At 53.6% G+C, this 51,725-nt stretch overlaps 4 protein-coding genes and 3 long non-coding RNA genes across 7 annotated transcripts; 3 read left to right on the top strand and 4 right to left on the bottom strand.

Annotated features, from left to right (window-relative positions):
- Window positions 1-1,020: 1,020 nt before the first annotated feature.
- Window positions 1,021-30,609, top strand: CLPTM1 (CLPTM1 regulator of GABA type A receptor forward trafficking; the record flags this gene model as incomplete). Its single annotated transcript, XM_032097894.1, has 10 exons — window positions 1,021-1,407; window positions 3,743-3,828; window positions 5,409-5,529; window positions 7,577-7,821; window positions 11,148-11,241; window positions 12,880-13,070; window positions 13,196-13,291; window positions 14,678-14,813; window positions 24,619-24,786; window positions 30,320-30,609. Coding segments are annotated over 10 exons (1,721 nt in total), but the record flags the coding sequence as incomplete, so codon positions are not given.
- Window positions 18,161-21,575, bottom strand: LOC116438883. The gene is made up of 2 exons (XR_004237965.1): window positions 21,536-21,575; window positions 18,161-18,278 (listed from the first exon to the last, which is right to left on the bottom strand). It is a non-coding gene; the product is annotated as an uncharacterized LOC116438883 (long non-coding RNA).
- Window positions 18,362-18,759, bottom strand: LOC116438882. Its single transcript, XR_004237964.1, has 2 exons — window positions 18,684-18,759; window positions 18,362-18,459 (listed from the first exon to the last, which is right to left on the bottom strand). It is a non-coding gene; the product is annotated as an uncharacterized LOC116438882 (long non-coding RNA).
- Window positions 22,654-23,326, bottom strand: LOC116438881. The gene is made up of 3 exons (XR_004237963.1): window positions 23,241-23,326; window positions 22,774-22,851; window positions 22,654-22,731 (listed from the first exon to the last, which is right to left on the bottom strand). It is a non-coding gene; the product is annotated as an uncharacterized LOC116438881 (long non-coding RNA).
- Window positions 30,610-33,402: 2,793 nt separating the features above from the next.
- LOC116438879 (basic proline-rich protein-like) lies at window positions 33,403-40,021 on the top strand. The gene is made up of 4 exons (XM_032097896.1): window positions 33,403-33,713; window positions 36,664-36,818; window positions 36,899-37,014; window positions 39,614-40,021. The coding sequence occupies exons 2-4, from the start codon at window positions 36,698-36,700 to the stop codon at window positions 40,004-40,006; spliced, it is 630 nt and encodes a 209-aa protein (XP_031953787.1). The 5' UTR covers window positions 33,403-33,713; window positions 36,664-36,697; the 3' UTR covers window positions 40,007-40,021.
- A 1,527-nt stretch (window positions 40,022-41,548) lies between these two features.
- Window positions 41,549-46,950, top strand: ERCC1 (ERCC excision repair 1, endonuclease non-catalytic subunit). The gene is made up of 9 exons (XM_032097895.1): window positions 41,549-42,073; window positions 42,516-42,911; window positions 43,166-43,269; window positions 44,643-44,742; window positions 46,129-46,205; window positions 46,317-46,416; window positions 46,499-46,570; window positions 46,677-46,745; window positions 46,827-46,950. Exons 1-9 carry the CDS (start codon window positions 41,951-41,953, stop codon window positions 46,878-46,880), a joined length of 1,095 nt encoding a protein of 364 aa, XP_031953786.1. The 5' UTR covers window positions 41,549-41,950; the 3' UTR covers window positions 46,881-46,950.
- CD3EAP (CD3e molecule associated protein) lies at window positions 46,898-51,312 on the bottom strand. The gene is made up of 3 exons (XM_032097897.1): window positions 51,063-51,312; window positions 50,387-50,504; window positions 46,898-47,419 (listed from the first exon to the last, which is right to left on the bottom strand). Exons 1-3 carry the CDS (start codon window positions 51,067-51,069, stop codon window positions 46,978-46,980), a joined length of 567 nt encoding a protein of 188 aa, XP_031953788.1. The 5' UTR covers window positions 51,070-51,312; the 3' UTR covers window positions 46,898-46,977.
- Between the last annotated feature and the right edge of the window lie 413 nt (window positions 51,313-51,725).

Genomic DNA, 51,725 nt, shown 5'->3' with positions numbered 1-51,725 from the left:
GGGGTCAGAAATGGGGATTTGGGGTCGGGAAATGGGGGTTTGGGGTCAGAAATGGGGATTTGGGGTCAGAAATGGGGATTTGGGGTGGGGAAAAGGGGGTTTGGGGTCAGAAATGGGGATTTGGGACTGGGAAAAGGGGATTTGGGGTGGGGAAAAGGGGGTTTGGGGTCAGAAATGGGGATTTGGGGTGGGGAAAAGGGGGTTTGGGGTCAGAAATGGGGATTTGGGGTGGGGAAAAGGGGGTTTGGGGTCAGAAATGGGGATTTGGGGTGGGGAAAAGGGGGTTTGGGGTCAGAAATGGGGATTTGGGGTGGGGAAAAGGGGGTTTGGGGTCAGAAATGGGGATTTGGGGTTGGGGAAAAGGGGGTTTGGGGTCAGAAATGGGGGATTTGGGGTTGGGAATGGGATTTGGGGTCAGAAATGGGGATTTGGGGTCAGGAAATGGGGATTTGGGGTTGGGAATGGGGCTGGTCCCGAGGGATTTGGGGGATCTGGAGGGATTTGGGGTCAGAAATGGGGATTTGGGGTTGGGAAAAGGGGATTCGGGGTCCAATCCCGAGGGATTTGGGGCCGGGGGAGGGGAGCGGCGATTCCAGGTGGGAACGGGGATCCCTAAATCCCGGCCCTCCCTCAGCCCCGATCCGGCCCCTGGAATTCCCGCCTGGAATTTCCCAAATTTGGGGTCGCTCTTTTCCCAACCTTTCCTGGAGTTTTCCTGGCCATTTTCCCAAACTTTCCCAGGGTTTTTCCCAACCTTTCCTGGGGTTTTCCAGCCCTTTTCCCAGCCTTTTCCCAACTTCTCCCGGGGTTTTTCCCAACCTTTTCCCAACCTTTCCTGGCCCTTTTCCCAACTTTTCCTGGGGTTTTTCCCAACCTTTCCCGGGGTTTTTCCTGGCCCTTTTCCCAACCTTTCCTGGGTCCTTTTCCCAACCTTTTCCCGGGGTTTTTCCCAACCTTTTCCTGAGGCTTTTCCCAACCTTTCCCGTGGTTTTTCCTGGCCCTTTTCCCAACCTTTCCCAGGGTTTTTCCTGGCCCTTTTCCCAACCTTTCCTGGGTCCTTTTCCCAACCTTTTCCCGGGGTTTTTCCCAGCCTTTCCTGGGGTTTTCCTGGCCCTTTTCCCAACCTTTCCCAACCTTTCCCGGGGTTTTTGCTGGCCCTTTTCCCAACTTTTCCCGGGGTTTTTCCCAACTTTTCCCGGGGTTTTTCCCAACCTTTTCCCGGGGTTTTTCCCAACCTTTCCCGGGGTTTTCCTGGCCCTTTTCCCAACCTTTTCCGGGCCCTTTCCCAGAGCGTGCAGCGGAACGGCTCCATCTACGTCCACGTTTACTTCACCAAGAGCGGCTTCCACCCGGACCCGCGGCAGAAGAGCCTCTACCGGCGCCTGGCCACCGTGCACACCTCCCGCAGTACGGAATTCCCGGGAATTCCCGATTTTCCAGCCCCAAATCCCTCGGGAACGGCCCCGTTCCCGCCTGGCCACCGTGCACACCTCCCGCAGGACGGAATTCCCGGGAATTCCCGATTTTCCAGCCCCAAATCCCTCGGGAATGGCCCCATTCCTGCCTGGAATTCCCGATTTTCCAGCCCCAAATCCCTCAGGAATGGCCCCATTTCCACCAGGAATTCCCGATTTTCCAGCCCCAAATCCCTCGGGAACGGCCCCGTTCCCGCCTGGCCACCGTGCACACCTCCTGCAGTACGGAATTCCCGGGAATTCCCGATTTTCCAGCCCCAAATCCCTCGGGAACGGCCCCGTTCCCGCCTGGCCACCGTGCACACCTCCCGCAGTACGGAATTCCCGGGAATTCCCGATTTTCCAGCCCCAAATCCCTCGGGAACGGCCCCGTTCCCGCCTGGCCACCGTGCACACCTCCCGCAGTACGGAATTCCCGGGAATTCCCGATTTTCCAGCCCCAAATCCCTCGGGAACGGCCCCGTTCCCGCCTGGCCACCGTGCACACCTCCCGCAGGACGGAATTCCCGGGAATTCCCGATTTTCCAGCCCCAAATCCCTCGGGAACGGCCCCGTTCCCACCTGGCCACCGTGCACACCTCCCGCAGGACGGAATTCCCGGGAATTCCCGATTTTCCAGCCCCAAATCCCTCGGGAATGGCCCCATTCCCGCCTGGAATTCCCGATTTTCCAACCCCAAATCCCTCAGGAATGGCCCCATTTCCACCAGGAATTCCCGATTTTCCAGCCCCAAATCCCTTGGGAACGGCCCCGTTCCCGCCTGGCCACCGTGCACACCTCCTGCAGTACGGAATTCCCGGGAATTCCCGATTTTCCAGCCCCAAATCCCTCGGGAACGGCCCCGTTCCCGCCTGACCACCGTGCACACCTCCCGCAGGACGGAATTCCCCCGGGAATTCCCGATTTTCCAGCCCCAAATCCCTCGGGAACGGCCCCGTTCCCGCCTGGCCACCGTGCACACCTCCCGCAGGACGGAATTCCCCCGGGAATTCCCGGGAATTCCCGATTTTCCAGCCCCAAATCCCTCGGGAGCGGCCCCGTTCCCGCCTGACCACCGTGCACACCTCCCGCAGTACGGAATTCCCGGGAATTCCCGATTTTCCAGCCCCAAATCCCTCCGGAAGGGCCCCATTCCCGCCTGGAATTCCCGATTTTCCAGCCCCAAATCCCTCGGGAACGGCCCCGTTCCCGCCTGGCCACCGTGCACACCTCCCGCAGGACGGAATTCCCCCGGGAATTCCCGGGAATTCCCAATTTTCCAGCCCCAAATCCAGTGGGATCAGCCCCAAAATCCCCATTCCTGCCGGGAATTCCCAATTTTCCCATTTTTTCCCAATTTTTCCCACTTTTTTCCCACTTTTTCCTCACTTTTTCCCTTTTTCCCCATTTTTCCCCATTTTTCCCGTTTTTTTTGCCTTTTTTCCCACTTTTTTGCACTTTTCACGTTTTTTCCCAATTTTTTTCCCAATTTTTTTCCCAATTTTTTTCCCAATGTTTTTCCCTTTTTTCCCCACTTTTTCCCATTTTTTCCTTTTTCTCCCCTTTTTTTCCCCTTTTCCCACTTTTTCCCCCCTTTTCCTGTTTTTTCCCATTTTTTTCCCCATTTTTTTCCCTTTTCTTCCCGGTTTTTCTCTTTTTTTCCCCTTTTTTTTCCCAATTTTTCCCCATTTTTTCCCCCTTTTTTTCCCTTTTTTTTTCCTATTTGTTCCCATTTTTTCCGTTTTTTTCCCATTTTATTCAATTTTTTCTCACTTTTTTCCACTTCTTCCCCTTTTTTCCCCTTTTTTTCCCCTTTTTTTCCCCTTTTTTTCCCCTTTTTTTCCCCTTTTTTCCCCTTTTTTCCCCTTTTTTCCCCCTTTTTCCCCTTTTTTTCCCATTTCTATTTTTCCCAGGTTTTTTTCCATTTTTTCCCCTTTTCTTCCCATTTTCTTCCCATATTTCTTCTGGTTTTTCCCATTTTTTCTCCCTTTTCCCCATTTTTTTCCCATTTTTCCCCATTTTTTCCCTTTTTATCCCCATTTATCCCCATTTCCCCCCATTTTTCCCCATTTTTCCCTTTTTTCCCCTTTTTCCCCTTTTTTCCGCATTTTTTCCCATTTATCCCCATTTTTTCCCTTTTTATCCCCATTTTTTTCCATTTTCCCCCATATTTTCTCTTTTTATTCCCATTTTTCCCCATTTTATCCCTATTTTTCCCCGTTTTTCCCCATTTTTCCCCATTTTCCCCCGTTTTTTCTCACTTCTCCCGTTCTTTCCCGTTTTCCCAGTGATTAACAAATACAAGCGGCGGCGCTTCCAGAAAACCAAGAACCTCCTGACGGGAGAGACGGAGGCGGATCCCGAGATGATCAAGGTGGGAATTCCTGCGCTCGGGGCTTCTGCGGGATTTGGGGAATTTTTGGGAATTTTGGGGAATTTTTTTGGAATTTTTTGGGAATTTTTGGGGGTTTTTTGTGGAATTTTTGGGATTTATTGGGGAATTTTTGGGGGGGTTTTATGGGAATTTTTGGGAATTTTTGGGATTTATTGGGGAATTTTTGGGGTGTTTTTTTCGGGTTTTTTTGGGAATTTTTTTGGATTTTTTGGGAATTTTTGGGGGTTTTTTGTGGAATTTTTGGGAATTTTTGGGATTTATTGGGGAATTTTTGGGGGGGTTTTTTGGGAATTTTTTGGGAATTTTTGGGGATTTATTGGGGGATTTTTGGGGGTTTTTTGTGGAATTTTTGGGATTTATTGGGGAATTTTTGGGGGGGGTTTTGGGAATTTTTTGGGAATTTTTGGGGATTTATTGGGGAATTTTTGGGGGTTTTTTTTTGGGAATTTTTGGAGGATTTTTGGGGATTTTTCTGGGAATTTTTAAAAATTTTTGGGGGGATTTTTTTGGAATTTTGGGGGAATTTCTTGTGATTTTTTGGGGGAATTTTTATGGGATTTTTTTGGAATTTTTTGTGACTTTTTGGGGATTTTTTTGGGAATTTTGCGGGCGAATTTTTTGGGATTTTTCTGGGAATTTTGGGGGGATTTTTTGGGGGATTTTTATGGGATATTTTGGGGATTTTTTGGGATTTTTGGGGGAATTTTTGGGAATTTCGTGTGATTTTTTGGGGAATTTTTTGGGATTTTTTTGGCATTTTTTGGGAAATTTTTGGGAATTTTTGGGGATTTTTTTGGGAACTTTTTGGGATTTCTTTGGGGAATTTTTCGGGATTTTTTGGGAATTTTTTTGGAATTTTTGGGTTTTGTTTAGGATTTTTTGTGATTTATTTGGGATTTTTTTGAGGAATTTTTTGGGATTTTTGGGAATTTTGGGGGGAATTTTTTGAGATTTGTTTGTGAATTTTTTGGGAGTTTTTTGGCATTTTGTTGGGAATTTTTAGGGGAATTTTTTGGGATTTTTGGGGAATTTTTTGGGACTTTTGGGGAATTTTTTGGGACTATTTTAGGATTTTTGGGGAACTTTTTGGGAATTTTTTGGGAATTATTGGGATTTTTTGGGGCATTTTTGGGGATTTTTTTGGGATTTTTTGGGGGGTTTATTGGAGAATTTTCTTTTTTGGCAATTTTTTTTTTTTGGGGGGGGAACGTTTTGGGATTTTTTTGGGGAATTGTTTGGGGAATTTTGAGGGGATTTTTTGGGATTTCTTTGGAGATTCATTGGGAAAATTTTTTTTTCTTTTTTGGCAATTTTTTTTGGGGGAACTTTTTGGGATTTTTTTGGGGGGAATTTTTGGTGGGTGTGAGGGGGTGGGAATTTCATTCCCAAATTCCTCCCCGCTCCCAACCCTTTCCCCCCCTCCCCTTTTTTGTCCCCTTCCCAAAGGCCGGGATCGCATCCCTGGCACTGGGGGGGGGGAACTCCCCCTCCTCCCGGCCCGGCTTTTCCCGGGATTTTTTCCCGGGATTCGCTGACGATTCCCGGGATTTCCCTTCCAGAGGGCCGAGGATTTCGGGCCGGTCGAGGTCATCTCCCACTGGCACCCGAACCTGACCATCAACATGGTGGACGACCACACGCCCTGGGTCAGGGGCAGCGTCCCCCCGCCCCTGGACCAATGTGAGCGCTCAGATATCCCGGAATTCCGCCTTTTCCCGGCAAAATTCCCAGAAAAAACGGGATTGGTTGGGGCTTTGTGGGGCTCCGAGGGTTTTGGGACTTCCCAGTTCATCCCAGTTCATCCCAGTTCATCCCAGTGCCACCCCCGGGTCAGGGGCAGCGTCCCCCCACCCCTGGACCAATGTGAGCGCTCAGATATCCCGGAATTCCGCCTTTTCCCGGCAAAATTCCCAGAAAAAATGGGATTGTTTCGATCTCATGGGGTTGGGAAGGTTCTGGTAGCTCCCAGTCCATCCCAGTCCATCCCAGTTCATCCCAGTCCATCCCAGTGCCACCCCTGGGTGCGGGGCAGCGTCCCCCCGCCCCTGGACCAATGTGAGCGCTCAGATATCCCGGAATTCCGCCTTTTCCCGGCAAAATTCCCAGAAAAAACGGGATTGGTTGGGCTTTGTGGGGCTCCGAGGGTTTTGGGACTTCCCAGTTCATCCCAGTCCATCCCAGTGCCAACCCCACGTCCGGGGCAGCGTCCCTCCGCCCCTGGACCAATGTGAGTGCTCAGATATCCCGGAATTCCGCCTTTTCCCGGGAAAATTCCCAGAAAAAACGGGATTGGTTGGGCTTTGTGGGGCTGGGAGGGTTCTGGTAGCTCCCAGTCCATCCCAGTTCATCCCAGTTCATCCCAGTGCCAACCCCAGGTCAGGGGCAGCGTCCCCCCGCCCCTGGACCAATGTGAGCGCTCAGATATCCCGGAATTCCGCCTTTTCCCGGGAAAATTCCCAGAAAAAACGGGATTGTTTCGATCTCATGGGGTTCGGAAGGTTCTGGTAGCTCCCAGTCCATCCCAGTTCATCCCAGTCCATCCCAGTGCCACCCCTGGGTGCGGGGCAGCGTCCCCCCGCCCCTGGACCAATGTGAGCCCCCGGAATTCCAACTTTTCCCAGGAAAATTCTCAGAAAAAATGGGATTGTTTCGATCTCACGGGGTTTGCAGGGTTTTGGGACTTCCCAGTTCATCCCAGTCCATCCCAGTCCATCCCAGTTCATCCCAGTCCATCCCAGTCCATCCCAGTCCATCCCACTCCATCCCAGTCCTTCCCAGTCCTTCCCAGTCCATCCCATTTCCCCACTCCCAACCCCCTTTCATCATTCCCAGTGAATCTATCCCGCTTCCAACCCCCTTTATCCCATTCCCACGGGGTTTTCCCCACTCCCAGTTAATTTATCCCACTCCCAGTTAATTTATCCCACTCCCAACCCCTTTTCCCCATTCCCAACCCCCTTTTCCCCACTCCCAATGAATTTATCCCATTCCCATGGGGTTTATCCCATTCCCCTGGGGTTTATCCCACTCCAACCCCTTTTCCCCACTCCCAATTAATTTATCCCACTCCCAATCCTGTTTATCCCATTCCCATGGCGTTTATTCCATTCCCACGGGGTTTTCCCCACTCCCAATGAATTTATCCCACTCCCAGTTAATTTATCCCACTCCCAACCCCTTTTCCCCACTCCCAACCCCTTTTCCCCACTCCCAATGAATTTATCCCACTCCCAATTAATTTATCCCACTCCCAACCCCTTTTCCCCACTCCCAACCCCTTTTCCCCACTCCCAATGAATTTATCCCCACTCCCAATTAATTTATCCCACTCCCAATGAATTTACCCCACTCCCAATGAATTTCCCCCCACTCCCAATGAATTTATCCCACTCCCAATGAATTTATCCCACTCCCAATGAATTTATCCCACTCCCAATGAATTTACCCCACTCCCAATGAATTTATCCCACTCCCAATTAATTTCCCCCCACTCCCAATTAATTTACCCCACTCCCAATGAATTTATCCCACTCCCAATGAATTTCCCCCCACTCCCAATGAATTTCCCCCCACTCCCAATGAATTTACCCCACTCCCAACCCCCTTTCCCCCACTCCCAACCCCCTTTTCCCCCCCATCCCCACGGCCGGTTTGTTTTCCCCCCCCCAACTCCCACCGAATTTCACCCTCTCCCACCCCTCTTTCCCCGGTTTCCACCCCACCCCAGACGTGAAGTTCGACGCTCTGAGCGGCGACTACTTCCCCATCGTCTACTTCAACGACTACTGGAACCTGCAGCGGGACTACTTCCCCATCAACGAGTCGGTGCGGCGGCTGCCGTTCCGCGTCTCCTTCTGCCCGCTGTCGCTGTGGCGCTGGCAGCTCTACGCCGCGCAGAGCTCGCGCTCGCCCTGGAGCTTCCTGGGCGAGGAGCTCTACGAGCAGTCCGACGAGGAGCAGGACTCCGTCAAGGTGAGCCTTGCTGGGCCGGTTTTTGGCTGGGGGGCTTTTCGGGGGGGGTTGGGATTTTTTCGGGCTTTTTTTCCAATTTTTCGTGGGGTTTTTCGTGGTTTTTCCCAATTTTTTCCCGATTTTTCCCATTTTTTTTTCCCTGATTTTTTTTTTCTGATTTTTACCCAATTTTCCCCTGGTTTTTTCATGATTTTTACCCAATTTTCCCCTGGTTTTTTCATGATTTTTACCCGATTTTTCCCTGATTTTTCCTGATTTTTCCCGATTTTTCCCAATTTTTCCCCAATTTTTCCTGATTTTTTCCTCAATTTTTTCCAATTTTCCCCTGATTTTTTCCTGAGTTTTCCTGATTTGTTCCCAATTTTTTCCCAATTTTTCCCATTTTCTTCCCTGATTTTTTTCCTGATTTTTACCCAATTTTCCCGATTTTTTTCCCAATTTTTCCTGATTTTTTCCTCAATTTTTTTCCAATTTTCCCCTGATTTTTTCCTGATTTTTCCTGATTTTTCCCCTGATTTCCCCCGATTTTTTCCTGATTTTTTCCTGATTTTTCCCATTTTTTTCCCTGAATTTTTTCCTGATTTTTACCCAATTTTTCCCTGATTTTTTTATGATTTTTTCCCAAATTTTCCTGATTTTCCCCTGATTTTCCCCTGATTGTCCTTGATTTTTTCGTGATTTTTTCTCAATTTTTCCTGATTTTTCCCCCGATTTTTTCCTGATTTTTTCCTGATTTTTTCCTGATTTTTTCCTGATTTTTTCCTGATTTTTTCCTGATTTTTTCCCAATTTTTTTCCCCGATTTTTCCCTGATTTTTCCAAGGTTTTTTTCGGATTTTTTCCCAATTTTTTTCCCGATTTTTTCCTGATTTTTTCCTGATTTTCCCCTGATTTTCCCTGAGTTTTTCCCGATTTTTTCCAATTTTTCCCATTTTTTTCCCTGATTTTTTTTTCTGATTTTTACCCAATTTTCCCCTGGTTTTTTCATGATTTTTACCCAATTTTTCCTGATTTTTCCTGATTTTTCCCGATTTTTTCCCCAATTTTTCCTGATTTTTTCCTCAATTTTTTCCAATTTTCCCCTGATTTTTTCCTGAGTTTTCCTGATTTGTTCCCAATTTTTTCCCAATTTTTCCCATTTTCTTCCCTGATTTTTTTCCTGATTTTTACCCAATTTTCCCGATTTTTTTCCCAATTTTTCCTGATTTTTTCCTCAATTTTTTTCCAATTTTCCCCTGATTTTTTCCTGATTTTTCCTGATTTTTCCCCTGATTTCCCCCAATTTTTTCCTGATTTTTTCCTGATTTTTCCCATTTTTTTCCCTGAATTTTTTCCTGATTTTTACCCAATTTTTCCCTGATTTTTTTATGATTTTTTCCCAATTTTTCCTGATTTTCCCCTGATTTTCCCCTGATTTTCCTTGATTTTTTCATGATTTTTTCTCAATTTTTCCTGATTTTTCCCCTGATTTTCCCCGATTTTTTCCTGATTTTTTCCTGATTTTTTCCTGATTTTTTCCTGATTTCTCCTGGCTTTTCCCAATTTTTCCTGATTTTTCCCTTTTTTTTCCCCAATTTTTTTCCCCGATTTTTCCCTGATTTTTCCAAGGTTTTTTTCGGATTTTTTCCCAATTTTTTTCCCGATTTTTTCCTGATTTTTTCCTGATTTTCCCCTGATTTTCCCTGAGTTTTTCCCGATTTTTTCCAATTTTTCCCATTTTTTTCCCTGATTTTTTTTTCTGATTTTTACCCAATTTTCCCCTGGTTTTTTCATGATTTTTACCCAATTTTCCCCTGGTTTTTTCATGATTTTTACCCAATTTTTCCTGATTTTTCCCGATTTTTCCCGATTTTTTCCCCAATTTTTCCTGATTTTTTCCTCAATTTTTTCCAATTTTCCCCTGATTTTTTCCTGAGTTTTCCTGATTTGTTCCCAATTTTTTCCCAATTTTTCCCATTTTCTTCCCTGATTTTTTTCCTGATTTTTACCCAATTTTCCCGATTTTTTTCCCAATTTTTCCTGATTTTTTCCTCAATTTTTTTCCAATTTTCCCCTGATTTTTTCCTGGTTTTTACCCAATTTTTTCCGATTTTTCCTGATTTTTTCCCAATTTTTTCCGATTTTTCCCATTTTTTTCCTGATTTTTTTCCTGATTTTTTCCCGATTTTCCCCGATTTTTTCCTGATTTTCCCAATTTTTCCTGATTTTTCCCCCTGATTTTTTCCCGATTTTTTTCCCAATTTTCCCCTGATTTTTTCATGATGTTTTCCTGATTTTTTCCCAATTTTTCCTGATTTTCCCCTGATTTTCCCTGATTTTTTTGTGATTTTTTTCTCAATTTTTCCTGATTTTTCCCTGATTTTTTTCCCCGATTTTTTCCCCAATTTTTTCCTGATTTTTCCAAGGGTTTTTTTTGGACTTTTTCCCGATTTTTTTTCCTGATTTTTTCCTGATTTTCCCCTGATTTTTTCCCCGATTTTTCCCATTTTTTTCCCTGATTTTTTTCCTGATTTTTACCCAATTTTTCCTAATTTTCCCCTGATTTTTTCATGATTTTTTTCCTGAATTTTTTCCCAATTTTTCTGATTTTTTCATGATTTTTTCCTGATTTTTCCTGATTTTTTTCCTCAATTTTCCCTGATTTTTTCCTGATTTTTGGCTAGTTTTTTCTTGATTTTTTTTCCCCAATTTTTCCTGATTTTTTCCCCAATTTTTCCTGATTTTTTTTCCCCAATTTTCCCTGATTTTTTCCTGATTTTTCCTGATGTTTTCCCAATTTTTCGTGATTTTTCCCTTATTTTTCCCTGATTTTTTCCCCGATTTTTTCCTGATTTTTCCTGATTTTTTCCTGATTTTTCTGAGGTTTTTTTTCTGATTTTTCCCGACTTTTCCCCTGCTTTTTTCATGATTTTTTCATGATTTTTTCTCAGTTTTTTCCCAATTTTTCCTGATTTTTTCCTGATTTATTTTCCTGACTTTCTTGATTTTTCCCGATTTTTCCTGATTTTTTTTTCCCATAATTTTCGCCTGATTTTCCCCAATTTTTCTTGATTTTTTACCGATTTTCCCCAGTTTTCCCCTGATATTTTCCTGGTTTTTTCCTGATTTTTTTCCCATTTTTTCCCACTTTTTCCCATTTTTTCCCGTTCCAGGTGGCTCTCCTGGAGACCAACCCCATTCCCAGTGCTCCCAAATCCCATTCCCAGTGCTCCCAGTCCCTCCCAGTCCCTCCCAGGGCTGGTTTCACTCTCGAATTCCCAGGATTTTCCCATTTTTTCCCGTTTTTTCCCGTTTTTTCCCACTTTTTCCCGTTTTTTCCCGTTCCAGGTGGCTCTCCTGGAGACCAATCCGTACCTCCTGGCTCTCACCATCGTCGTCTCCATCGTCCACAGCGTCTTCGAGTTCCTGGCCTTCAAAAACGGTGACGATTCCCAACTTTTCCCGGGAATTTTCCCCCGGAATTCCCTTTGCCCGCACATCCAGCTCCGTTCCCGGCCCTTTTCCTTGGTTTTACTGGGAATTCTTGGCTCCAAGGGCCTGGAATTCCATTTTCCCACACATCCAGCTCCGTTCCCGCCCCTTTCCCTTCATTCCCAGTGGGAATTTTTGTCGTTCCCGACGGGAATTTTTCCCTTTAAGGACCTCAAATCCCCATTTCCCACCCTTCCCTCAATTCCCAATGGGAATTTTTCTCTGGAATCCCCATTTCCCACCCATTCCCACCCTTCCCATTGGGAATTCTCCCCTTTAAACCCCCCAAACCCCCATTTCCCACCTTTTCCCTCCATTCCCAATGGGAATTCTTGGCTGGAATCCCTTTCCCAACTCAGCCAGCTCCATTCCCACTGGGAATTCTTCCCTTTAGAGACCCCAAATCCCCATCTCCCACCTTTTTCCTCCATTCCCACTGGGAATTTTTCACTGGAATCCCCATTTCCCACCCTTCCCATTGGGAATTCTCCCCTTCAAACCCCCAAGCCCCCATTTCCCACCTTTTCCCTCCATTCCCAATGGGAATTCTTGGCTGGAATCCCTTTCCCAACACAGCCAGCTCCATTCCCACTGGGAATTCTTCCCTGGAATCCCCATTTTCCCATCTCCTCCCTCCATTCCCACCAGGAATTCTTGGCTGGAATCCCCATTTCCCACCCCTTCCCTTCATTCCCAATGGGAATTCTTGGCTGGAATCCCCATTTCCCACCTTTTCCATTGGGAATTCTCCCCTTTAAACCCCCCAAACCCCATTTCCCACTCCTTTCCTTCATTCCCACTGGGAATTTTTCACTGGAATCCCCATTTCCCACCTTTTCCTTCATTCCCAATGGGAAATCTTGGCTGGAATCCCTTTCCCAACATACCCAGCTCCATTCCCACTGGGAATTTTTCACTGGAATCCCCATTTCCCTCCCTTCCCATTGGGAATTCTCCCCTTTAAACCCCCCCAAACCCCCATTCCCTCCATTCCCAATGGGAATTCTTGGCTGGAATCCCCATTTCCCACCCCTTTCCTTCATTCCCACTGGGAATTTTTCACTGGAATCCCCATTTCCCACCTTTTCCTTCATTCCCAATGGGAAATCTTGGCTGGAATCCCTTTCCCAACATACCCAGCTCCATTCCCACTGGGAATTTTTCACTGGAATCCCCATTTCCCTCCCTTCCCATTGGGAATTCTCCCCTTCAAACCCCCCCAAACCCCCATTCCCTCCATTCCCACCGGGAATTCTTGGCTGGAATCCCCATTTCCCACCCATTTCTTCATTCCCGATGGGAATTTTTCACTGGAATCCCCATTTCCCACCCCTTTCCTTCATTCCCAATGGGAATTCTTGGCTGGAATCCCCTTTTCCCACCTTTTCCATTGGGAATTCTCCCCTTCAAACCCCCCAAACCCCCATTCCCACCCTTCCCACCGGGAATTCTCCCCTTCAAACCCCCCCAAACCCCCATTCCCACCCTTCCCACCGGGAATTCTCCCCTTCAAACCCCCCCAAACCCCAATTCCCCACCCTCTCCTGACCAGAATTCCCAATTCCCCCCCCCTCCCCAATCCCGGCAGACATCCAGTTCTGGAACAGCCGGCAATCCCTGGAAGGGCTCTCGGTGCGCTCCGTGTTTTTCGGCGTTTTCCAGTCGCTCGTGGTGCTGCTCTACATCCTGGACAACGAGACCAACTTCGTGGTGCAGCTCAGCGTCTTCATCGGGCTCCTCATCGACCTCTGGAAAATCACCAAGGTCATGGATGTGCGGGTGAGTCGGGAGAAGCTCCAGGATGGGGGTTTTTCCGGGATTTTTCGGGATTTTTTCGGGATTTTTCCGGGATTTTCTGGGAGTTTGTTGAGGATTTTTTGGGGTTTTTTTTTTGGGGGGTGCAGCTGGACCGGGAGAACAAAGTGGCCGGGATGTTGCCCCGCGTGAGCTTCACGGATAAATCCACCTACGTGGAGTCGTCCACCAAGGTCTACGACGATGTGAGTCGGGAGTTTGGGATGGGGTTGGTTGGGATCGGAATTCCGGCGGGGGGGGGGTTGGGGGGTGGGAATGGGTGGGAAATGAAGCTGGAGTTGGTGGGAATGGTCCGAAATGGAGCTGGAGTTGCTGGGAATGGTCCAAAATGGAGAGGGAATGGATGGGAATGACCCCAAAATGGAGCTGGGATTGCTGGGAATGACCCCGAGTGGGTGGGGAATGGAGCTGGGATTGCTGGGAATGGTCCAAAATGGAGCTGGGATTGCTGGGAATGGCCCCAAAATGGAGCTGGGATTGCTGGGAATGGCCCCAAAATGGAGCTGGGATTGCTGGGAATGGTCCAAAATGGAGCTGGGATTGCTGGGAATGGCCCCAAAATGGAGCTGGAATTGCTGGGAATGGCCCCAAAATGGAGCTGGGATTGCTGGGAATGGTCCAAAATGGAGCTGGGATTGTTGGGAATGACCCAAAATGGAGAGGGAATGGATGGGAATGGTCCAAAATGGAGCTGGGATTGCTGGGAATGGTCCAAAATGGAGCTGGGATTGTTGGGAATGACCCAAAATGGAGCTGGGATTGCTGGGAATGACCTGAAAATTGAGCTGGAATTCCCAGAAATGACCCCAAACAGATGAGGAATTTCCGGGAATGACCCCAGAGGGATGGGAAATGGACCCGGAATTCCCGGGAATGACCCCAAACGAATGAGGAATTCCCAGGAATGACCCCAAACGGACCCAGAATTTTCGGGAATGACCCCAAACAGATGAGGAATTCCCGGGAATAACCCCAAATTAACCCAAAATTCCCGGGAATGACCCCAAATTGAGCTGGAATTCCCGGGAATGACCCCAAACAGATGAAGAATTCCCAGGAATGACCCCAAATCGAGCTGGAATTCCCAGGAATGACCCCAAATGGACCCAGAATTTTCGGGAATGACCCCAAATGGACCCGGAATTCCCGGGAATGACCCCAAACAGACCCAGAATTTTCGGGAATGACCCTGAATGGATGAGGAATTCCCGGGAATAACCCCAAACAGACCCAGAATTTTTGGGAATGACCCCAAACAGATGAGGAATTCCCATAAATGACCCCAAACAGATGAGGAATTCCCGGGAATGACCCCAAATTGACTCAGAATTCCCAGGAATGACCCCAAATTGAGCTCAGAATTCCCAGAAATGACCCCAAAGGGATGAAGAATTCCCAGGAACGCCCCCGGCCTGACGAGCAAAGGAGCCCCAAACCCCCAATCAGCACCAAACCAGAGCCCGAACGAAGGAGGAGTGGCCCCAAAAGCGCAGGAAACGGCCCCAAACGGGGAGGGCGGGGCCAGGCCGGGTGTCCGGGCCCGGTGGCAGCGGCTTTTCCCGGTTTTCCAGATGGCATTCCGGTACCTGTCGTGGATCCTGTTCCCGCTGCTGGGCTGCTACGCCGTGTACAGCCTGCTGTACCTGGAGCACAAGGGCTGGTACTCGTGGGTGCTCAGCATGCTCTACGGCTTCCTGCTGACCTTCGGTGAGCGCCGCCGGCCGGGAACCGGCCCCCAGGGCCACGGGAAGGGTCCTGAAAGGCCACGGGAAGGGTCCTGAAAATTCCATAGAAAGGGTCCTGAAAGGCCATGGAAAGGGTCCTGAAAATTCCATAGAAAGGGTCCTGAAAGGCCACGGAAAGGGTCCTGAAATTCCGTAGAAAGGGTCCTGAAATCCCATAGAAAGGGTCCTGAAAATTCCATAGAAAGGTTCCTAAAGTTCCATAGAAAGGGTCCTGAAAATCCCATAGAAAGGTTCCTAAAGTTCCATAGAAAGGGTCCTGAAAATTCCATGGAAAGGTTCCTAAAGTTCCATAGAAAGGGTCCTGAAAATTCCATGGAAAGGTTCCTAAAGTTCCATAGAAAGGGTCCTGAAAATCCCATAGAAAGGTTCCTAAAGTTCCATAGAAAGGGTCCTGAAAATTCCATAGAAAGGTTCCTAAAGTTCCATAGGAAGGGTCCTGAAAATCCCATAGAAAGGTTCCTAAAGTTCCATAGAAAGGGTCCTGAAAATTCCATAGAAAGGTTCCTAAAGTTCCATAGAAAGGGTCCTAAAAATTCCATAGAAAGGTTTCTAAAATCCCACAGAAAGGGTCCTGAAATCCCATAGAAGGATTCCTAAAAATCCCATAGAAGGATTCCTAAAAATCCCATAGAAAAGTTCTGAAAGCCCACAGAAAGGGTCCTGAAAGCCCATAGAAAGGATTCCTGAAAATTCCATAGAAAGGTTCCTGAAAATTCCATAGAAAGGTTCCTGAAATCCCATAGAAAGGGTCCTGAAAGCCCATAGAAAGGTTCTGAAAGCCCATAGAAGGATTCCTAAAAATTCCATAGAAAGGTTCCTAAAATCCCACAAAAAGGGTCCTGAAAGCCCACGGAAAGGGTCCTGAAAATTCCATAGAAGGATTCCTAAAAATCCCATAGAAAGGTTCCTAAAAATCCCATAGAAAGGGTCCTGAAATCCCATAGAAAGGTTCCCGAAATCCCATAGAAGGATTCCTAAAAATTCTGTAGAAAGGTTCCTAAAATCCCATAGAAAGGGTCCTGAAAGGCCATGGAAAGATTCCTAAAGTTCCATAAAAAGGTTCCTAAAATCCCATAGGAGGATTCCTAAAAATCCCATAGAAAGGGTCATGAAATCCCACAGAAAGGGTCCTGAAATCCCACAGAAAGGGTCATGAAATCCCATAGAAAAGGTCCCTATATCCCATAGAAAGGGTCCCGAAATCCCATAGAAAGGGTCCCGAAATCCCATAGAAAGGGTCCTGAAATCCCACAGAAAGGGTCCTGAAAGCCCACGGAAAGGGTCCTGAAATTCCATAGAAAGGGTCCTGAAAGCTCACGGAAAGGGTCCTAAAATCCCATAGAAGGATTCCTAAAAATCCCATAGAAAGGTTCCTAAAATCCCATAGAAAGGGTCCTGAAAGGCCACGGAAAGATTCCTAAAGTTCCATAAAAAGGTTCCTAAAATCCCATAGGAGGATTCCTAAAAATCCCATAGAAAGGGTCCTGAAATCCCACAGAAAGGGTCCTGAAATCCCACAGAAAGGGTCATGAAATCCCACAGAAAGGGTCCTGAAATCCCACAGAAAGGGTCATGAAATCCCATAGAAAAGGTCCCTATATCCCATAGAAAGGGTCCCGAAATCCCATAGAAAGGGTCCTGAAATCCCACAGAAAGGGTCCTGAAAGCTCACGGAAAGGGTCCTAAAATCCCATAGAAGGATTCCTAAAAATCCCATAGAAAGGTTCCTAAAATCCCATAGAAAGGGTCCTGAAAGGCCACGGAAAGATTCCTAAAGTTCCATAGAAAGGGTCCTGAAATCCCATAGAAAGGTTCCTAAAGTTCCATAGAAAGGGTCCTGAAAATTCCATGGAAAGGCTCCTAAAATCCCATAGAAAGGGTCCTGAAAGCCCACGGAAAGGGTCCTGAAAATCCCATAGAAGGATTCCTAAAAATCCCATAGAAAGGTTCCTAAAATACCGTAGAAAGGGTCCTGAAATCCCATAGAAAGGGTCCTGAAAATTCCATAGAAAGGGTCCTGAAAGCCCACAGAAAGGGTCCTAAAATTCCATAGAAGGATTCCTAAAAATTCCATAGAAAGGGTCCTGAAAATTCCATAGAAAGGTTCCTAAAATCCCACGGAAAGGGTCCTGAAATCCCATAGAAAGGATTCCTAAAAATCCCATAGAAAGGTTCTGAAATCCCACGGAAAGGGTCCTGAAATTCCATAGAAAGGGTCCTGAAATCCCATAGAAAGGGTCCTGAAAGCCCACGGAAAGGGTCCTGAAAGCCCACAGAAGGATTCCTAAAATCCCATAGAAAGGTTCCTGAAAATTCCACAGAAACGGTCCTGAAATCCCATAGAAGGATTCCTAAAAATTCCGTAGAAAGGTACCCGAAATCCCATAGAAAGGGTCCTGAAATCTCATAGAAAGGTTCCTGAAAATTCCATAGAAAAGGTCCTGAAAGCCCATGGAAAGGGTCCTAAAATTCCATAGAAGGATTCCTAAAAATTCCATAGAAAGAGTCCTGAAATTCCATAGAAAGATTCCTGAAAATTCCATAGAAAGGTTCCCGAAATCCCATAGAAAGAGTCCTGAAAGCCCACAGAAAGGGTCCTAAAATTCCATAGAAGGATTCCTAAAAATTCCATAAAAAGGGTCCTGAAATCCCATAGAAAGGGTCCTGAAAGTTCCATAGAAAGGGTCCTGAAAATTCCATAGAAAGGTTCCTAAAATCCACAGAAAGATTCCTAAAATCCCACAGAAAGATTCCTAAAATTCCATAGAAGGATTCCTAAAATCCCATAAAAAGGTTCCTAAAATCCCACAGGAGGATTCCTAATAATTCCATAAAAAGGTTCCCAAAATCCCACAGAAGGGTTCCTAAAGTTCCATAGAAAGATTCTGGAAATCCCATAAAAAAATTCCTAAAATCCCATAGAAAAGTGCCCAAAATCCCATAGAAAGGTTCCAAAATCCCACAAAAAGATTCCCAATATCCCACAGAAAGGTTCCTAAAATCCCATAAAAAGATTCCTAAAGATCCATAAAAAGATTCCTAAAATCCCATAAAAAGGTTCCCAAAATCCCATAAAAAGGTTCCCCAATCCCCCAAAACATTCCCCAATCCCACAAAAACCTCCCCAAATCCCACAAAACCATTCCTGAATCCTCAAAAACCTTCCCAAATCCCCAAAAACCTTCCTAAATCCCTCAAAAACCATTCCCAAACCCCCCAAAACCATTCCCAAACCCCCCAAAAACCTTTCCAAATCCCCCAAAAACCTTCCCAAACCCCCCAAAACCATTCCCAAATCCCATTTTCTCCCCCCAGGATTCATCACCATGACCCCGCAGCTCTTCATCAACTCCAAACTCCCGTCCTACAAAGCCCTCAACACCTTCACCTCCAAACCCCACAAAAACCTTCCCAAACCCCCCAAAACCTTCCCAAATCCCACAAAACCATTCCCAAACCCCCCAAAACCTTCCCAAACCCCCCAAAACCTTCCCAAATCCCGTTTTTTCCCCCCAGGATTCATCACCATGACCCCGCAGCTCTTCATCAACTCCAAACTCCAGTCCTACAAAGCCCTCAACACCTTCACCTCTAAATCCCACAAAAACCTTCTGAAATTCCACAAAACCTTCCCAAATCCCACAAAAACCATTCCCAAATCCCGTTTTTTCCCCCCAGGATTCATCACCATGACCCCGCAGCTCTTCATCAACTCCAAACTCCCGTCCTACAAAGCCCTCAACACCTTCACCTCCAAACCCCCCCAAAACCCTCCCAAACCCCCCAAAACCTTCCCAAATCCCACAAAACCATTCTGAAATTCCACAAAAACCTTCCCAAACCCCCCGAAACCATTCCCAAATCCCGTTTTTTCTCCAGGATTCATCACCATGACCCCGCAGCTCTTCATCAACTCCAAACTCCCGTCCTACAAAGCCCTCAATGCCTTCACCCCCAAACCCCCCAAACCATTCCCAAACCCCCCAAACCATTCCCAAACCCCCCAAAACCTTCCCAAATCCCCCAAAACCTTCCCAAATCCCCCAAAAACCTTCCCAAACTCCCCAAATCCATTCCCAAATCCCGTTTTTTTCCCCAGGATTCATCACCATGACCCCGCAGCTCTTCATCAACTCCAAACTCCAGTCCTACAAAGCCCTCAACACCTTCACCTCTAAATCCCACAAAAACCTTCTGAAATTCCACAAAACCTTCCCAAATCCCCCAAAATCCATTCCCAAATCCCGTTTTTTCTCCAGGATTCATCACCATGACCCCGCAGCTCTTCATCAACTACAAGCTGCAGTCCGTGGCCCACCTGCCCTGGCGGATGCTCACCTACAAAGCCCTCAACACCTTCACCTCCAAACCCCCCCAAAACCCTCCCAAACCCCCCAAAACCTTCCCAAATCCCACAAAACCATTCTGAAATTCCACAAAAACCTTCCCAAACCCCCCGAAACCATTCCCAAATCCCGTTTTTTTCCCCCAGGATTCATCACCATGACCCCGCAGCTCTTCATCAACTCCAAACTCCCGTCCTACAAAGCCCTCAATGCCTTCACCCCCAAACCCCCCAAACCATTCCCAAACCCCCCAAACCATTCCCAAACCCCCCAAAACCTTCCCAAATCCCCCAAAACCTTCCCAAATCCCCCAAAAACCTTCCCAAACTCCCCAAATCCATTCCCAAATCCCGTTTTTTCCCCAGGATTCATCACCATGACCCCGCAGCTCTTCATCAACTCCAAACTCCAGTCCTACAAAGCCCTCAACACCTTCACCTCTAAATCCCACAAAAACCTTCTGAAATTCCACAAAACCTTCCCAAATCCCACAAAAACCATTCCCAAATCCCGTTTTTTTCCCCCAGGATTCATCACCATGACCCCGCAGCTCTTCATCAACTACAGGCTGCAGTCCGTGGCCCACCTGCCCTGGCGGATGCTCACCTACAAAGCCCTCAACACCTTCACCTCCAAACCCCCCCAAAACCCTCCCAAACCCCCCAAAACCTTCCCAAATCCCACAAAAACCTTCTGAAATTCCACAAAACCTTCCCAAACCCCTCAAAAACCATTCCCAAATCCCGTTTTTTTCCCCCAGGATTCATCACCATGACCCCGCAGCTCTTCATCAACTACAAGCTGCAGTCCGTGGCCCACCTGCCCTGGCGGATGCTCACCTACAAAGCCCTCAACACCTTCACCTCCAAACCCCCCCAAAACCCTCCCAAACCCCCCAAAACCTTCCCAAATCCCACAAAACCATTCTGAAATTCCACAAAAACCTTCCCAAACCCCCCGAAACCATTCCCAAATCCCGTTTTTTCTCCAGGATTCATCACCATGACCCCGCAGCTCTTCATCAACTCCAAACTCCCGTCCTACAAAGCCCTCAACGCCTTCACCCCCAAACCCCCCAAACCATTCCCAAACCCTCCAAAACCTTCCCAAATCCCCCAAAACCTTCCCAAATCCCCCAAAAACCTTCCCAAATCCCACAAAAACCATCCCCAAATCCCGTTTTTTCCCCCCAGGATTCATCACCATGACCCCGCAGCTCTTCATCACCTCCAAACTCCCGTCCTACAAAGCCCTCAACACCTTCACCTCCAAACCCCCCAAACCATTCCCAAACCCCCCAAAACCTTCCCAAATCCCACAAAAACCATTCCCAAATCCCGTTTTTTTCCCCCAGGATTCATCACCATGACCCCGCAGCTCTTCATCAACTACAAGCTGCAGTCTGTGGCCCACCTGCCCTGGCGGATGCTCACCTACAAAGCCCTCAACACCTTCACCTCCAAACCCCTCCAAAACCCTCCCAAACCCCCCAAAACCTTCCCAAATCCCACAAAACCATTCTGAAATTCCACAAAACCTTCCCAAACCCCCCGAAACCATTCCCAAATCCCGTTTTTTCTCCAGGATTCATCACCATGACCCCGCAGCTCTTCATCAACTCCAAACCCCAGTCCTGCAAAGCCCTCAACGCCTTCACCCCTAAATCCCACAAAAACCTTCCTAAATCCCTCAAAAACTTTCCGAAATCCCCCAAAAACCTTCCCAAATCCCACAAAAACCTTCCCAAAACCCCCCAAAATCCATCCCCAAATCCCGTTTTTTCCCCCCAGGATTCATCACCATGACCCCGCAGCTCTTCATCAACTCCAAACTCCAGGCCTACAAAGCCTTCAACCCCTTCACCTCCAAACCCCCCAAAAACCCTCCCAAATCCCCCAAAAACCCCCAAAAACCTTTCCAAATCCCACAAAAACCTTCCCAAATCTCACAAAACCATTCTGAAATTCCACAAAAAACCTTCCCAAACCCCCCAAAATCCATTCCCAAATCCCGTTTTTTCCCCAGGATTCATCACCATGACCCCGCAGCTCTTCATCAACTCCAAACCCCAGTCCTACAAAGCCGTCAACACCTTCACCTCCAAACCCCACAAAAATCTTCCCAAACCTCAAAACCTTCCCAAATCCCACAAAAACCTTCCCAAATCCCACAAAAACCATCCCCAAATCCCGTTTTTTCCCCCCAGGATTCATCACCATGACCCCGCAGCTCTTCATCACCTCCAAACTCCCGTCCTACAAAGCCCTCAACACCTTCACCTCCAAACCCCCCAAACCATTCCCAAACCCCCCAAAACCTTCCCAAATCCCACAAAAACCATTCCCAAATCCCGTTTTTTCCCCCCAGGATTCATCACCATGACCCCGCAGCTCTTCATCAACTACAGGCTGCAGTCCGTGGCCCACCTGCCCTGGCGGATGCTCACCTACAAAGCCCTCAACACCTTCACCTCCAAACCCCCCCAAAACCCTCCCAAACCCCAAAACCTTCCCAAATCCCACAAAACCATTCTGAAATTCCACAAAAACCTTCCCAAACCCCCCAAAATCCATTCCCAAATCCCGTTTTTTCTCCAGGATTCATCACCATGACCCCGCAGCTCTTCATCAACTCCAAACTCCCGTCCTACAAAGCCCTCAACGCCTTCACCCCCAAACCCCCCAAACCATTCCCAAACCCTCCAAAACCTTCCCAAATCCCCCAAAACCTTCCCAAATCCCCCAAAAACCTTCCCAAACTCCCCAAATCCATTCCCAAATCCCGTTTTTTCCCCAGGATTCATCACCATGACCCCGCAGCTCTTCATCAACTCCAAACTCCAGTCCTACAAAGCCCTCAACACCTTCACCTCTAAATCCCACAAAAACCTTCTGAAATTCCACAAAACCTTCCCAAATCCCACAAAAACCATTCCCAAATCCCGTTTTTTTCCCCCAGGATTCATCACCATGACCCTGCAGCTCTTCATCAACTACAAGCTGCAGTCCGTGGCCCACCTGCCCTGGCGGATGCTCACCTACAAAGCCCTCAACACCTTCACCTCCAAACCCCCCCAAAACCCTCCCAAACCCCCCAAAACCTTCCCAAACCCCCCAAAACCTTCCCAAATCCCACAAAAACCTTCCCAAACCCCCCAAAATCCATTCCCAAATCCCGTTTTTTCCCCAGGATTCATCACCATGACCCCGCAGCTCTTCATCAACTCCAAACTCCAGGCCTACAAAGCCTTCAACCCCTTCACCTCCAAACCCCCCAAAAACCCTCCCAAATCCCCCCAAAACCCCCAAAAACCTTTCCAAATCCCACAAAAACCTTCCCAAATCTCACAAAACCATTCTGAAATTCCACAAAAACCTTCCCAAACCCCCCAAAACCATTCCCAAATCCCGTTTTTTCCCCAGGATTCATCACCATGACCCCGCAGCTCTTCATCAACTCCAAACCCCAGTCCTACAAAGCCCTCAACACCTTCACCTCCAAACCCCACAAAAACCTTCCCAAACCCCCCAAAACCTTCCCAAATCCCACAAAAACCTTCCCAAATCCCACAAAAACCATCCCCAAATCCCGTTTTTTCCCCCCAGGATTCATCACCATGACCCCGCAGCTCTTCATCACCTCCAAACTCCCGTCCTACAAAGCCCTCAACACCTTCACCTCCAAACCCCCCAAACCATTCCCAAACCCTCCAAAACCTTCCCAAATCCCCCAAAACCTTCCCAAATCCCCCAAAAACCTTCCCAAACTCCCCAAATCCATTCCCAAATCCCGTTTTTTCCCCAGGATTCATCACCATGACCCCGCAGCTCTTCATCAACTCCAAACTCCAGGCCTACAAAGCCCTCAACACCTTCACCTCTAAATCCCACAAAAACCTTCTGAAATTCCACAAAACCTTCCCAAACCCCCCAAAATCCATTCCCAAATCCCGTTTTTTCTCCAGGATTCATCACCATGACCCCGCAGCTCTTCATCAACTACAAGCTGCAGTCCGTGGCCCACCTGCCCTGGCGGATGCTCACCTACAAAGCCCTCAACACCTTCACCTCCAAACCCCCCCAAAACCCTCCCAAACCCCCCAAAACCTTCCCAAATCCCACAAAACCATTCTGAAATTCCACAAAACCTTCCCAAATCCCACAAAAACCATTCCCAAATCCCGTTTTTTCCCCCAGGATTCATCACCATGACCCCGCAGCTCTTCATCAACTACAAGCTGCAGTCCGTGGCCCACCTGCCCTGGCGGATGCTCACCTACAAAGCCCTCAACACCTTCACCTCCAAACCCCCCCAAAACCCTCCCAAACCCCCCAAAACCTTCCCAAATCCCACAAAACCATTCTGAAATTCCACAAAAACCTTCCCAAACCCCCCGAAACCATTCCCAAATCCCGTTTTTTCTCCAGGATTCATCACCATGACCCCGCAGCTCTTCATCAACTCCAAACTCCCGTCCTACAAAGCCCTCAACGCCTTCACCCCCAAACCCCCCAAACCATTCCCAAACCCCCCAAACCATTCCCAAACCCTCCAAAACCTTCCCAAATCCCCCAAAACCTTCCCAAATCCCCCAAAAACCTTCCCAAACTCCCCAAATCCATTCCCAAATCCCGTTTTTTCCCCAGGATTCATCACCATGACCCCGCAGCTCTTCATCAACTCCAAACTCCAGTCCTACAAAGCCCTCAACACCTTCACCTCTAAATCCCACAAAAACCCTCCCAAACCCCCCAAAACCTTCCCAAATCCCACAAAAACCATTCCCAAATCCCGTTTTTTCCCCCCAGGATTCATCACCATGACCCCGCAGCTCTTCATCAACTACAAGCTGCAGTCCGTGGCCCACCTGCCCTGGCGGATGCTCACCTACAAAGCCCTCAACACCTTCACCTCCAAACCCCCCCAAAACCCTCCCAAACCCCCCAAAACCTTCCCAAATCCCACAAAACCATTCTGAAATTCCACAAAAACCTTCCCAAACCGCCCAAAATCCATTCCCAAATCCCGTTTTTTCTCCAGGATTCATCACCATGACCCCGCAGCTCTTCATCAACTCCGAACTCCAGTCCTACAAAGCCCTCAATGCCTTCACCCCCAAACCCCCCAAACCATTCCCAAACCCCCCAAACCATTCCCAAACCCCCCAAAACCTTCCCAAATCCCCCAAAACCTTCCCAAATCCCCCAAAAACCTTCCCAAACTCCCCAAATCCATTCCCAAATCCCGTTTTTTCTCCAGGATTCATCACCATGACCCCGCAGCTCTTCATCAACTCCAAACTCCAGTCCTACAAAGCCCTCAACACCTTCACCTCTAAATCCCACAAAAACCTTCTGAAATTCCACAAAACCTTCCCAAATCCCACAAAAACCATTCCCAAATCCCGTTTTTTTCCCCCAGGATTCATCACCATGACCCCGCAGCTCTTCATCAACTACAAGCTGCAGTCCGTGGCCCACCTGCCCTGGCGGATGCTCACCTACAAAGCCCTCAACACCTTCATCGACGACCTCTTCGCCTTCGTCATCAAGATGCCCATGATGTACAGGATAGGCTGCCTGCGCGACGGTACGCTCGCCATTCCCGCCGGGAATGCCGGGGAATTCCGGGAATTCCGGGGGTGGCCAAGGTGGGGGGGGTGGGATTCTCCTGGATTTTTTCCCCCCCTCTGTCCCGGTTTCCAAGGTGTCTCCTAAGGAAAGGTAGGAACCCACCTTGGGATGGTTGGTAGGACCGGAGTTGTCTCTGAGTTGTTGTAATTTTGGGGGTTTTGGGGGTTTTGGGAGTGGCAGGTTTTTATTATTATTTATTTGTAATTGTTGTAAATGTGGTGTGGTGTTGGTTTTTAATGTTAAATAATGGTTATGTGTTGTGGTGTTGGTTTGTTTTATGTTAAATAATTGTTATAAATTTTGTGATGGTTTTTAATGTTGAATAATTGTTAAAAGTGTATTATAATGTTGGTTTCTAATGTTAAATAATTGTTATAAATGTGCTGTGGTGTTGGTTTTTCATGTTAAATAATTGTTAAAAGTGTATTATAATGTTGGTTTTTCATGTTGAAAAATTGTTATAAATGTATTGTGATGTTGGTTTTTCACGTTAAATAATTGTTATAAATGCGTTGTGAATATAACAATTATTTAACGTGAAAAAAACACATCACAAAATTTATAACAATTATTTAACGTGAAAAAACCAACATTACGACACATTTTAACAATTATTTAACATAAAATAAACCAGCATCACAATACATTTATAACAATTATTTTAAATAAAATAAACCAACATTGCATTTTTAACAATTAATTAACATAAAATAAACCAGCATCACAATACATTTATAACAATTATTTTAAATAAAATAAACCAACATTGCATTTTTAACAATTAATTAACATAAAATAAACCAGCATCACAGTACATTCGTAACAATTATTTAACATGAAAAAAAATCACAATACATTTATAACGATTATTTAACATTAAAAACCAACACCACAATACATTTATAACAATTATTTAAAATAAAATAAACCAACATCACAATATTTATAACAATTATTTAACATGAAAAAAATCACAAAATTTATAACAATTATTTAACATTAAAAACCAACATCACAATACATTTATAACAATTATTTAACTTGAAAAAAACACATCACAAAATTTATAACAATTATTTAACATGAAAAAACCAACATTCCAACACATTTTTAACAATTATTTAACATTAAAAACCAACATCACAATGCATTTATAACAATTATTTAACATGAAAAAAAATCACAATATATTTATAACGATTATTTAACCTGTGAAAAACCAACATCACAACACATTTATAACAATTATTTAACATGAAAAACCAACATCACAATACATTTATAACAATTATTTAATGTAAAATAAACCAACATCACAAGACATTTATTACAATTATTTAACGTGAAAAAAACATATCACAAAATTTATAACAATTATTTAACGTGAAAAAACCAACATTACAACACATTTTTAACAATTATTTTAAGTAAAATAAACCAACATTACAATACATTTATAACAATTATTTAACATAAAATAAACCAGCATCACGATACATTTATAACAATTATTTAACATAAAAAAACCAACATCACATTTATAACAATTATTTAACATGAAAAAAAATCATAAAATTTATAACAATTATTTAACATTAAAAACCAACATCACAAGACATTTTAACAATTATTTAAAATAAAATAAACCAACATCACAATACATTTATAACGATTATTTAACGTTAAAAAACCAACATTACAACACATTTATTACAATTATTTAACATAAAAAACCCAACATCATATTTATAACAATTATTTAACATAAAATAAACCATCAGAACACATTTAGAACAATTATTTAACATAAAATAAACCATCAGAACACATTTATAACAATTATTTAACATAAAAAAACCAACATCACAAGACATTTATTACAATTATTTAACATGAAAAAAACACATCACAAAATTTATAACAATTATTTAACGTGAAAAAACCAACATTACGACACATTTTAACAATGATTTAACATAAAATAAACCAGCATCACAATGCATTTCTAACAATTATTTTAAATAAAATAAACCAACATTGCATTTTTAACAATTAATTAACATAAAATAAACCAGCATCACAGTACATTCGTAACAATTATTTAACATGAAAAAAATCACAATACATTTATAACGATTATTTAACATTAAAAACCAACACCACAATACATTTATAACAATTATTTAAAATAAAATAAACCAACATCACAATATTTATAACAATTATTTAACATGAAAAAAAATCACAAAATTTATAACAATTATTTAACATTAAAAACCAACATCACAATACATTTATAACAATTATTTAACTTGAAAAAAACACATCACAAAATTTATAACAATTATTTAACATGAAAAAACCAACATTCCAACACATTTTTAACAATTATTTAACATTAAAAACCAACATCACAATGCATTTATAACAATTATTTAACATGAAAAAAAATCACAATATATTTATAACGATTATTTAACCTGTGAAAAACCAACATCACAACACATTTATAACAATTATTTAACATTAAAAACCAACACCACAATACATTTATAACAATTAACATTAAAAAACCAATATCACAAGACATTTATTACAATTATTTAATGTGAAAAAAACACATCACAAAATTTATAACAATTATTTAACATGAAAAAACCAACATTACAACACATTTTTAACAATGATTTAACATAAAATAAACCAGCATCACAATGCATTTCTAACAATTATTTTAAATAAAATAAACCAACATCACAACACATTTATAACAATTATTTAACATTAAAAACCAACATCACAATACATTTATAACAATTATTTTAAATAAAATAAACCAACATCACAATACATTCGTAACAATTATTTAACATGGAAAAAATCACAATATATTTATAACGATTATTTAACCTGTGAAAAACCAACATCACAATACATTTATAACAATTATTTAACATAAAATAAACCAGCATCACAAGGCATTTATAACAATTATTTAACATGAAAAACCACCACCACAATACATTTATAACAATTATTTAACATTAAAAAACCAACATTACAACACATTTATTACAATTATTTAACTTAAAATAAACCAACATCACATTTATAATAATTATTTAACATAAACCATCAGAACACATTTATAACAATTATTTAACATGAAAAACCAACATCACAATGCATTTATAACAATTATTTAACATAAAATAAACCATCAGAACACATTTAAAACAATTATTTAACATAAAAAACCCAATTATTACAATAACAATTATTACAATAACAATTATTACAATAACAATTATTTAACAGGAAAACCCAACATTATAATACATTTATAACAATTATTTCACATGAAAAACCAACATCACAATACATTTATAGTAATTATTTAACATGAAAAACCAACAGCACAGTACATTCATAACAATTATTTAACATTAAAAAAACCCAATATCACAGTACATTTATAACAATTATTTAATATAAAATAAACCAACATCACAAGGCATTTATAACAATTATTTAACGTGAAAAGAACCAACATCACAAAATTTATAACAATTATTTAATATAAAAAAGCCAACATCACAATACATTTATAACAATTATTTAACATGCAAAAAAATCACAAAATTTATAACAATTATTTAACATGAAAAAACCAACATTACAACACATTTTTAACAATTATTTTAAAATAAACCAACATTACAATACATTTACAACAATTATTTAACATAAAAAAAACCAGCATCACATTTTTAACAATTAATTAACATAAAATAAACCAACATCACAATACATTCGTAACAATTATTTAACATGAAAAAAAATCACAATATATTTATAACAATTATTTAACATTAAAAACCAACATCACAATACATTTATAACAATTATTTAACGTGAAAAAAAAATCACAAAATTTATAACAGTTATTTAACATAAAAAAACCAACATCACCATACATTTTTAACAATTATTTAACATTAAAAACCAGCATCACCATACATTTTTAACAATTCTTTTCAATAAAATAAACCAACATCGCATTTTTAACAATTAATTAACGTAAGCTAAACCAGCATCACAGTACATTTTTAACAATTATTTAACATGAAAAACCCACATCCCAATACATTTATTGAACGTGAAATAACCAACATTATAACACATTTAGAACAATTAATTAACATCAAATAAACCACCAGAACACATTTATAACAATGATTTAACTTAAAATAAACCAACGCCACCGCACAGTTTCGGTCTCCTCGGAGCTGGGCCGGGCCCGCTGCGCTCTGACATTGAAACAGTCCAGTGGAAAAGGGAGAAAATCCAAAATTCCGGGGAAGGGGGAAAAAAATTCAACTCTCAGGCTCTCTGCGGAGAAAAAGAAGCTGAAATTGGCCAAAAAGTGACCAAAAACTGGTCAAAAACTGGTCAGGGAGCAGCAACCCAGGTGCTTCCTCGCTCCCCTGCCGCTGCTGGGAGAAAAAAGTCGCGATCTCCGTGCGACCCCGAAAAAGTGGGAAAATCCCCAAGAAAGTGGGAAAATCCCCCAAAAAGTGAGGAAGCCCCCCCAAAAAAGTGGGAAAATCCCCAAAAAAAGCGGGGAAACCCTCCCCAAAAAAGTGGGAAAATCCCCAAAAAAGTGGGGAAACCCCCCAAAAAAGTAGGGAAACCCCCCCAAAAAAGTGGGAAAATCCCAAAAGAAGTGGGGAAACCCCCCCAAAAAAGTGGGAAACCCCCCAAAAAAAGTGGGGAAAATCCCCCAAAAAAGTGGGAAAATCCCCAAAAAAAGTGGGGAAACCCCCAAAAAGAGTGGGAAAATCCCCAAAAAAAGTGGGGAAAATCCCCCAAAAAAGTGGGAAAATCCCCAAAAAAAGTGGGGAAACCCCCAAAAAAGTGGGAAAATCCCCAAAAAAAGTGGGGAAACCCCCAAAAAAGTGGGAAAATCCCCCCAAAAAAGTGAAATAACCCCCCGTGAACGAGCTGCAAAAAAAAAAAACTTGGAGAAAGCTCTGCTCAGTTTTTCCTCCCCCCTTTTTCGGGTTTAAAGGCCTAAAAAGGCACAAAAGTGAATTTCTGCGCGTAGGGCAGCGATTTGGGATAAACCTCATAAAGTCACCCCAAAACACGGCAGTGGCTCCCAACGGGGATGGGGCAAGGCCGGGTGGGGGCATCCCGAGGTTTTTCCAGAAGGAAAAAAGCAGCCAAAAAGAGCCACCACCCCCTCCCTCTGTCCAAACTTTTGGGGGCAAAACAGTGAAACAACACAGTAGCCACATCCCGCCACCCCGTAGCCACGCCTGTTCTCCGAAACACCCACCCATTTATCCCGCTACCAACGAGCGTGGGGCGGAAAAACTCCCCAAAACCCCCCAAAAACCAACCCCTACAACCCCCCCAACACCCTCCTCTCACCGCATCCCCTCTTTTTCCCCCCCCTTCTCCTCGTTTTCCTCCCCCCGGGACAGACGTGGTGTTCTTCGTTTACCTCTACCAGCGCTGGATCTACCGCGTGGACCCCACGCGCGTCAACGAATTCGGCGGCACCGGCCAAGCCCCGGCGGCTCCCAAACCACCCCCGGACGCTCGCCCCGACCCCACAGCGTTGCCCACCGGGCCCCCTGCGCCGCAGGAGAAACCCCCAGAGGACAAAAAGAAGGATTAAACCCCCCCCCCCCTAATCCCAATCCCGATCCCAATCCCAATCCTCACCGCCACCCCAAAAACAAACCCTCCAGCACATCCCGAAATTCCCAAAGGATTCCTGGAGCGGCCGGCGGGGGTGGGGGGGTGGGGGGTTGTTTTTTGGGGTTTTTTTTTTTTTTTTTTCTTCTCCCTTCTCCCCTCTCCTCCTCTCGCTGTGTGTCCCGGTGGGATTTTGGGGTGGGGGGGTGTGGGGTTGGGGTGCCGGGGGTGCGTCCCGTCCCCGCTCCCCCGCGGGCCCGCTGTGGCCCGGCCGCGTGTCGCGCGTCCCTGTCGTGCTCCATCCATCCCCATTGTGCCGGTGTGGTAGGAAAAGTGTCCACGGAGCCGCCGCGGCGCCTGTTCCATAAAGAGCTGATTTCACCCCAAAAAAAAAAAAAAAAAAAAAACAACAAAAAAAAAAGACCCGAAACGACGACAACGACGATGAACCCCCCCCACCCCCCCACCCCCACTCCGTTCCTCGGCGCCCCTTGAGGGTTTCCCTTCTTCCTTTCGGCGGTTTTCCTGCTTTTTTTGGGGGGGTTTTCCTGCTTTTTTAGGGGGGGTTTTCCCGCTTCTTGGGGGTTTTCGCATTTTTGGGGGGGGTTCTCCTGCTTTTGAGGGGGTTTTCCTGGTTTTTTGGGGGGGTTTTCCTGGTTTTGGGGGGGTTTTCCTGCTTTTTTGGGGGGGGGTTTCCTGCTTTTTGGGGGGGTCTTCCCACTTTTTTGCGGTTTTCCTGCTTTTTTGGGGTTTTCCTGCTTTTTTAGGGGGTTTTCCTGCTTTTTTGAGGAGGTTTTCCCGCTTTTTGGGGGGGGGTTTCCCGCTTTTTGGGGGCGTTTTCCTGCTTTTTGGTTTTCCTTTCGGGGGTTTTCCTTCTTTTTAGGGGGTTTCCTGCTTTTTGGGGGAGTTTTCCTGCTTTTCGGGGGGGGTTTCCCGCTTTTGGGGGGATTTTCATGTTATTTAGGGGGTTTCCTGCTTTTTTGGGGGGTTTCCTGCTTTTTGGGGGGGTTTCCCTGCTTTTTTGTGGGGTTTTCCTGCTTTTTGGGGGGTTTTCCTGTTTTTTGGGGGGGTTTTCCTGCTTTTGGGGGGGTTTTCCGCTCTTTGGGGATTTTCCTGCTTTTTTGTGTTATTTTCCTGCTTTTTGTGTTGATTTTCCTGGTTTTTTGGGGGGGGTTTCCCATTTTTGGGGGGGGTTATTCCATTTCTTTGGGGGATTTTCCCGCTTTTTGTGTTGCTATTCCCACTTCTTTTAGGGGGGGGTTATTCCACTTCTTTTGAGGGGATTTTCCCACTTTTTTGGGGGGGATTTTCCCACTTTTTTGGGGGGGTTATTCCACTTCTTTTGAGGGGATTTTCCCACTTTTTTTGGGGAGGGGTTATTCCACTTCTTTTGAGGGGATTTTCCCACTTTTTTGGGGGGGTTATTCTACTTTTGGGAGGGGATTTTCCCACTTTTTGGGGGGGGATTTCCCCACTTTTTGGGGGGATTTTCCCACTTTTTTGGGGGCGGTTTCCCCACTTTTTCGGGGCTGGCAAAGTCACTGAGGGTGGAGCAGCAGCTCCAGGGATGAGGGAGCCCCAATTTGGGGGGGGGTGGGGAGGGGTCCTGGGGGTCTCTCCTGGAAATGGGGGGGGGGGGGAGGGGGGGGATCGGGAATCCCCCCGATCCTGGGGATTCCTCCCGATCCCGGGAATCCTTCCCGGTGTTGGGTTTGGGGCAGATCCTGGGGTTTTGGGGGGGGGGGGGGTCTCGGTAATTTTGGGGGGGGGGTTCCGGGGGTCTCCCCGTGTCCCCCTCCCGCGCTCGCGCCGGTCACGTGTCCCCGGCGCCGGCCCCGCCCCTCGGCCGCGTGCCCGCGCAGGCCACGCCCCCTCACGTGTCCCAGCACCGGCCCCGCGGCCGCACGTGGCCCGCGGGCGGGCACGTGACCCGGAGCGGGAGCTCCCATTGGCCGACGGAGCTGTCGGTCAAACTGGAGGGGGCGGGGCTTGGGGAGGCCGGGATTCCTCCTCCCGCCCCCAGAACCGGGACCGGAGCTCCCGAACGGGACCGGAACCCCCCGAACGGGACCCGAATCCCTGAACGGGACCGGAACCCCCCGAACGGGACCGGAGCCTCCGAACGGGACCGGAGCTCCCGAACGGGACCGGAACCCCCCGAACGGGACCGGAACCCCCCGAACGGGACCCGAATCCCTGAACGGGACCGGAACCCCCCGAACGGGACCGGAGCCTCCGAACGGGACCGGAGCTCCCGAACGGGACCGGAACCCCCAGAACGGGACCGGCACCCCCAGAACGGGATCGGAACCCCCGAACGGGACCGGAGCCTCCGAACGGGACCGGAACCCCCAGAACGGGACCGGCACCCCCAGAACGGGATCGGAACCCCCGAACGCGACCGGAGCTCCCGAACGGGATCGGAACCCCCCGAACGGGACCGGAGCCTCCGAACGGGACCGGAATCCCCGAACGGGACCGGAGCCCCCGAACGGGACCGGAACCCCCGAACGGGACCGGAACCCCCAGAACGGGACCGGAGCCTCCGAACGGGATCGGAACCCCCAGAACGGGACCGGAGCCTCCGAACGGGATCGGAACCCCCAGAACGGGACCCGAATCCCTGAACGGGATCGGAACCCCCGAACGGGACCGGAGCCTCCGAACGGGATCGGAACCCCCCGAACGGGACCGGAGCCTCCGAACGGGATCGGAACCCCCCGAACGGGACCGGAACCCCCGAACGGGACCGGAACCCCCAGAACGGGACCGGAGCCTCCGAACGGGATCGGAACCCCCAGAACGGCACCGGAGCTCCGAGACTGGGACCCCCTGACCGGGACCGGAGATCCCGGGATCGGAGCTCCCTGATCGGCACCGACACCGGCACCGGGACCGGCTCCGCCCCGACCATCACCGGAGCCGCCACCGGGACCCCCTGAGCAGGATCGGAGTCCCCCAGCGGGCACCGGGACCGGAACCGGGTCCCCCTGCCTGGGACCGAACCCACCCGACCCGAACCGGGTTCCCCCGAGCATCACCGGGACCGGAGCCCCCGGGACCAGAACTGCCGGGACTAGAACTGCCGGGACCCCCTACCCGGTACCGGCCCCGGTGGGAGCCCGGGATCCGTTCAGGGATCGGGCCCAGCCACGCCCCGGTACCGGAGCCAGGCAGGTACGGGGGGTGGGGACGGGGGGGGGGACACAGGGACAGGAGAATCTGGGGACAGGGGACACTGGGGGGGGACAGGAGAATTTGGGGACAGGGGACACTGGGGGGGGACAGGAGAATTTGGGGACAGGGGACACTGGGGGGACACGGGGACAGGAGAATTTGGGGACAGGTGACACTGGGGGGGACAGGAGAATTTGGGGACAGGGGACACTGGGGGGGTCAGGAAAATTTGGGAACAGGTGACACTGGGGGGGTCAGGAGAATTTGGGAACAGGTGACACTGGGGGGGCTCAGGGGGACAGGAGAATTTGGGGACAGGTGACACTGGGGGGGCTCAGGGGGACAGGAGAATTTGGGGACAGGGGACACTGGGGGGGACAGGAGAATTTGGGGACAGGTGACACTGGGGGGGTCAGGAGAATTTGGGAACAGGTGACACTGGGAGGGTCAGGAGAATTTGGGGACAGGTGACACAGGGGGGGACAGGAGGATTTGGGGACAGGGGACACTGGGGGGGTCAGGAGAATTTGGGGACAGGTGACACTGGGGGGACACTGGGACTGGAGAATTTGGGGACAGGTGACACTGGGGGGACAGGAGAATTTGGGAACAGGTGACACTGGGGGGGCTCAGGGGGACAGGAGAATTTGGGGACAGGGGACACTGGGGGGGCTCAGGGGGACAGGAGAATTTGGGGACAGGTGACACTGGGGGGGCTCAGGGGGACAGGAGAATTTGGGGACAGGTGACACTGGGGGGGACAGGAGAATTTGGGGACAGGTGACACTGGGGGGGTCAGGAAAATTTGGGAACAGGTGACACTGGGAGGGTCAGGAGAATTTGGGGACAGGTGACACTGGGGGGGACAGGAGAATTTGGGAACAGGTGACACTGGGGGGACACTGGGACTGGAGAATTTGGGAACAGGTGACACTGGGGGGACAGGAGAATTTGGGGACAGGTGACACTGGGGGGGTCAGGAGAATTTGGGGACAGGTGACACTGGGGGGACAGGAGAATTTGGGGACAGGTGACACTGGGGGGGACAGGAGAATTTGGGGACAGGGGACACTGGGGGGGACAGGAGAATTTGGGGACAGGTGACACTGGGGGGACACGGGGACAGGAGAATTTGGGGACAGGGGACACTGGGGGGGACAGGAGAATTTGGGGACAGGTGACACTGGGGGGGACAGGAGAATTTGGGGACAGGTGACACTGGGGGGACACGGGGACAGGAGAATTTGGGGACAGGTGACACTGGGGGGGCTCAGGGGGACAGGAGAATTTGGGGACAGGGGACACTGGGGGGGCTCAGGGGGACAGGAGAATTTGGGGACAGGGGACACTGGGGGGGCTCAGGGGGACAGGAGAATTTGGGGACAGGGGACACTGGGGGGGCAGGAGGATTTGGGGACAGGTGACACTGGGGGGACACGGGGACAGGAGAATTTGGGGACAGGTGACACTGGGGGGGCTCAGGGGGACAGGAGAATTTGGGGACAGGGGACACTGGGGGGGCAGGAGAATTTGGGGACAGGTGACACTGGGGGGGACAGGAGGATTTGCGGACAGGGGACACTGGGGGGTCAGGAGAATTTGGGGACAGGGGACACTGGGGGGACACGGGGACAGGAGAGTCTGGGGACAGGGGACACTGGGGGGACAGGAAGATTTGGGGACAGGGGACATTGGGGGGACAGGAAGATTTGGGGACAGGGGACACGGGGACAGGAAGATTTGGGGACAGGGGACACTGGGGGGACAGGAGAATTTGGGGACAGAGGACACTGGGGGGGTCAGGAAGATTTGGGGACAGGGGACACTGACGGGGACAGGAAGATTTGGGGGACAGGTGACACTGGGGGGACACGGGGACAGGAGAATTTGGGGACAGGTGAAACTGGGGGGGACAGGAGAATTTGGGGACAGGGGACATTGTGGGGACAGGAGGATTTGGGGACAGGGGACACTGGGGGGGACAAGAGAGTTTGGGGACAGGGGACACTGGGGGGGACACTGGGACAGGAGAATTTGGGGACAGGTGACACTGGGGGGGCTCAGGGGGACAGGAGAATTTGGGGACAGGGGACACTGGGGGGACAGGAGGATTTGGGGACAGGTGACACTGGGGGGACAGGAGAATTTGGGGACAGGTGACCCTGGGGGGACAGGAAGATTTGGGGACAGGGGACACTGGGGGGACAGGAGGATTTGGGAACAGAGGACACGGGGACAGGAGAATTTGGGGACAGGGGACACTGGGGGGACAGGAGAATTTGGGGACAGGTGACACTGGGGGGACAGGTGGGATTTGGGGACAGGTGACTCTGGGGAGGACAGGAGAATTTGGGGACAGGTGACACTGGGGGGACAGGAGAATTTGGGGACAGGGGACACTGGGGGGACACGGGGACAGGAGAGTCTGGGGACAGGGGACACTGGGGGGACAGGAAGATTTGGGGGACAGGTGACACTGGGGGGCTCAGGGGGACAGGTGGGATTTGGGGACAGGTGACACTGGGGGGACACGGGGACAGGAGAATTTGGGGACAGGTGAAACTGGGGGGGACAGGAGAATTTGGGGACAGGGGACATTGGGGGGACAGGAGGATTTGGGGACAGGGGACACTGGGGGGGACAAGAGAGTTTGAGGACAGGGGACACTGGGGGGGACACTGGGACAGGAGAATTTGGGGACAGGGGACACTGGGGGGACACGGGGACAGGAGAATTTGGGGACAGGTGATACTGGGGGGACAGGAGGATTTGGGGACAGGTGACTCTGGGGGGACACTAGGACAGAAAGATTTGGGGACAGGTGACGCTGGGGAGGACAGGAGAATTTGGGGACAGGTGACACTGGGGGGGACAGGGGACATCGGGGACCCCCGGTGGGGAGGGGCCATGAGCCCCCAGCCCCTCCCCTGCTGTCACCCGGCCCCCCCAGGGTCCCCGTTGTCCCCACAGGCGGGGCCGCCCCGATGCCGGACGAGCCGGGGGTGGCCCCGGGGTCGCCCCCATCCCGGCCCCCCCCGGGGACACCCCCAAAAGGGGCCCGGCCCCCCCCGGGCAGCGACTCCGAGCAGGATTCTGGATTTTCCGGTAGGTGGGGGCGGGTCCCGGGGGTCCCCGACTCTTGTCCCGGGGGTCCTGGGGGTCCCGGGCTCATTCCCGTCCCGCAGATTCGGGCTCGGAGCACCTGGGCCGGTGCGAGGGGACGGACCCGGAGGAGCCGCCCGGTCCCGGCCACCCCCACCCGGGGCCCGCCTGCCCCGGCCGTGACCTCCCGGGGCCGCAGGTAACCGGGATGGGCACCGGGATGGGCACCGGGATCGGCACCGGGATGGGCTCCGGGATGGGCACCGGGATGGGCACCGGGATCGGCACCGGGATGGGCACCGGGATGGACACCGGGATCGGTACTGGGATGGGCACTGGGATGGGCACCGGGATGGGCACCGGGATGGGCACCGGGATCGGCTCCGGGATGGGCACCGGGATCGGCACTGGGATGGGCACTGGGATGGGCACCGGGATGGGCACCGGGATGGGCACCGGGATGGGCACCGGGATGGGCACCGGGATGGGCACTGGGATGGGCACCGGGATGGGCACCGGGATGGGCACCGGGATCGGCACCGGGATGGACACCGGGATCGGCACTGGGATGGGCACTGGGATGGGCACCGAGATGGGCACCGAGATGGGCACCGGGATGGACACCGGGATGGGCACTGGGATGGGCACTGGGATGGGCACTGGGATGGGAACTGGGATGGGCACCGGGATCGGCACCGGGATGGACACCGGGATGGACACCGGGATGGGCACTGGGATGGACACCGGGATGGGCTCCGGGATGGGCACCGGGATGGACACCGGGATGGACACCGGGATGGGCACTGGGATCGGCTCCGGGATGGGCACCGGGATGGGCACCGGGATCGGCACCGGGATGGACACCGGGATCGGCACTGGGATGGGCACTGGGATGGGCACCGGGATCGGCACCGGGATGGGCACTGGGATGGGAACTGGGATGGGCACCGGGATCGGCACCGGGATGGACACCGGGATGGGCACTGGGATGGACACCGGGATGGGCTCCGGGATGGGCACCGGGATGGACACCGGGATGGACACCGGGATCGGCACTGGGATGGGCACCGGGATGGGAACTGGGATGGGCACCGGGATGGGCACTGGGATGGGCACCGGGATGAGCACTGGGATCGGCACTGGGATGAGCACTGGGACCGGCGGGATCGGCACTGGGTTGGGCACCGGGGTGGGCACCGGGATCGGCACCGGGATTGGCACCGGGATGGGCACCGGGCTGGGCACTGGGATGGGCACTGGGATGGGCACTGGGATCGGCACTGGGATGGGCACCGGGATGGGCACTGGGATGGGCACCGGGATCGGCACCGGGATGGGCACCGGGATGGGCACTGGGATGGGCACCGGGATCGGCACCGGGATGGGCACCGGGATCGGCACTGGGATGGGCACCGGGATGGGCACCGGGATCGGCACCGGGATCGGCACTGGGATGGGCACCGGGATGGGCACTGGGATGGGCACCGGGATGGGCTCCGGGATCGGTACTGGGATGGGCTCCGGGATGGGCACCGGGATGGGCACTGGGATGGGCACCGGGATCGGCACCGGGATGGGCACCGGGATGGGCACTGGGATGGGCACCGGGATCGGCACCGGGATCGGCACCGGGATGGGCACCGGGATGGGCACTGGGATGGGCACCGGGATCGGCACTGGGATGGGCACCGGGATGGGCACCGGGATGGGCACTGGGATCGGCACCGGGATGGGCACCGGGATCGGCTGCGGGGCCGCGTGGGTCCGGTAGCGGGATGGTCGGGATCCATGAGGATCCGGTACCGGGATGATCCAAATCCCGATGGATCCGGTACCGGGATGGTCTGGATCCATGAGGATCCGGTACCGGGACTCTCCAAATCCCCATGGTTCCGGTACCGGGATGCTCCGGATCACGATGGATCCGGCACCGGGATGATCCAAATCCCGATGATTCCGGCACCGGGCCCGATGGTTCCGGTATCGGGACTCTCCAAATCCCGATGGTTCCGGCACCGGGACGCTCCAAATCCCCATGGTTCCGGTACCGGGATGCTCTGGATCCCCATGGTTCCGGTACCGGGACTCTCCAAATCCCGATGGTTCTGGCACCGGGACGCTCCAAATCCCCATGGTTCCGGTACCGGGACTCTCCAAATCCCCACGGTTCCGGTACCGGGACTCTCCAAATCCCCACGGTTCCGGTACCGGGACTCTCCAAATCCCCATGGTTCCGGCACCGGGACGCTCCAAATCCCCATGGTTCCGGTACCGGGATGCTCTGGATCCCCATGGTTCCGGTACCGGGACTCTCCAAATCCTCACGGTTCCGGTACCGGGACTCTCCAAATCCCCACGGTTCCGGCACCGGGACTCTCCAAATCCCGATGGATCCGGTACCGGGACACTCCAAATCCCGATGGATCCGGTACCGGGACTCTCCAAATCCCCACGGTTCCGGTACCGGGACTCTCCAAATCCCCACGGTTCCGGCACCGGGACTCTCCAAATCCCGATGGATCCGGTACCGGGACACTCCAAATCCCCACGGTTCCGGTACCGGGACTCTCCAAATCCCCACGGTTCCGGTACCGGGACTCTCCAAATCCCCATGGTTCCGGCACCGGGACTCTCCAAATCCCGATGGATCCGGTACCGGGACACTCCAAATCCCCATGGTTCCGGTACCGGGACTCTCCAAATCCCCACGGTTCCGGTACCGGCCCGCTCCGCGTCCCCGTGGCTCCGTCCCCGGTCACTTCTGTCCCCCCCTGACCTCTCCCCGTCCCCTCCCGCAGCCCCCGGGAGCCTCTCGGGACCCGCGTCCCCTCCTCGTCCTGCTGCCCGCTCCGCCCGCCGCCGCTGTCCCCAGCCCAGAGGGGCCCCTCCGGTGTCACCCGGGCCCACCGGGGGTCCCCGCGGAGTTGTCGCCGTGTCCCCCCCGGATGTCGCCGTGTGCCCGGGTCCCGTTGCTGGCGGCGCTGGCGCTGCGCACCGGGGCCCTGCTCCGCCACAACCGGCGCACGCAGAGGGACATCGCCACGCTGCGACGCCACACGCGGCTACTGGCCCGGGCTACCAGCGACCCCCGCCTGTGGCCCCGCCTGTGGCACCTCCTGTCGCCCGCTGGTGGCACCTCGGGAGCCTCCGGGAGTCACCGGGAGCCCCCCGGGATTGGGGAGGGGGAATAAAGGGGTGGCACCGAGGTGGCTCTGGCTGTGTTTGGGGGCTTCAGTGGCTCCTTGTCGCCTCCCTCGGGTGGCCCTTGGGGTCGCCACGGTGTCCTGGGCGGGTGGCCCTTGGGGTCCGCCCCCTGTCCGTGTCCCTGTGTCTCTCTGGTGGCCCTTGGGGTCCCCAGGGTGTCCTGGCCTGGTGGCCCCCCCCGGTGTCCCTGTCGCCGACCCCTCCCTCTGGTGGTCCCCTCACTAATCCCACCCTAAACCCGCCCCAAACCCGGCCCGGTGCCGCTGCCGCTCCCGCCCCGCTTCGGGGCCGTTCCCGAGCCCACCCTAAACCCACCTCAAACCCATCCTAAACCCACCCCTCACTAATCCCGCCCTAAACCCGCCCTAAACCCGGCCAAACCCGCCCCAAACCCACCTTAAAACCATCCTAAACCCGGCCCGGTGCCGCTGCCGCTCCCGCCCCGCTTCGGGGCCGTTCCCGAGCCCACCCTAAACCCACCTCAAACCCATCCTAAGCCCACCCCTCACTAATCCCACCCTAAACCCACCCTAAACCCGGCCTAATCCCGGCCCGGTGCCGCTGCCGCTCCCGCCCCGCTTCGGGGCCGTTCCCGAGCCCACCCTAAACCCACCTCAAACCCATCCTAAACCCACCCCTCACTAATCCCGCCCTAAACCCGCCCTAAACCCACCTCAAGGCCACCCTAAACCGACCTCAAACCCATCCTAAACCCATCCCTCACTAATCCCGCCCTAAACCCGCCCTAAACCCACCTCAAGGCCACCCTAAACCCACCCTAAACCCGGCCTAAACCCGCCCTAATCCCGCCCTAAACCCGCCCCGGTGCCGCTGCCGCTCCCGTCCCGCTTCGGGGCCGTTCCCGAGCCCCCCCTAAACCCACCTCAAACCCACCCTAAACCCACCCCTCACTAATCCCACCCCAAACCCACCCTAAACCCGGCCAAACCCGCCCCAAACCCACCTCAAAACCATCCTAAACCCGCCCCGGTGCCGCTGCCGCTCCCGCCCCGCTTCGGGGCCGTTCCCGAGCCCACCCTAAACCCACCCTAAACCCACCCCTCACTAATCCCGCCCTAAACCCGGCCAAACCCGCCGTAATCCCGCCCCAAACCCACCTTAAAACCATCCTAAACCCGGCTCGGTACCGCTGCCGCTCCCGCCCCGCTTCGGGGCCGTTCCCGAGCCCACCCTAAACCCACCTCAAACCCATCCTAAACCCACCCCAAACCCGGCCAAACCCGCCCCAAACCCACCTTAAAACCACCCTAAACCCGCCCTGGTGCCGCTGCCGCTCCCGCCCCGCTTCGGGGCCGTTCCCGAGCCCACCCTAAACCCACCCCTCACTAATCCCACCCTAAACCCGCCCTAAACCCACCCCCAAACCCGTCCCCAGGGTGTCCTGGCCTGGTGCCCCCCCCATGTCCCTGTCCCCTCCCTCTGGTGGCCCTTGGGGTCCCTCCTGTCCCTCTGGTGGCCCCCCCATGTCCCCTCCCCGGTAGCCTCCAGGGTCCCCCTCGGTCCCCTCCTCACTCCCCCGAGCCCCCCCGGTCCCTCCCGGTGTCACATCCCGGACCCGGGGGGGTCCTGGGGGGGATTTTGGGACCCTCGGGGACCCCCGAGCTGTCGCTGTCACCGAGTGGGCGTGGCGGGGGGGGCGTGGCCTTTGCTCCGTGGCCCCGCCCACCAGCGCGCGGCTGCACCGCCCCTTCCCTGCTGGCGGGAAAAGGGGGCGGGGCCCGATGGTTTGATTGACGGCGCAGCGGTCCAATGGTGAGGGAGGACACAGGCCACGCCCCTTCCGTGGTACCGGAAGCGCGCGCGCGGCGGCGCCGGGACCCCAAAAAACGAACCCGGGACCCCAAAACCGACCCCCGAGACCCCCAAAACCGACCCCCGAGACCCCCAGAATCGACCCTCGAGACCTCGCGATGGACCCGGACCCGATCCCCGGAGCCGCCACGGACCCGGCACCGGCACCGGCACCGGCACCGGCACCGGGGGGGAAGCGCCGACGCTTCACGCTGCGACAGGAGGATCCCGACGACCCCCCGGTACCGGCGGTGGCGGGGAGGGGGGGGGACCGGGGACATCACGGGGGACCGGGGAGCGGGGGAGGGGGGACACCGGGGACCCCAAGGGTGACCGGGAAGGGGGAGGGGCACCGGCGGTCTCAGGGGTGACGGGGACCGGGGGACACCGGGAGTGACCGGGAAGGAAAGGGGGGGTGACCGGAGGTGTCCCCGGGGGTGGTCCCGGTGTCCCGGAGGTGGTCCCGGTGTCCCCGGGAGTGACCGGAGGTGTCCCCGGAGGTGGCCCCGAGGTGTCCCCGGGGGTCGCCCCGGTGTCCCCGGGGGTGACCAGAGGTGTCCCCGGGGGTGGCCGGAGGTGTCCCCGGAGGTGGCTCCGGTGTCCCCGGGGGTGGCCCCGAGGTGTCCCGGGGGTGGCCCCGGTGTGGCCGGGGATGACCGGAGGCGTCCCCGGTGTCCCCGCCAGGTCCCGTCGCTGTTCAGAGCCTCGGCCGCTCCCGCCCCGGTGCCGGTGCCGGTTCCGATCCCGCCCGGTCCCGGTTCTTACGCCGAGTTCGTGGTGCGGGGCTCGGGGGGCACCGGAAAGGCTCCCCCGGGACCCCTGCGGACCCCCGGGGAGCGGGACCGGGACCGGGATCGGGATCAGAACCGGGATCAGGATCAGAACCGGGACCAGGATCGGGATCGGGATCAGAACCGGGATCGGGGTCCCGGACCCACCGGAGCGGCCCCCCCGGGACCCCTCCCGGGACCCCTCCGGACCCCCGGGGATCGGGATCAGAACCGGGACCGGGAGGCCGCGGCCCTGCCCGTGCTCAAACCGGGCACCAAGAGCAGCAGCATCATCGTCAGCCCGCGGCAGGTGGGCGGGGCCATGTCGCGACATGGGGGGGGATTGTCCCTCGATATCGCACGGTTCGGGGTCCTATCGCGACATAGGGGTGTCCTATCCCCCGATATGGCAGGGTTTGGGCTCATATCGCGACATGGGGGTGTCCCGCCCCCCGATATCGCGGGGTTTGGGCTCATATCGCGACATGGGGGTGTCCCGCCCCCCGATATCGCGGGGTTTGGGCTCATATCGCGACACGGGGACACCCCGGGCTCTGTCCCCAGCGCGGGAATCCGGTGCTGAAGTTCATCCGCAACGTCCCGTGGGAGTTCGGGGACATCGTCCCCGACTACGTCCTGGGCCAGAGCAGCTGCGCCCTCTTCCTCAGGTGAGCGGGGGCGGGGGGGGTCCCCAGGTGTCCCCGGTGTCCCCTCAGCATCCCCGGTGTCCCCGGTGTCCCAGGTGTCCCCTCGGTGTCCCCAGGTGTCCCCGGGTGTCCCCTCAGCATCCCCGGTGTCCCAGGTGTCCCCTCGGTGTCCCCAGGTGTCCCCGGGTGTCCCCTCAGCATCCCCAGTGTTCCCGGGTGTCCCCAGGTGTCCCCTCAGCATCCCCAGTGTCCCCAGGTGTCCCCTCAGCATCCCCGGTGTCCCCTCGGTGTCCCCGGGTGTCCCAGCTGTCCCCTCGGTGTCCCCAGGTGTCCCCTCAGCATCCCCGGTGTCCCCTCAGCATCCCCAGTGTCCCCAGGTGTCCCCAGGTGTCCCCTCGGTGTCCCCTCAGCGTCCCCGGTGTCCCCGGGTGTCCCCTCGGTGTCCCCTCAGCATCCCCGGTGTCCCCGGTGTTCCCAGGTGTCCCCAGGTGTCCCCGGGTGTCCCCTCAGCGTCCCCGGTGTCCCCTCAGCGTCCCCAGTGTTCCCGGGTGTCCCCAGGTGTCCCCTCAGCATCCCCGGTGTCCCCTCAGCATCCCCAGTGTCCCCAGGTGTCCCCGGGTGTCCCCTCGGTGTCCCCTCAGCATCCCCGGTGTCCCCGGTGTCCCCAAGTGTCCCCGGGTGTCCCCTCAGCATCCCCGGTGTCCCCGGGTGTCCCCAGGTGTCCCCTCAGCATCCCCGGTGTCCCCAGGTGTCCCCAGGTGTCCCCTGGTGTCCCCTCAGCGTCCCCGGTGTCCCCGGGTGTCCCCAGGTGTCCCCTCAGCATCCCCGGTGTCCCCGGTATCCCCAGGTGTCCCCAGGTGTCCCCGGGTGTCCCCTCAGCGTCCCCGGTGTCCCCTCAGCGTCCCCGGTGTCCCCTCAGCGTCCCCAGTGTCCCCAGTGTCCCCGGGTGTCCCCAGGTGTCCCCTCAGCGTCCCCGGTGTCCCCGGTGTCCCAGCTGTCCCCTCGGTGTCCCCAGGTGTCCCCCGGTGTCCCCTCAGCATCCCCGGTGTCCCCGGTGTCCCCGGTGTCCCCGGTGTCCCCAGGTGTCCCCAGATGTCCCCGGTGTCTCCTCAGCATCCCCTGGTGTCCCCAGGTGTCCCCTCAGCATCCCCGGTGTCCCCTCAGCATCCCCGGTGTCCCCGGGTGTCCCCAGGTGTCCCCTCAGCATCCCCGGTGTCCCCTCAGCGTCCCCGGTGTCCCCTCAGCATCCCCGGTGTCCCCGGTGTCCCCAAGTGTCCCCGGGTGTCCCCTCAGCATCCCCGGTGTCCCCTCGGTGTCCCCGGGTGTCCCCGGTGTCCCCTCAGCGTCCCTGGGTGTCCCCGGGTGTCCCCTCAGCGTCCCCGGTGTCCCCCCAGCCTCAGGTACCACCACCTGAACCCCGACTACATCCACGAGCGGCTCCGGAGTTTGGGGCGCAGCTTCGGCCTCCAGGTGCTGCTGGTGCAGGTGGACGTGGTGAGGTGGCCTTGTCCTTGTCCCCGTCACTGTCACCCTGTCACTGTCACCTCGTCACTGTCACCCTGTCACTGTCACCCCGGGCCCCCCATCCCTGGCCCCTCCTTGTCCTCGGCTCTTCGTGTCCCTCCCGTCCCTGTCCCCGCCCCGTCCCCATCCCGGTGGACGTGGTGAGGTGGCCCTGCGGTTGTCACTGTCCTTGTCACTCTGTGCCCTCACCCGTGTCCCTGTCACCTCCCCTGTCCCTGTGCCCTCACTCTGTCCCCATCTTCTCTGTCCCTGTCCCCCTATCTTCTCTGTCCCTGTCCCCCTGTCCCCTCCCCTGTTCCTGTCCCCCTGTCCATGTCCCCACAGAAGGATCCCCTGTCTCCTCTGTCCCCTCTGTCCCTGTCCCTGTCCCCTCTGTTCCTGTCCCCCTGTCCCCTCAGCTGTCCCTCTGTCCCCTCCCTGTCCCCTCTGCCCCCTCACCCAGTCCCCATCCCCTCTGTCCCCTCACCTGTCCCCCCACCCATCCCTGTCCTCCTGTCCCCTCCCGTCCCCCTGTCTCTGTCCCCTGTCCCTGTCCCCCTGTCCCCTCACCCGTCCCTGTCTCCCTGTCCCCTCCCCTGTCCCCTGTCTCTGTCCCCTCTCCTATCCCCCTGTCCCGTTCCCTGTCCCCTCTGTCCCTGTCCCCTCTGTCCCTGTCCCCTCTGTCCCTGTTCCCCTGTCCATGTCCCCACAGAAGAACCCCCTGTCCCTGTCCCCTGTGTCCCCTCCCCTGTCCCTGTCCCCTCTGTCCCTTCCCCGTCCCCTCTGCCCCCTCACCCTGTCTCCATCCCCTCTGTCCCCTCTCCTGTCCCCTCCCCTCACCTGTCCCCATCCCCTCTGTCCCTGTCCCCTCATCTGTCCCTGTCCCTTCTGTCCCCGTCCCCTCTGTCCCCTCCCGTCCCCCTGTTCCCTCCCCTGTCCCCTCTGTCCCTGTCCCCTCCCCTGTCCCCATCCCCCGTCCCTGTCCCCCTGTCCCCTCCGGTGTCCCGCTGTCCCCTCCCCTGTCCCTGTCCCCCTGTCCCCTCTGTCCCTGTCCCCCTGTCCCCTCGTCCCTCCCCATCCCTGTCCCTTCACCTGTCCCCCTGTCCCCGTCCCCTCTCCTGTCCCCCTGTCCCCTCCTCTGTCCCTGTCCCCTCCCCTGTCCCCCCATCCCCTCCCCTGTCCCCTCTGTCCCCTCCCCTGTCCCCATCCCCGTCCCCTCTCCTGTCCCCCTGTCCCCTCCCCTGTCCCTGTCCCCTCCCCTGTCCCCCTGTCCCCTCCCCTGTCCCTGTCCCCTCCCCTGTCCCCTCTGTCCCCTCCCCTGTCCCCGTCCCCTCCCCTGTCCCCGTCCCCTCACCTGTCCCCCTGTCCCCCCCACAGAGGGACCCCCACCAGTCTCTCAAGGACCTGGCCAAGGTTTGCCTCCTCACCGACTGCACCCTCCTGCTGGCCTGGAGGTACGGCCTGTCCCCTCCCTCCCCTGGCCACCACCACCACCCCCTGTGTCCCCTGCCACCCCCCCTGGCCGTCCCCAACGTCCCCAAATGTCCCCACACCCCCTCCCCCAGCCCGGAGGAGGCCGGCAGGTACCTGGAGACCTTCAAATCCTACGAGCAGAAACCTCCCGACCTTCTCAAGGAGCGCGTGGAGCAGGACTTCCTATCCCGGGTCAGTGTCCCCGAATGTCCCCGAAAAGCGTCCCCTCCCCTCCGGCTGTCCCCTCACCCCGCTCGGTGTCACCCCCATGCAGGTGACAGACTGCCTGACGGGTGTCAAATCTGTCAACAAAACCGACGCCCTCAGCCTGCTCGGCGCCTTCGGCGTGAGTGACGCTCGGGGACGCGCCACCCCCGCGGTGTCCCCAACCTCCCCCCGAGCCTGTCACCCTGGTGTCACCCTGGTGTCACCCTGGTGTCACCCTCCCGCAGTCGCTGGCGGCCGTGGTGGGCGCGTCCCGCGAGGATCTGTCCCTTTGTCCCGGCGTGGGACCCCAAAAGGTGAGTGACAAAGGGGCGCTGGGGACATCGGGGACACACCAGGGGACACCGCTGTGCTCTTGTCCCTTTGTCCCCAACCAGGCCAAGCGCCTCTTCGATGTCCTGCACGAGCCTTTCCTCAAGAGCCCCCGATGAGCATCAAAAATCGCCCCAAAATTCCCTTTTTTTTTTGGGTAATAAATGGCGTTTATCGCGACAAAGGTGACAGAGGTGACAAAGGTGACAGGCGGGGTCACTCCTGCTCCTCCTCCCCTTTGTGCTTCTTCTTCTTCTTCTTCTTCTTCCTCTTGGCCACCTCGGCCTCCTCCAGGGCCACCTGGGGGGGTCCCGGCCCCTCCCCGGGCTCTGTCCCCGCGGGTGGCATCGTCCCCTGTGACGTCCCCGTGTCCCCCGGTGCCACCAGCTCCGCTGTCGCCTTCGCCTTCTTCTTCTTCCTCTTCCTCGGGGGGGTCCCCGGGGGGGTCCCGAAGCTCTGGGTGATGGTCAGGGACCCCCGCAGGGGGGGGGCGCAGCCCAGGGCCCCCCCGGGGGGGACAGGGGACAGCAGGAGGGGACAGTCCTCTCCCCCCGGGCCCCCCCGTAGGACGTAGAGCTTCGTGTCATTGTCATTGTCACCGGCCTGGGGGGTCCGGAGCCGCTCGAGGCCGTTCAGGGGCACCGGGCAGCCCTCGAGGCTGGGGGGGGGGGGACGGGGACATTGTCATTGTCACCCCTCGGTGACACTGTGAGACCCCCCCATTGCCATTGTCACCCCCTGGTGACACCGTGACCCCCCCATTGTCATTGTCACCCCTCGGTGACACTGTGAGACCCCCCCATTGCCATTGTCACTCCCTGGTGACACCGTGACCCCCCCATTGTCATTGTCACCCCCTGGTGACACTGTGAGACCCCCCCATTGCCATTGTCACCCCCTGGTGACACCGTGACCCCCCCATTGTCATCGTCACCCCCTGGTGACACTGTGAGACCCCCCCATTGCCATTGTCACCCCCTGGTGACACCGTGACCCCCCCATTGTCATTGTCACCCCCTGGTGACACTGTGAGACCCCCCCATTGCCATTGTCACCCCCTGGTGACACCGTGACCCCCCCATTGTCATCGTCACCCCCTGGTGACACTGTGAGACCCCCCCATTGCCATTGTCACCCCCTGGTGACACCGTGACCCCCCCATTGTCATTGTCACCCCCTGGTGACACTGTGAGACCCCCCCATTGCCATTGTCACCCCCTGGTGACACCGTGACCCCCCCATTGTCATTGTCACCCCCTGGTGACACTGTGAGACCCCCCCATTGCCATTGTCACCCCCTGGTGACACCGTGACCCCCCCATTGTCATTGTCACCCCTCGGTGACACTGTGAGACCCCCCCATTGCCATTGTCACCCCCTGGTGACACCGTGACCCCCCCATTGTCATTGTCACCCCTCGGTGACACTGTGAGACCCCCCCATTGCCATTGTCACTCCCTGGTGACACCGTGACCCCCCCATTGTCATTGTCACCCCTCGGTGACACTGTGAGACCCCCCCATTGCCATTGTCACCCCCCCAGTGTCACCGTGACCCCCCCATTGTCATTGTCACCCCTCGGTGACACTGTGAGACCCCCCCATTGCCATTGTCACCCCCTGGTGACACCGTGACCCCCCCATTGTCATTGTCACCCCCTGGTGACACTGTGAGACCCCCCCCATTGCCATTGTCACCCCCCCCAGTGTCACCGTGACCCCCCCATTGTCATTGTCACCCCTCGGTGACACTGTGAGACCCCCCCATTGCCATTGTCACCCCCCCAGTGTCACCGTGACCCCCCCATTGTCATTGTCACCCCCTGGTGACACTGTGAGACCCCCCCATTGCCATTGTCACCCCCTGGTGACACCGTGACCCCCCCATTGTCATTGTCACCCCTCGGTGACACTGTGAGACCCCCCCATTGCCATTGTCACCTCCTGGTGACACCGTGACCCCCCCATTGTCATTGTCACCCCTCGGTGACGCTGTGAGACCCCCCCATTGCCATTGTCACCCCCTCAGTGTCACCGTGACCCCCCCATTGTCATTGTCACCCCTCGGTGACGCTGTGAGACCCCCCCATTGCCATTGTCACTCCCCCGGTGACACCGTGACCCCCCCATTGTCATTGTCACCCCTCGGTGACACTGTGAGACCCCCCCATTGCCATTGTCACCCCCTGGTGACACCGTGACCCCCCCATTGTCATTGTCACCCCTCGGTGACACTGTGAGACCCCCCCATTGCCATTGTCACCCCCTGGTGACACCGTGACCCCCCCATTGTCATTGTCACCCCCTGGTGACACTGTGAGACCCCCCCATTGCCATTGTCACTCCCTGGTGACACCGTGACCCCCCCATTGTCATTGTCACCCCTCGGTGACACTGTGAGACCCCCCCCATTGCCATTGTCACCCCCTGGTGACACCGTGACCCCCCCATTGTCATTGTCACCCCTCGGTGACACTGTGAGACCCCCCCATTGCCATTGTCACCCCCCCAGTGTCACCGTGACCCCCCCATTGTCATTGTCACCCCCTGGTGACACTGTGAGACCCCCCCATTGCCATTGTCACCCCCCCAGTGTCACCGTGACCCCCCCATTGTCATTGTCACCCCCTGGTGACACTGTGAGACCCCCCCATTGCCATTGTCACCCCCTGGTGACACCGTGACCCCCCCATTGTCATTGTCACCCCTCGGTGACACTGTGAGACCCCCCCATTGCCATTGTCACCCCCCCAGTGTCACCGTGATCCCCCCATTGTCATTGTCACCCCTCGGTGACACTGTGAGACCCCCCCATTGCCATTGTCACCCCCTGGTGACACCGTGACCCCCCCATTGTCATTGTCACCCCTCGGTGACACTGTGAGACCCCCCCATTGCCATTGTCACCTCCTGGTGACACCGTGACCCCCCCATTGTCATTGTCACCCCTCGGTGACACTGTGAGACCCCCCCATTGCCATTGTCACCCCCTGGTGACACCGTGACCCCCCCATTGTCATTGTCACCCCTCGGTGACACTGTGAGAACCCCCCATTGCCACTGTCACCCCCCCAGTGTCACCGTGACCCCCCCATTGTCATTGTCACCCCTCGGTGACGCTGTGAGACCCCCCCCATTGCCATTGTCACTCCCCCGGTGACACCGTGACCCCCCCATTGTCATTGTCACCCCCTGGTGACACTGTGAGACCCCCCCATTGCCATTGTCACCCCCTGGTGACACCGTGACCCCCCCATTGTCATTGTCACCCCTCGGTGACACTGTGAGACCCCCCCATTGCCATTGTCACCCCCCCAGTGTCACCATGACCCCCCCATTGTCATTGTCACCCCTCGGTGACACTGTGAGACCCCCCCATTGCCATTGTCACCCCCCCAGTGTCACTGTGACCCCCCCCATTGTCATTGTCACCCCTCGGTGACACTGTGAGACCCCCCCCATTGCCATTGTCACCCCCTGGTGACACCGTGACCCCCCCATGTCCCTGTCCCTCCTCTCAGTGACACAGTGACCCCCCCATTGTCATTGTCACCCCCCAGTGTCACCATGAGCCCCCCATGTCCCTGTCCCCTCCCCCAGTGTCACCGTGACCCCCCCATTGTCACCTTTGGGGACAGAAGTCAGCGGGGGCCCGGATCAGCCACAGCTCCGTGCAGGGACCCCCCAAGGGGACCCCCCCGGCCACCGCCTCGAACTCGGGGGGACACCGGAACCGCAGCGGCCCTGGGGACACGCGGGTCACCCCCGGGGCCACCCCCGGGCCACCCCCGGGGCCCTCCTGTGTCCCCCGCTGGCCCCCGCAATGTCCCTCTGTCCACCCCCAGTCCCCTCCTTCCTCCTTGCCCCCCAAGACCCCCAATGTCCCCCCCATGTCCCCGTGCCCCCCGTCACCCCCAGACCCTCCCGTGTGTCCCCCAGACCCCTCGATGTCCCCCCCAATGTCCCCCAGACCCCCGATGTCCCCCCCGACGTCCCCGCCATGTCCCCGATGTCCCCCCCATGTCCCCGTGCCCCCCGTCACCCCCAGACCCTCCCGTGTGTCCCCCAGACCCCTCGATGTCCCCCCCAATGTCCCCCAGACCCCCGATGTCCCCCCCATGTCCCCGCCAAGTCCCCGATGTCCCCCCGCGCATCCTCCCATATCCCGCCACGTCCCCGTGTCCCCTCCACGTCCCCGTGTCCCCCGTCACCCCCAGCCCCTCCCGTGTGTCCCCCAGGCCCCCCCACATCCCCGATGTCCCCCCAATGTCCCCCCCATGCCCCCCAGACCCCCCCTCTCACCCTCCATGCCGCCGCCGCGTGCCCGCCTGGCTCCGCCTCCCCCCGGCCCGCCGCGCACTTGGTACAATCCTAGGCGGGGATTGAGGGGGCGTGGTTACCCATAGACCACGCCCCCGTGCCCTTATATGGGCATGGGCGTGGCCTCGCCGCGGGCAGCACCGGCGGCATTTAAAGGTACAGCGACTCTCGGAACGCCCCCGGCCCGGGGGGAACGGCGGGGGGGGGGAAACCGGCACCGCACGGGAGTCGGGGGGCACCGGAGGGGCGCGGCGGAGGTTGGGGGGGGGGTCGGTCCCGTTTCGGGCGGGCTCCCGGCGTGCACCGGGACGGGCCGGGGCGGGGGCGTGGCGGGGAGGAGCCGGCGCTACAGGTACCGGGGAGGGGGGAGAAATTTGGGTGTCGGGACCCCCCCCCCCACCCGTGAGAACCGAGAGCGACCCTCACCCCCCCACCGTGGGATCTGAGTCTTTTCCGTGGGACCCCCACAGCCCCCCCCCCCCCCCCCCGCGATCCGACGCGTTCCCGCGGGACCCCCCCCCCCGCCGTGGAACCCAAAACATTCCCGTGGGACCCCCCCCCCCGTAGGATCCGAGCCCTTCCCGTGGGATCTGAACTCTTCCCGTGGGACCTCCCCGTGGGACCCGCCCCCACCCCCCCCCCCCG

The sequence above is a fragment of the Corvus moneduloides genome, unplaced genomic scaffold (assembly GCF_009650955.1).
Source record: "Corvus moneduloides isolate bCorMon1 unplaced genomic scaffold, bCorMon1.pri scaffold_143_arrow_ctg1, whole genome shotgun sequence".
NCBI classification, from domain to species: Eukaryota; Metazoa; Chordata; class Aves; order Passeriformes; family Corvidae; genus Corvus; species Corvus moneduloides.
This window is presented reverse-complemented; position numbering and strand designations above follow the sequence as displayed.

Coding starts and splice junctions, on each gene's coding strand:
- CD3EAP (XM_032097897.1), bottom strand. Junction 47,420..50,386: donor GCTGACTTCTGTCCCCAAAG/GTGACAATGGGG, acceptor CCCCCCCCCCAG/CCTCGAGGGCTGCCCGGTGC.
- ERCC1 (XM_032097895.1), top strand. CDS start 41,951: ATGGACCCGGACCCGATCCCCGGAGCCGCCACGGACCCGGCACCGGCA. Junction 42,912..43,165: donor TCATCGTCAGCCCGCGGCAG/GTGGGCGGGGCC, acceptor CTCTGTCCCCAG/CGCGGGAATCCGGTGCTGAA. Junction 46,417..46,498: donor AGCAGGACTTCCTATCCCGG/GTCAGTGTCCCC, acceptor ACCCCCATGCAG/GTGACAGACTGCCTGACGGG.
- LOC116438879 (XM_032097896.1), top strand. CDS start 36,698: ATGCCGGACGAGCCGGGGGTGGCCCCGGGGTCGCCCCCATCCCGGCCC. Junction 36,819..36,898: donor GCAGGATTCTGGATTTTCCG/GTAGGTGGGGGC, acceptor CCCGTCCCGCAG/ATTCGGGCTCGGAGCACCTG. Junction 37,015..39,613: donor GTGACCTCCCGGGGCCGCAG/GTAACCGGGATG, acceptor CCCCTCCCGCAG/CCCCCGGGAGCCTCTCGGGA.